Here is a 71,172-nt window from a genome sequence, read left to right as displayed (position 1 = left end):
GGCAGATGAGGGAGAAAGGCCTGGTGATCTACTCCCTGAATCAGCCCCAGCCAAGATTGTAGATCATCGAGGTTTGCTCCACAAGACCCCAACCGGGGATGGGAGCAGATGGGGCAGGGTTTCATCAGCTGTGTGCCAGGAGTCAGGGGCCAACTATAAAACCTCCATTCACTTATTTGTTTTACTTTTCTTAAAAAAAAAAAAAAAAGCCATGTCTTTGAAGTGGGAGAGAAGAAAGTTTGTGGACTGAGGGTGGGGGGCATTCCCAGGGAAGCGAACCTCAGTAGACCTCAGGTGGACTGGTCCCTGGCAGCTCTGCCTTTGCAGCCGGTACCCGGAGCCAGGCTTCGCATGACGTCACCACCGGGCGGTCACTGTTGCTACTCACCTTGACCCACTTCCTCTGCCCAGTCTGGCCGCAGCTGCACCTGGGGAAGACAGATGGTCTGTTCTGCCCCACAGCCAGGGGTGTTTAAGGCTGTGATTTAAACGCTGCCAGTGACATCATACCCAACATCCGGATGGAAAGCCACTCTCACAGGAACTGAGCTAGACGAGGGAGCTTAAAAGAGTCTGTGGAAATCTCCCACCATCATTTCATTCCATCACCCACAACACTGGGATGCCTCCTCCTAGTTCGTGGAACAACAGGGGTGGCAGCGGTGCTGTACGGTCAGTGCCTCAGAAGGACAGAGCCGCCCCCCCCCCATGTTCTCTGCCATCTGTCAGTCTGTTGTCCTGTGGTGTCCTGAGTGTGTTGTGGTGCCAACTGCTATGCCACCGCTATGGCTCACAATGAGGTCTTGTCCCATAGAGAGCGTGGAGATGAGCCCCCAGGTGGGAAGGCTGTCAACTCCACTGGACTGTGACAAGGGCATCGAGCACACCAGCGATTGTAAGAACTGGTGAAAGAATGGGGACCCCCCCCCATGTCCACGGGGTTGCCATGGCTCAGCATCAGCTGGATTAAGGACGCCCACCTGGTGCCTCCGGACTAGCTTTCATCATCTCCATCAGACGCCTCTGCCCTGTCACCCTCCGCATACACGCCATATATCTCCCCTTCCTTTTGTGCCCCATCACCCCATGCTATGTACAGTTCAGCCAGAGCCAAATGCATACACCTAACGAAGCGTCTCACCTGGGAGATGTTCACAAGTGGCAAAAAGCTTAACTCTTCTTAAGAGCAAAAATGCTTCCTCTGAGAGGTTCTTTCCTCTGTAAATGGGAGGAACATACAATGTCCCCACCACCCTCTCTTGTCCAGGAAACAGGATGGACAAGTCCCAACCTGCTCATCCAAGGGAGCCAAGAGTCTCTAGAGGAAGTTTGATAGAATGGTCAGACCTCAGGGGGCACAGCCCTGCTGGACCCAGCTGTAGAGCGGGTGGTGAAGTGGCTAGCCCACTGAGGAGTCCTTGGGTCTCTTTAGCACCAGCTGACCAGCGGCCTCTTATCTTCCCAGCCTCTTTGAAAGATGGCAGCTGTGACCACTTCAGAATTTCTGCCTGGCTCAACTTCCACTGTTGAAAAAATGAGATCCTGGAAGAAGCAAACCCTCCTTTGTGATCCGAGGATTGTAAATAATAGAATTCAGTCAGAGGAAGGAATTGCACTAGACCTTAAATTCTGAGCACCCCTTTTGCAGATGGCTATGGATGACAGTGAAAGCTCAAAGTCTATTTGCAGAGTGCCCACATGGATTAATTCTCTAGTGGATCCACTCTGACCATTGGCCAGGGATGTGATTAGCCTGGACTAGACCAAGGCATTGAAAAGTGGATTCATGCAGAATGTAGTTAGGTAAAAATCTAGCACTTTGTCGTATCTTCTCTCATTTCACTCATTTAAATTCATTCTTGTTGTCATCATTTTATGCTTTATTTTGGACTGGGGTTTTCTGCGTTTCTCTTTTGTTCAGTTTTCTGTTTCATTGTGGTTGTGGAGTGGTTGTTTTTTGTTTGTTTGTTTTACTTTGGTCTGGGTTCTGGTTTGATTTTCTTGATATGAAATCCAGAAGAAGGAAGTCTATTCACCTGATAGCTTCTTAGGGAGGTTGAGAAAAAATGAGAAGCTAATAAAAATAAAGTACCAGATTGAAGAAAATGTTCTAAAATTGATGTTGGTGATGATTGTATAACTTTAAAAAATATATTTGAACTATTTAATTGTATGATGTATGAGTTACCTGTTAATAAAACTGCAAAAACCACAGCAACAACAACAAAAAAACAATGATATACTTGAGAGAAGAAAAGGTGATTACCAAGGAGCGAGAGGTCCAGTAGGCCTTGCAAAGGAATGTGGACTCATTCACACTCTCCAAGCCAAAGCAGGACTCAGCCAGATAGGATATGAGCAAAACCCCTGAAAACCACACACCCATGTTCTTTACAATGCTATTCACAACGGCGGAAGGATGGAAACCATTCAAGTGCCCATCGATGGATGGACGGATGAGCTATGGCACACAGTCATGTACATGATGGAACACTACGAAATGTTAAAGAATGCCCATGACTCTATGAAACATGGATTCATAGCGTGGGTGAACATGGCGAGAGTTCCAAACCCAAACCCACTGCCATGGAGCCAGTTCTAACTCACAGCGACCCTATCAGACAAGGCAGAATGGCCCCCGTGGGTTTCTGAGGCTGCAAATGTATTCGGGAGCACAAAGCCTCCTTTTTCTCGATTGGAGCAGCTGGTAACTTCTTACTGCTGACCTTTCTGTTAGCAGTCCAACATGTAAAGGACTATGCCTCCGGGACTCCTTGTGCTGAGTGAAATAGGTCAATCACAAGAGACAAACATTGCATGAGGCCACTTGTGTAAAAGGTCAAGGAAAGTTTTATGGCATATGGCAACGTCCTTTGAAGTTTACCAGGGATTAGAAGAGAGGAAGGGACAATAACTAGAGTGTAAACAAGCAGTCATTTGGTGGGGAGAGAAAAGCAATGTTTGTGGCTGCATTGCTCCATATAACTCAGGGGGGATTAGGTTTAGGATCCCCCTATCCTGGCTTGAATTTTTTAGTATAAAAGAGAAAACCCAGTTCCTAATCAGGCTCCTATCCACATGTATGTGACTAAATTCCCTGCCATTCTTCTTGCTGTTGGCAAGTTGGCACAAAACACTGCACCGTCCTGAGCCATGCTCACAGCCGCTCCTGTGCCTGAGCCCCGGACGCAGCCACTGTGTCCGTCCACTCATGGAGGGCCTTCCTTGTCTTTGCCGCCCCTCCAGTTTACTAAGCACGCTGTCCTCCGCCAGAGATGGGTCTCTCCTGAACACATGTCCACAGCAGTGAGACAAAGTCTTGCCATCCAACTCTATGGCACGCTGGCCTGACTTCCTTCAATATCGATTGGTTTGTCCTTTTAGCATTCTATTCCACTCCAGCACCACAATTCAAATGCGTCGATTCCTCTACAGTCTTCCGTATTCAATGCCCAGCGTTGCCATGCCTATGATGTGATAGAGAATACCCTGGCTTAGGTCAGGTTCACCTTAGTCCTCAGAGTAACATGCTTGCTTTCCTGGAGCAGAAAGCCTCGTCTTTCTTCAACGGAGCAGCTGGCGGTTTCAAACTTCTGACCTTGCTGTTGGCAGCCCTGGTAACCCCTACCCCGCCAGGACTGCAGCACATGCGGAGGGGTTAGGATGCCGGCACACATCTGTGCTTAGGTGCCATCGAGTTAGTTCCAACTCAGAGCAACTCCACATACGAACACTGCGTGGTCCGGGTCACCCCACAACTGTTCTGGGGATTGAGCCCATTGCTGGAGCCACTGTGTCCATCCATCTCATCAAGTGTGTCCCTTTTTCCACTGGTCCTTTCCTTTCCCAAGCATGCGCTCCCTCTCCAGGGACTGGTCTCTCCTGACAACATGTCCAGAGAACATGAGAGGACGTCTCGCCGTCCTCCCTCCTAAGAATTATGCCAGCTGTACTTTTCCAGGACAGATCTGTTTGTCCTTCCGGCAGTCCATGGCCCTGTCGATCTTCTTTGCCAACAGATGTGTCTTTTCCTCTGCCGTCTTCCTGGTTCATTTTCCTGGGCTCACAAGCACTGAGGTGATCGAAAACGCCAAGGCTTGGTCAGGCACACCGTGGTCCTCAAAGTGATGTTTTTGTGGTTTAATACTATCAAGAGGCCTTTTGCAGCAGAACTGCCCGATGCGATGTGTCTTCTTTCGGAGTTCTTGACAGCTGCTTCCACAGCCTTGATTGCGGATACCATTGAAATGAAATCCTTGACCACTTCGATCTTTGCTCCCTTCATCACGGTAGTCGCTCATGTGAGGTCCTGCTGCCCACAGTGGGTGATGCTTCTCAGGGGTACGAGCAAGTGCCTTCCAAGTGGATTGTCACAGACACACACATACGCAAAGAGGTAGGCAAACGTTTATTTAAGCATAGATTGAAAACGCTTCCAGAGCACAGGGGTCCCCCTCTAGAGTTGAGAAGGACCCAGGGCTAGGGAAGGTTTCTTGGTTCTGTCAGAACTATCAAAGGGACAGGGACGGAGGCCAGCAGGTGATCGTGCTGCTTTCTGATGAGATTCCTCTCGGGTTCCCTGCACATTCCTCTAACTCAGGCCATAGTCCCACGTCAGGATGTTGATGGTGAGTCTCCGAGCTTGGCTTCAAGGCCCACTGTTCCCTCCACAGACAGAAGTCCCCGTTCTGTCCCTGTTCCTGATGACGGACACATATTGTGGGGAATGCAATGCAATCTGTAACAACTAGAAAGTGTTGGTGCTATAGAGACAGCACGTATCTGTCAATATTCTTTAATACTAATCATTCACTGCCCAAAACTTCCCATCTAGAGAAAAAGATAGAGCAGGATGGGTGTTGGTTTATACAGTTTCTAAGCAGATTTCTGAGCAGGAAAGTGAGATCTCCACCATCCTCTCTCTCTTCACACTCTCCTGATCCTGGGCAGGGTAGCCATCTAGTCACCCGATTTGCTACTCGTGGTTGTTCCTGGGCCTGAGCCCATGATTGCACCCACGGTGTCACTCCGTCTCCTTGCGGGCCTTCCTGCCTTTCCCTGCCCTTCTGATTTGTGACTGGTCGCTCCTGACAACATGTCCAAAGACGAAACCCCCTTTCTTGAGGGATATGCCTCTGAGTCACCACAAAGATCAAGGAGGTAGAAATAGGGGTGACCCTTGTATGGCCCCACCCAAACCCTTATGTTACAGGTGTTATGTACTGAATGAAGAACAAACAAGTCTGTGCTGGAAGCAGTGCAGGCAGACTACTGATTAAAAGCCACAATGGTGAGATAAGGCCTCCTTGGCTTTGTGCGTGAGACCAAGAGGGATCGGCCTCTAGAGAAGCTCATCGTGCTTGGCAAAGTCGAGAGTCAGCACAAAAGAGCAGGACCCCCAGTGAGATGGATTGGCACTGTGGCTGTGTGTTAGTCCAGGTAGACTAGAGAAACAAAGTCATAGACGCTCGTATGTGTACAGGAAAGAGCTTTATATATGAGAGCAATTGGATATGGGAACAATATCCCAGCCCAGCCCATATCAAGTCCATAAGTCTGATATTATCCCCTCTGTCCAATGCCAATCTACAAATCCCTCTTCACAGGGATCACCCCATTACGCTACACGCAGGGAGATCACAGGCCAGTGCGTGGAAGGTCTTGTGGAACCAGTGGCCTTGTAAGCATCTCAGCACTAGCAGGGGTCTCGCATGGCTCCTTCAGCTCCAGGGCTCTAGCGTAGCTCCATGTATCTTCTCAACAGGAATGTCTCGCCAGGAGTGAGCGTATGTCTCGCCTCCAGTGCGAGCTATTATCTCCTTAATGCCTCCAAATGACTCATCAAGATGTGAACTGATGGAGAGGCTGCGCTCCACCCCTTCACTCGTCAGTCTCAAATTGACACCACTCTTAAGTCTCAGCCTGTCACAATGGGCCAAAACATAAGAACAAATGTGAGGACGGTGCCAACCGGGCAGTGTCTCATTCCATTGTCTGTGGGGTGGCTAGGAGTCAGAACAAACTGGACAGCCCCCAACAACAGTAACGTGGCCTGATGGCACCCCTCCAAAACACCTGTGCCAGCCCGTGCATGTCCCTGTGACCGTGATTGGGGATGGTGTTGTTGTTCAGTGCTGTAACGTCCATTCTGACCCATAGCCACCCTATGCACAACGGAACAAACACCCCCGGTCCTACCCCCACTTCACAACTCTTCTCATGTTTGAGACCTTTGTTTCAGCCACCACCATGTCCAACCATCTCATTGAAGGCCGTCTGCTCTTCCACTGCCCCTCTAAGTCACCAAGCATGATGTCCTTCTCCAGGGACTGGTCTCCCCTGATACCATGTCTAAAGGACATGAGATGAAATCTCGCCATCCTTGCCACTAAGGAGCATTCTGGCTCGACTCCTTGTGGTTTCGGGGTGGGATTTCCCTCTTATCATCAGTCACAGGAGCTCTGCTCATGTGGTCAGGAAAGCATTGGATAACCTCAAGGTCAGCAGTTCAAGCCCATCGACCAGCTGTTTGTCAGTATAAAATCGAGGCCACCTTCCCCTGTGAAGATGGGCACCCTCACAGTACCCTACATAGAATGCTGGGTGTCAGGATGGCCTCAACAGTGGGGTTTGTTTTGTTTTGTTATCAGTCAAGTTAAACGAGGTCGCACTGGCATAGTGCCGGTCCTACCTCCAGTTCCTTCTGCACGCTATCTTAGGAAGGAGAAGTGCACCCACAGCAAGAGTGGTGCACACCACAGCGCGCTATCTTAGGAAGGAGAAGTGCACCACAGCAAGAGAGCCCCACGCAGATGTGTCCACAAGCAGCAGAGGAGCCCCCAGGTGGCGGCCGTCACTGGAAGCCGGGAGAGGGCCCGGAACAGTTCCCTTCTCAGAGTCTGGGAAGGAACCTACGTGGCTGGCACTCTGGGCAGGATTTCCAGCCTCCAAAATGGTGAGACTATAAATTCCCGTTCTTGAAAGGCACCCATTCTCTGGTATTCAAGGTTTGCGATGCCAGCTGACCCAGGCGCCCCCCTCTCAGAACGGGCCCCGTGAGTCAGTCAGGGAAGAGGGGGCTGTCCAGACAAACCTTCAGCTGGACCTCACTGGTGGTGAGACACTGTCCACCGAGCTGCAGCTGCCCAGTGACTGGCCCACAGGCAAGACCTGGCCACAGGCTGCTCTGGGGGAGAATTCCTACAGACAGACCAGCAGCAGGGTCTCCAGAAACATCTCCTGTCCACGCTGCTCCGACCCCTAGCCAGAGACACACCCATGCTGGCTGGTCCCCCACCCCAACCAACAGATGTCCCCTGTGCCTACTGCTCCACTTCCTCACCAGAGACAACTCCTCTACCAGTGATACGCCTGTGCCTACTGGGCCACCTCTGCCTGAAGATGCCCCCTGGGCCCACTGGCCCAGCCACTCCTGGATGGGGACTCCGCCGAGCCCCTCAGGCAGTGCCAGGCTTCCTCTGACCCGTCAGCACTAGGTGGCCTCCGTGAGCTCACAGCTTGTTTATGCACCTGTGTCGACAGTGATCCCAGCCTTGACTTCCCATGATGCCTGGGGGAGGGATCAAACCACTCACATCTGAGCAGGACCCAAGAGGTTCCATTTAATTGGCCTTCAGGGAACCAGGTATCAATGTCCTGAAGACACTCCCCTGGCCCCACCCAGGTGAAGCCACCTGTCGCCAGGTTGCGCACAGCTGAGCCCCTGCTGCTGCTTTCTGTCCCATTGGATTTTAGGGGCAAACGCCTCATCCCCTTGCTGTCACACTTAGCAAACGTGTCCTTGAAGAAAGAATGAAGCCATTCTCTGGCCTCCCCGGGCTAAGAGGGAGCATTTTCAATGTGATCTCCGATTACAAGGGAGTCAAGACGAAGGGTAATCGCCTGTCAACGTTGAAGTCACCAGACTCCGTCATTTGATAGGAAAGGGGAAACGTGAGAGGAGAAGTGAAAAATATCTTTTCACACCTGCAGAATTGACACCTGCAAAAAAGACTTCCTCCGACGGGAATCACGCAAAAACAACGTGATGCTAGGCTCCGGTTGACTAGAGAGGGTGGGACGCAGCAGGAGGGCGGCCGGCAGCCGGGGGGCTCTGGGGGCGTCCAGGGCGATCTCTGTCATGTAGCAGGGCAGGGGGGCTGTACTGCCCCTGTGACGGGCTCCCTCTTGGCACAGCAAGAACCCTGGACAGCACACGTCTCCTCTGGCTTCAAGAACCCTGGTGGCACTGCGGATTAAGCATTGGGCTGCTGTTAAGACGTGTTCCCCAGAGAAGCAAACCCGGTGAGGCTTGTGTGCACCTGTGCACAGAATGAGAGGGGTGTCCGGAGACGGCATGCCCAGTGATAGGAACAGGTACATACGGTCCAGTTCAAGTCAGGCTCCTCCTGATCCGTGGATGCTGCAGAGCAGGAAGCAGGCGGAGAAAGCAGAGAGAGTAGGGGGCCCGAGCTGGTGGATGCAGAGGTCTGAAGTCGGCCGAACGGGTCCACCATCAGTAGCCCGAGGACGGCTCCTGTGAGCAAGCAATGGAACGGGAGATTGAGGGGCCAGACACAAGATCCCAAGCCAGCAGAAGACGAAGAGCTAAAGAGGATGCGACTCTTCTCGGTCTCTCTGTCTTATACAAAAAGGCTTCTGTCCCTAAGGAGGTGCTATCACCCTCTGACCCAATTGATAGGTTGGGCTCCAGGCCTCCCCTTACCCAGAACTGTCTAGTTGACATGATCCCAAGCCACCGCAGCTGCTAATCAACAGGTGGGGCTGTTGGCTTCCACCAGCTGCTCCACAGGAGAAGAATAACACAATCCACTCCCGTATAAATGACTGCTCTCAGAAACCTTGGGCGGGGGGATAGGGGCAGTTCCACTCTGTCCTGTAGGGTCACTATGCGTCAGAACCAACTTGGTGGCCTGGGGATACAAGTTTCAGACAGTGTCTCATCAGACTCAACCAGCTAGACTCAAGGGGGAAACAGCCTCCAGACAAGCAAGAGATTGAGAAAGACTTGATTCTCCACCACCAGTGGATGAGGGCTGGTGAAAACGTCAAATAATCCATAGAAGTGAAAACATTCTGAGTCGACCAAGGCTTGATGAACTCATTGACCCTCAGACTGTAGGGAAATGTGTGTCTCCCTAAGGAGCTTGAGGCTCTCCTCTACATGACCCATCTTTTCCCTTCCCGGAGAGTAACATCATAGTCAGTGTAAAATCGATACACTATGCCTAATTGTTGTTGGTTGTGGTTCGGACCACCCTTTAGTTCTGCCTGGTGACTTCCACAGGTGGGTGACGCCTGCCTGGTCCTGTGCCAGTCGCACAATTGCTGCCATTTTTTTAGCTCTTTGTGACCACAGCCATTGTTTTGATCCATCTCCTGGAAGGTCTTTCTCCCTTTAGCAGAATCCACTTTACCAAGCATCATGGCCTTTTCCAGAGACTGGTCTCTCCTGATAACATGTCCACAGTGCACAAAACATGCTCTGCTCAGTAAACTAAAATCGATCCAAACCCACTGCTGATGAGTGGGTTCAAACTTAGTCCTCTAACTTATGGCAGCACTCGGAGTTGGTGTGGAACTGTCAGGCAAGCGTTGAGTCCACCAACTGCTTCTGGGGTGGAAGATGAGGTGTTCTGCTCCCATAGAGACGGACAGTCTCGGAAACTAGACATCTGAATAAGCTTCGTGATGCCGGATATTTTGTACGCCATTTAAGTGTGCTAGATCTACCTATAGTTATTGTTAGGTGCCACTGGGTCAATTCCGACTCATCAGGACCCTGTATACAACAGAACAAACACTGCCTCATCCTGTGCAGACATTCAGTCGTCCTTATGCTTGAATCCATCGATGCAGACACTATGTCCATCTAAGAAGACTTTTTCGCTGCACTCTGGCTTTACCAAGCATTCTGTCCTTCCTCAGGGAATGGTCTCTCCTGACAGCCTATCTAAAGCACATGAGATGGAGTCTTTCCATCCTTGACTCCAAGGAGCATTCTGACTATACTTCTTCCAAGTCAGATTTGTTTGTTCTCTCGGGATTCCACAGAACTTTCTCTAGCACCGTCATTCAAGTACATCGATTCTTCTTCAGTCTTCCTTATTCAATGTCCAGCTTTCTCATGCAATTGAAAATACGTTGGCTTGGGTACAGGGCACCTTAGTCCTCAAAATAACATCCTTGCTCTTCAGCACTTGAAAGGGGTCTTGTGCAGCCAATTTGTACAAAGATCTCTTGACTGCTGTTTCCATGAATATTGATTATGGATCCAAGAAAGATGAAATCCTTGACAACTCCAGCCTTCTCTCCGTTTATCATCATGTTGACTATTGGTCCAGTTTTGGAGGTGCCTCCAATTCAAGTTTCCTCTTTCAAGTGACTCCATGGGACAAAGTAGAACAGTCCCCTAGTGTTTTCCAGGCTGTGGTATTTACAGACGTGTATCACCAGGTCTTTCTCTCAGGGGTGGGTTCGAACCACCAACCTTTCAGTTAATAAAAAAACTCATGCACTTACCCAGCTTACTTATCTAGCTTGTTAAGACTTCAGCAACACTGGTTGCTGACTCAAATAGAAGAAGATCCTTGAAATTTTTATTTTCTTCTCCACTGGATAGTAGACATCATTCTCATTTTTGTGAAGAGGAAGCTTAGATTTCACAGAAGTTCAGTAACTTGCCCCAGATGAAGTGGCTCTCATTGTGGGGAACGACCTATTCTCCAAAACACCTCTACTGATCACGTGAAAACCACCTCGCATGGAAGGCCGAGAGCAGGAATGAAAGCGGCTTCACAAGATGCCGTAGACCAGTGGCTGGCACCACTGGTGACATGACGGTGGGGAAGTAGGTTGATCAGGACACGTGCTAAAATTCACATCAAACAGGACAACCGTATCCTTCCCCAAACCACCTTGCCACTCAGCCTGGTCTTGCGACTCGCTCGGTCTGAGCCAACAATTTCTTGTCATGTTCTTTTTATCTCTTGCCGTCCTCATGCAAAATCAATGGAATTGAGTGAGCTATGGATTTGTTCCAAGCGTGGCCTTCTTTGCTGAGGGCAAGAGAGGAGGCAAGAAAGAAAACGGAGGTCACCTATGATCGGATCAGAATGTGGCCAGGTACGGAATAGTCAGTCACGTGTGGGAATAAGTAAATGAGGGATTCTCAACTGCCCTCCCAAGGAACTCTCACTGTAGAGAGGAGCCTCCATGGCATCGTGGGTTGTATGTTGTGATGCTAACTTACCACAAGGTCAGCGGTTCAAAACCACCTGCCCCTCTAAGGGAGAAAGACAAGACCTTCTGCCCCTGTAGTCTGGAAGCCCCTGGGAGCAGGGTGACGCTGACCCATAAGGTCATGAGGAATCAGCACCCACGTGGCAGCAGTGACTTGGGGGGGTTTCTTCCTGTCTGTGAACAAGGCAACACCCGCAGGCATGTTCTTCTGACTTTCCCCGCTAATTCCAGCCCATTTTGATGCGAGTCCTCAATGTGAAGAGTAACACTTGACCATCTGTCCTGAAATGCGATTGAAGTTGTACTAAAGTCACGCTGTGGCAGCGTCTGAAGAAACAGGGAGGTGAGAGCTGGAGATATTGAGGGACACCTGCATAACAGAAAATGTTGACCAAAAAAAGGTGTTGAGCCTCACCCATGTGGTCTCTAGTCAAGGAGCCCTGGTAGCCTGTGGGTTAAGCATTGGGCTGCTAACCACAAGGGCAGTGGTTCAAAACCACCAGTCGCTTCTTTGGAGAAAGAGGAGACTCCCTGCTCTCGTAAAGAGTTAGTCTCAGAACCCCTGTAGAACCGCCCAGTCTGCCCTGGAGGGTGGTTAGGGGTTGGAATGGGCACAACAGCAGGGGGTTGGTTTGGGCTGGGTTCTGAAGGCTGAGGTCCCTCAGGGGTCCCTCCTGGGTCTCACTGCTGCCTGTCACTGGCAGTCCGCAGAGGCCAGCACTCCTTAGCTTGCAGCCCCTTCCCCCCCTCCAGCTCCATTCCAGCCTCCAGCAGCAGCCCACTGACTTCTCCTTGGGCCACATCTCTGCCCCACTCTCCCTCCTAAAAAAAGAAATGAGCAAACAGACAAACTCAACCTTGCATGCATCTGGGTGACCTCTGACTCGGTGACGTGTGGGGCTCGTCACAAGGTGGGTCACACTTCCTCCGGCACGCACACTTGCCTCACGTCACAGGCCCAGCTTTGATGCAGACTGTTTAAAAATAGCCCCTTTGGGCCAGAGCCCAGCGAGCTCACCCATTCGCGCCTGCACTCGCTTGGAGACGTTCCCGGCTGGAGGCTGAGGAGGCTGGCAAAGAGGGGACGTGCCAACCAGGCTCTGGGAGGACCAGGGAGCCCAGGGTGGCCAGCAGCCTTGGAGGGCTGCTTCTCCCTCAGCATGCATCCTCTGGGCCTTCTCATGAGGGCATTGCCACCGAGTCTGGCCTTCTCCACAAGGACCACCACTTGAGCATCCCCAGGCCCCGTTCCTGTCTCTGAAGGCAGTGTGCTGACTCACGACATGGGGCGCTCTGTAAGACAGGTGCAGGCAGCTCCTGGTCCACACAGTGACCCTCCTGTCCCCAGATGGTCAGGCTCAGCAGGGCTGTGTCTCACTGACCCTCCCTGCTCTTTCCAGCTTTAAAACGGATGTGATTACATTTTAGTTGACTTCACCAGTCACTAGCCATACCTCACCATCCGGCACATGAGCACGAGACACTTGAACTTGAAGCTGGTGGGGCCAAGAACAGGTTTTCCAGTGGCATTTCGTTTTAATTAACTTGTCATGAAGCCTGTAGCCTGTGAGTTCGTTCTGGCCCATAGCGACCCTGTGGGACTGGGTAGAACTGCCCCTGTGGGTTTCAGAGATGGCCACTCTTTACAGGAGTAGAAAACCTCTTCTTTCTCCCACGGACCAGCTGGTAGTTTCGAACTGCTCACATTGTGGTTAGCACCCCAATGCATAACCACTAGGCCACCAGGACATAGCCACTATGTCGCTGCAACTCCCACCAAATGACTGAGTAAGACTCTGGAAATGGTCCCAAACAGTACGCCCAGCCAAGCCATGGTGTTCGCCATTGCTTCCTAGGGTTCTGGAAGACAGGTATGGAACAAGGAAGACTGAAGAAGAACCCACGCATTTGAATTGCGGTGCTGGAAAGTACCATGGACCGCTAAAAGTCAAACTGGTCCGTCTTGGAAGAAGTAGGGCTAGATGCTCCTGAGAGGCCAGGAGGGTGAGATTCCAGCTTCCACACATTGGTGGTGTCATCAGGAGAGATCGGTCCCTGGAGAAGGACATCCTGTTTGGTAAAAGGTGGCGGGCAGTGAAAATGGCTCAGGCATAAGAACAACGGTGAGGATGGCTCAGGACTGGACAGTGCATAAGGTCGCTATGAGTCAGAACCAGCTGCTTGGCAGGTAGCAACAACACGAACATAAGGCAGGTGTGACACTAGGAAAGGGGATCGGGCTGTTTCGGTTACCTCCAAGCCCCACCCCCAGCTATAAGGACGAGCCCTCTTTGAACCAGCAGCAGCAAGAGAAATCGCATGACCACCAGAAGTGGAGCACCAGAGACACCAGTGGCCAAGGCAAGACCACGACACAGAGAGCAGAGCAGCGCCAAGACTACAGAGCTGTGAGACGGAGCGGCAAGCCGGCTTCCTGGCCACAGAGGCAGCAGCCAGGGGACCAGGGAACTGGAAATAGACTTCACTTCAAGGTGAGGAGAGAGGGTGCTGTGGACCAATGATTGCTCCCTCGATGTCTCCTGGTCCTGGCCTGTGGTTACCTGTTACCGCCCCTAGTACACCCCTTTAATCACGATTGTTGACTGTGAGTTCTGGAGGGCTCTTGCAATGAATTGTTGAACCCGGCATGGGAGCCGAGCATCGTGGGAGGAATGGCAGGTGTCAGAATAGGGGAAAGAAGGCTGAAGGCTGGAGGCACGTCTGACCCCTGCCTCGTGGCAATAGGGAAGCCAGAGGAGGTCAGATATGGCCACCCCGTCTGTGCTGGTCACTGCAGATGTGTGTCCAAAGGCTTTCTCTCAGCTCGACAGCCTGCTCTGCCCTTCAGAACCCCTTCCAAAAGCAACTAGGTTTATAAACGCTGCATCCCGTGAGACAACATCTTCCACCCTCAATGCCTCACTTTGAAAGCCACAGCATTGTTTATATAATGAGTTAGAAAACATTAGCAAATGCTCTTCGTGAGGCTTGCTGAGGAGAGTATTCTGTGCAGAGCTAGCCGAGTGACAGAGCTACACCATGAGCCTCAATGCCAACGGTGATTGTTCTCCATCTGGCAGATGAGAATGGTTGGTTTGTTTTTAAGTGTGTGTGTGTGTGTGTGTGTGTGTGTGTCTTATCTAAGCTATCTGGGGGAAGCAATATCTATTTTTCCAAATTGCCTCATTTTTTTTGTGCTCTGCGAAGGCTATCTTTGCATAAAATCCCTTTTCAAGAAAAAAATATTGCGGCACAAATGAAAAAGCAGCACTAAAGAGAGAAGAAGAAAGTGATGAAATTCAGAAGGATGCACTGCACCCACTTGCTCCCCTAGATACTTATACATGCAGAACTCTGCCGCGAGGTTTAGGGCTGTTCTTCCCATGCCCGTGCCCTGAGCAGACGGGGGTCTTCCCAGGCTTGGTGTAGCCCTAGGGGCAGGATATGGGGAAGGGTGACTTTGGGTCATCTTAGGGGCACGTGCATTGTCCCCCACAATTACCGGGACTGCCTTCTTTCTATCAAAGATGCTCTCCTGGCCACTGTGCAAGCCCGGGTGTGCAGACAGCCACTCCACCTTTGTCTTTGGTTCCCAAGAGCCAGGCCACACTGAGGTCGATGCATAGAGGCAGACCAGACCAAGGAGGACCATTCGATGACTCGATGCCGACTAGCCTCCAGGGGCAATGATGTAACTGATCATGACCAGGTGATGAGATGGGGTGCAGATAGATGCTGAGCACTCAGGCTTAGAGAGCATCCTGGTTGGTGAAAATAGCTGCTCTCAGCAGGGCTGGGGAGACCTCAGCTCAAACCTCTCTCGCTCTCGCTCTCTCTGTAATAAGTCTGTAATTGCAATTCAGTGGATTATTTAATATGGCTTTTCTGGCCACGGTCTTTGTTACTCCCACCACACAAAACCCATTGTTTTCCTAATGGGTCTGAGTAAGAAGGTGGAGGAAGATACTGATCCGATGATATGACTCAGCTATGAGTGATTACAAATTAACAGGGCTCATGGAGATTGCCGTCCTGCTGGGCAGAAACCGAGCCAACTCAGAAACAGGAGGGTACATCTCACTGACAGCAAGAGAGAGCATCAAGGGTGCCTTTTGGATCACAAGGTCCCTGTGGTCCAGAGATGCCAGAGGCAGCTGGGAAGCCAGGGGAGTGGCCACAGGCAGCAGAATCAGGAGGCGGAGCATAAGACAAGGCAGTGGACTGCCCAGGCCACAGAGCAAGCAACACAGGAGTGGGTGCCTCTGGGAAGTTAATTGGGGGAGGTGAATTTGTCGACCCATGGAGCTGGATCTCAGTGCCTTTGAGTTGAGGATCATGGAGGATGGCATGCCCTTTGGGCATTTATTGGCAGCCTTAAAAGAGTTAGTAACACTACCTGAGCAGGACAGACGGCTGGCTGTGAAGCTGAGGGCCAGAGAGAAGCCTAGCCATGGGCAAGGCAGAGAAGAAAGTGTCCTGTCTGAACTACCGTGCCCTCTGAGTTCCTCGCATGAATCGTAACCCATTAGCTTCCCTAATAAACCAATGATCATTAGCATTGTCTGTGAGTTCCGTGTGGCCATTGCAATCAACTCTAGAACAGAGAGTGCAGTAGGAGGGATGGTTGATATCAGAATTGGTAAGGAAGGTTTGAGGGTTGGGGGCAAGCCTGATCTTAGCCGCATAGAAATGGGCATTGCTGATGTGGAGTTAGATTTTTTCCCCTCCCCCTTGCATAACTGGAGGGGGTCAGACACCATGGCCGGTCCACACATCATTTTCTCTTTTTTACTGTAGTCTCAAGCACGGGGTACTCTCCATGAGATTCTGTGAGGCATCCCAGCAAATTAGCAAGTTTAAAATCAGCCTCCTGACCAGCAGGTGCCATGTGGATCCTTAAACTTGTGGCTGGCATCTGAAGAACAGTGTCCTTTTAACTGTGAACTCTGACCTAGCTCCGGGTGGCAGAGGACAGAGTGTCATGTGGAAGCGGTGAATGGGGATGGAGAAAAGGCAATGAGGACTAGGTCAGTAGCCTCCGTTTACTGAGTGGATTCATGCTGAGCCATAGCATGTGTTACCATTATCCAGAATAGTTCTACACCCCTCCTCCCTATGCAATTTCTTTGGGGCAAATGCATTTTGGTGTATGTGACTCACTGCCATCAAGTCAATTTTGACTCATAGTGACCCTTTGGGACAGGAGAGTTCTCACTGCCCCCTCTGAGTTTCAGAGACTGTAATTTCTTTTCAGGAGTAGAAAGCCCCATCTTTCTCCCAAGGAGTGGTTGGTGATTTTGAACTACTGACCTTATGCATCAACACCCAGTGTGTAAGCACTATGCCACCAGGGTTCCATTTGTATGTAAAGAGTATTGTAGTTACTTAAGGATACCATGACAAGATAGCATAGCATAACATAACAGCATAGCATGGCACAGCACAACATACCATAAACACAACATGTGTTAATCTGCGTAGACTAGAGAAACAAATTCATAAACACGCGTATGTCTATAAGAGAGAGTTTTATATAAAGGGTGATTGTACATCAAGAAAGCATCCCAACCCAGTCCAGGCCTAGGTCACAAGTCTGACATTAGCCCGTATGTCCGACAACAAGCTGTAAAGTCCTCTTCAGACTCACACAACACATGCAATGACGCCGAGTGTAGACGATCACAGGCCAGCGGGTAGAAAGTCTTCGGTGGTAGAAGTATCTCAGCGTTGGCAGGGGTCTCCACATGGCCATTCCAGTTCCCAGGGCTGCATCAGGGTAGGTCCAGGTGGCATCTCCTCAGGGAAGCCTCACAGGAAGTCAGCCTTGTCAGTAGGGAGTCTCTAAGGGAGTGACAGAGAGAAAGATGACCCCTGCCTCCTAGGAGGAAGTGCCAGATTTCCCAGAATTCTCAGGAGAAGGCCATGCCCACAGAAGTCACATTGGCTATCTGCAGACTGACAGCCTAGATTCCACCCCTACACTCTTGAGCCTTAAACTGACACCAGATTAGGTGACTATCACACTCCACCTTGTGCTATTGTTGTTAGGTACCATCAAGTCAACTCCGACTCATAGTGACTCTGCACACAACATAGTGAAACACTGCCCGGTCCGCACCCGCCTCACCTTGGTTCCTGCGCCTGGGCCCTCTGGTGCAGCCAGCGTGTCATCCATCTCTCCGAGGGCCTGCCTCTTGTTCACCCCATTCCACTTGACCAAACTTTATGGCCTGCTGCAGGGACTGGTCTCTCCTGATGATAGGTTCCAAGCATATCCAATGTGCCCAAACCCGTGTGGGTGGGTTTAAAGAACACACATTTATCTCCTGATAGTTCTAGAGGCTAAAGGTTCAACCTGGGGTATGGGCCATGTTGGTTCCTTCGGACAGTTCTAAGAATGGAATTCTTGGATGCCTCTCTCCTACTTCCCAATGAGCTCGATGAAATGAGTCCAGTAAAGACCCCAGGCACTAAGGAGTCAGAGCTTCCTGGTAGTTGCCTGTCTTTGGCACTCCTTTGATGCTTGTAGTTGGATCTGCCTCTGCCATCACATGACACCTGTCTTCTCTGTTGTGTGGGTGACTCGCCTTATTAGAGGACACCACTTGGTAGGGATCAGGACCTACCTAGCTGTGGTGTTACCTCACTGATTCCATTGGACCTGCATTCCATTTGCATCTGCAAAGAAAAAGAAAAAAACACATGTCTTCATGCAAGATCTCATTTTCAGGTTAGAATTATAACCTTGGGTTTGGGGAGACACACCTTCACTCAAACAGGAGGCTGATGCTCTGTCAATGAAGGATAAAATAGGACAGTGTCTGAACACAGCATGCCAGGGCATGAGCAAGCTTAATCTAGCATTTCCTTTCAAAACAAAGACATGAAGCACACTTGGCAAAAGTGCTACGTGATGGTGCTTCTGAGGCAGAGTTCTCGCCTTCTTGGAGGGGAGGGTGACCTAGGTCCAATTTCTAGCTAATGCCCTTCCTGGGAGGCTGCCACCCAGTCAGTGGACGCTTGCATGTTACTTCGATGCTGCTGTATGGGTGGAAGGAGAGCTCCTAGACTAAGACCAGGAAGCAAGACTCAGGGTCTACAGTCAATCATCAACCCCTGAAGACCCTACAGAGCACAAGTCTGCAATCCATCTGGGGGTGGAGCAAGACCAGGTGGCCTCTTGCTCAGAGTCAGGCGGACTTGAGGAGCAGCTGCCCCAGCAACAGTGAGGGCAAGGAAAGGGTGGGTGAGAACAGGTCCCATCAGGGCCTCGCCCATCAGAAGAGCCAGCATTGGCTCACAAAAGGTTCACCCTTTCCAGATTCAACAAGCATTAGCTCTGGGTCTTCACACAGCAATTCCCTGCCCTCTGGACAGAGAGACTCTGTGTTCCATCTGATGGCATTCTGGGCTCAGAAGGGAGGCACTGGAAAGGTCTGGGGATTAAGCCCAGCAAGTGTCACCCACACCCCAGTGAGTCCAAGAAGTCTTTTCAGAAGGAATGGCCAGGTGTCCACACTGCCACAGCTGTGCTCCATGCCACAGGACAGGGACCCGCCACTCCCATTGTGGTTGTGACTTCCATAAAGGACCCTGTCTCGGCGCTCACGCAAGCATGCCACCTTGGCCAATGGGAGAGTGGGTTAACCTTGAGAAAGGGTTAACTTTCTTCCAAAGAGCGACTGTAGCTTGTGTGTGTCCTTGTGCAAATGTACGTCACCGCCTGTGTGTCCCAGAACACTCCTTGCTGGTGGAAAGGTGTGCCGTGAACATTTACACTTCGACAAGATCAAGGACAAACTCCGATGCCGACAGTGAATGTAGCGATAGGGAGGGAACTAACACTTGGCAGAGGCAATCAGAAAAATCATTTATGAATACAATAAATATTTGTTCTCCATTATCGCCAGGATCCAGCCCCCACCCCCAGAGAGATTTCGCTCCATTTCTGCTTGGGAATGCTCTGCATGGAATTCAAAGGTCTTATAAAAGCGACTAGGCTTACTGGTCCAATAGAGACGGGTAGAACCCGAGACTATGACCCTGAGTCACCCTCAGGTCTAGAAATAAGCTCGTGGCTCAATTTTCCGCCAAGTAATACATAGGTCTGTGAGGGGAACGGTCAAATGCAAATGATGCGAATGACGTGGCACTGAGGGGAGCGCAATCAGTGAAATTAAAATGTGTGTGACATTAAAGAACAAAAGCGGAGATGCAACTTCAATGACTATGGTATAATTGATTCAAACTGTGATATTTCCCATCCCCTCAAACGCACACAGAAGGTGGACAGTGAAGAAGGAAGACGGGGGGATGGATGTGCTCCAACGGTGGTGTCGGTCAAGACTGTGGGGTATTTCACCGACTGCTGGAACCATGAGCAAACCAGTCTAGGAGAAATACAACCAGAGGCTCCTAGCAGAGAAGCTGGTAAGACTTCAACTCGTTTCCTCTGGACACTGGTAGTTACAACGTCTGGTGTCAACTGGAGACTGTTCGGAGTGAAGGGGTGGGGTTTAGCCTGTCAATCAGGTTGCAGCTTGATGACCTCATTTAGAGGCGCTGTGGAGAAAAATAGCTCACTGGAGGCCAGACCCACTCTCTACTTTGTCTTCCTGCTGACTAGACACATGGAGCTACGCTGATGGAACCAGAGCCCTGGAGCTGGAGGAGCCATGTGAGGGCCCCTGCCAGAGCTGAGATGCTTCCACTGCCACTGGATCCACAAGACTTTCTACCCACCGGCCTGGGATCTACTGCATTCAGCGTCATTGCATGGGTTGCCTGAGTCTGAAGAAGAATTTAAAGACTGGTATCCGACATATGAGCTAATATCAGGTTCATGGACTTGATTTGGGCTGGGCTGGGATGTTTTCTTAATATACAACTACTCTTTGATATAAAGTTCTCTATGACACACATGTGAGTATCTACGAATTTGTTTCTCTAGTCAACACGGACTCACACAGACATGTCATGAGGAAAGCCCAGTCGCAGGAGAAGGGCATCCTGTTTTGTAACGGGAAGGGCCAGTGAGATGAATGGACTCTGGAGCCACACCAATGGATTCACCCACACCAATGATCATGAAGATTGCACAGGACCAGACTAAGTTCTACGTGAGGGCGGCATGGGCCAAAGCCAACTGACACCAACCAACCATCCAGCACATTTGGTGTGGGTGCACCTCATAGACGTGATACTGATCATCAAAGTCAGAGGACACACTGTACATCCACCTGAAATGCAAACACAAACCCAACTGAGCTGCAGTGCTACAAACCAGAACAAGTTGGCTCTACTGGAGGATTGAGACAGGCTTGACTGGAAAATGCGGCGGAACTTTCCGGAGCGAAGACAGCATTCCATATCATAAGAGCGGTATTAGTCACACAGACCATACATTCTCCCAACCCCACTGAGCTGCACCTTTCAGATCAGTGCACTCCATGGTATGTAAATCAATCCTCTGTCTAAAATCGTTTTTAAAATAACATACTATTTTTGAGAACTAAATTGGCCAGGTTTATTTTCAGTGATGTTTCTCAAAGCTGACACGGGAGACTGAGACATTTTCTGTCCTCCATGGCTCGTAAGATAAATAACAGAAAAGCTCAAAAGACTTCATTATCGTCTGATACTTGAGCAAGGCGTGATATAAATTTAATACATGTTCTCAGCTCCGACTAATTATATTACTTCCCTCACCACCCCTCAGATTTGTCAGGAAGCAAGGATGGCTCTCCTTTCTCAGAATACTCTATTTGGACCTATATTTAGACCTTTCACACAAGGAAATCATATTTAAGGTAGCATGGAATAGAGACACTACCTTGCCACACAATATCAGCTGTCATTCCACACTTCCACATAACCAGAACCTAAATGTCTTTGCCTCAAGCAAAGATGAAAAGGACAGGGGAAATGAGATCATTATCTCTGGAGATCTCCTTAGGGCCAAGCAGTTCCTTCTTCAGCGATGAATGCATGGCTCATCCTCTCACTCAAGCATCCCGTTAACTGCCAGAGAAAATCTCTCTTTCATAATTACACCAGCCATCGCAGGTCCCTCCTTCTCGGTTCAGCAAGTTAAGTACAGATGGGGAGGAACATCTCCGGACCTGTCACCGTGGCTGCTGACACAGCTCCTCCTCCCGGGAGTCCATGAGCCAGGCCACGGTTCTGCTTGCCCTCTCAGCTTTGGGGGGCCACGAAGGGAAGGATTAGGATGGGACCACCAGCTCATTATGGCTGTGGTAGGGTTGGTGAAAGTGAAGGAGCTGGGGCCCCAAGCAGCCCAAGGGTGACAAGGTATTGGCAGCCACCCCAGAACTGACAGCGTGTAACCAGGTATGCGGATTGAACACTTCAGCTCATGGATGAGCAGCTAAGACCAGGGGCACCTACTCTTTCCTTTGGCTTCCTGTGGACCCCCCCCCCCACTTCTCTTCCAGCTCCTCCAACACTACAGTGCCTTTGCCACCGAAACTCTGGATCAAATGTCTCCTTTGGAAACACTCAGTGTCCCTGGGCTGTCCGCTCACTTTGTAGAGTTCATTTCAACCCATCACGACCACATGGAATTGGGCAGCACTGCCCCCAGAGCCTCCCAAGGGTGCGATCTTTATGGAAGCAGATGGCCTCCTCTTTCTCCCATGGAGCAGCTGGTGGTTTGAACTGCCAACCTTTGGGTTAGCAGCCTAGACGAGCTCCTCTGTTAGGTGGTACAAGCAGCTCACTCAGCTGCTAACGCCAAGGTTGAAGGTTTGAGTCTACCCAAACCAAAAAAAAGCAAACAAACTCATTGCCACCCCCTGTGGGTTTCTGAGACTGTGACTATTGACCAGGACTAGAAGGCACAGTCTTTCTCCCTTGGAGCTAGTGGTGGTTTCGAACTGCCAACTATGAAGATCAAATCCAACACAAACACACACACACACTCGCACACACAAAAGGCAGGTGATCTACCTCAAAGATATCTTCACACAAGGGGGACCCCACAAAAAAAAAAAACCCAGAATTTTGCGGTTTTTTCAAAGCTATGTATTTAAATTTTTTACAAAAAAAAACTTTATTACACTTAATGCATTTGTCAAATCTGTGATTCCATTCTTAGAAACATTTTTCAAACTCATCTGCTCCAGTGGCTGACAGCACCTCCCTCGTTGTTTCCTTCACCTCTTCTCTGTCGTCAAATCACTGTCCTTTCATGTCCCTCTTCATTCGCAGAAACGAAAAACAAGGTCAGGTGAGTAAGGTCCGTGGGGCACGAGAAGCATGCTGTTTGGGGCCAAACACTGAAGCACTGAGACGGCTGTGTGAGCAGGTGCATTGTCGTGGTGCAAAACCAGACCCCGTCTTCCACATATCAGACCCTTTTGTTGCATACTGATATGCAATCTTCTCAGAACTTCTAAACAGAAAGCTTGGTTAACAGTCTGATCTGGGGGAATGAACTCCAAATGCACTAAAAGTCAACATTTTCGTCCATTCAGGAAGTTGACAGATGTCCAGAATGAGGTTTGTCATTGATGGACATTTCACCTTTTTTAAAATGAGGAAACCACTGTGCACTTGAGTTTTTCCCACAGCGCTGTCCTTGCAAGCTGTGTCCACCGTCACAACAGGTTCACAGCCACACGCTGGTCTCTTAAATCAGCCATCACAAAAAATGAGGGTCAACCAAAGCGGCATTCATGAAAAAATTCAGGGACCAGAGAGAACCTTCCCAGGCGACACCACTGAGTGAGGTGCTTGACGCTCGCCTAGTGGGGAAAATGCGTGCAGCTGGCACAGATAGGAACTGGAAACACGGAATCCAGGGCGGATGAACCCCTCAGGACCAGTGCTGAGAGTGGTGATACCTGGAGGGTGGAGGAAGGTGGGGTAGAAAGGAGGAACCGATTACAAGGATCTACATAGAACCTCCTCTCTGGGGGATGAGGAACAGAAAAGTGAATGAAGGGAGACATTGGACAGTGTAAGATATGAAAAAATAATAATTTATAAATTATCAAGGGTTCATGAGGGAGGGGGTAGGGAGGAGGCAGGGGGGAAATGAGCAGCTGATACCAAGGGCTCAAGTAGAAAGCAAATGTTTTGAGAATGATGATGGCAACAAGTGTACAAATGTGCTGGACACAATGGATGGATGGATTGTGATAAGAGTTGTACGAAACCTCAATAAAATTATTTTAAATTTTCTTTTAAAGAAACATGCTTATTACAAAGCTGTGCTCCAACCAGCACAGTTCTATTTGGAGGGGCACCCCCAATATATATGTATCAGCCATTGAGGTGCCTGTGGAGCACAACGCTGCCCTGAAAGACACACACAGTCAGCGTGATCAGACTCACTCCATGTAGCTGGGTACAGAGCTTCTCTCTCCACGTCTGTGTGCTAAACTGTATCAGAAGGGGCTTCATAAATGTCATGATTGGCAAATTGACTTTGTTTATTTGTGAAACCCGATTTATTGGCACATAATCCACATACCATACAATCCAGTAGTTCAATCCTCTTACAAAGAGTTGTACAATGGTAACCACAATCGATGTTAGAACAGGTCCTTCTTTCTTGTACTCACTGTTATTGTGCCTCTATTTCTCCAGCCTCCCCCGCCATGGCCCCAAAGAACCATTAGTCCATTACTGTCTCTATAAATTCACCCACCCTGGATTTGATATACTGAAACACATACCAAAAGCAAATAAACACTAGCAATATCAAAGCAAACTCTCAATCAAAAAGAAAGCAGGAAATATTAAAAACTAAAACAAATATCATTCCCTCCTTCCGATTATATTACTTACAATCCTTGGATCACACGGCCGGTGTGCTTTTTCCATGTGGGCATGGTTGACGCCTCCCTTGGTGCCCATGACCCTGGAAGCAGGAACACGAGCAGTGAAGGTCAAGCAGCAACAGCACAATTTTGTAATCATCCCCACTCGCAGCTGCCTGAGACGAGGAACACGGTGGGAGGGAAGCGCGTGAGCGCAAGTGTCTGGTGCTGCAGGACCCGGGAGGTAAGAATGACCAGACCACGGCAGAGCAGTGGGTTTGCTGTCGATGGAGATGACTCAGTGGACCCCTTGTGGGAGGATAAGGACGAACCCGGAAGGTTAACGCCCATCAGTCAGAGCTTCCGAAATCTCCTGGGGTGCCCTTACAAGGCCGCGCAGCACTGGTAGCTGCAGGGCTCGTGCAGGTGAATAGCCCGCAAGCATCAGGGTGTAGCGTACACTGAACTCACGGTCGGCCGAAGCTCTTCTGTGAGAGTGAGAGCGTTCACTTGGAAGGTCTGGGAGGCAGAGGAATAAAAGGAGGACTGTTGGGGTTGACTTTGAGGGCACCTGGTGGCATAGACGGTTGAGTGCTAGACTGCTCACCGTAAGCCAGCCATTGGAAACCTCCAGCTACTCCACGGGTGAAAGATGCGACACGCGGCTCCCACACAGCCTCAATAACCCAGAGGGCGATTTCAATCTGTTTTATAGGGTCACTCTGAGTCAGAATCAACTTAATGGCAGTGAATTTATTTTTTGTTTTGCTTAGTTGCTTGGCTTGTTTGTTTGTTTGTTTGTATTAGAGCTTCTCTTACCAGCCGAAGCAGGCTTCCTGTGATGTACTCACAAGTAGTCCCAGATTCCTAAAGAGCCATCGGAAGAAGGTCATTGATCACGATGGAAACCCTTCATTGAATGTCATGCCCTTCCCCTTAGAGCCTACACACATAAGCTGTCCCAGAGCATCCGTACTGGGGAACAGCTTTCAATACTTACGATGAAGCAGCAGCAGCAGAAAAAGTTCCGTCAGGGACCCTTCCCTCTTACTCAACGCTGTCCAGGTGGAGATGGGAAACTCTTCTGCACATGCCCCAAGAATTTAAGGTGACCAGAAGTCCCGATTTTTAACAAGTTTTCCCACGTCCTGTGACTTTTTTTTTTAAAGTCCTGATTTTTGGAAACAATGCATGACAAGCTAGGGTATACGGTTTTCGGCTGCCATGTGGCTATTTCACCAGGATATGAGTTTCATCAATGGTGTCCCGCTTTACCAATGTTAAAATCTGGTCACCTTACCCAAGATGCACGTAGCTGAGAGACCCAAAGGGAACAATGTCACAGAGCAGCTCCCACCCGCAACTCCTCGAAGATATCTTGGTATAAATAAACTCAAACACCCACTGCCATCGAGTCAAAGCACCCCTGTGGGTTTCCAAGACTGTCACTGTTGATGGGGAAAGCCCAGTCTTTCTCCCTCAGAGCTGCTGCTGGTTTCAAACTGCGACCATGTGGATGGCAGCCCAACATGTGACCACTCCTTCTAATGCACATCTCCACCTGGCATCATAGGTGAGGGTCTGTAAAAGGGGTCTACCTTCAGCCGATGCCCCCCCCCCCCCAACAACTAGGTCGTTAGGTGGCCTGAAAGCACGGCTTCCCATGCTTCCACTTAGCACAGTAGTCAACTGACCCCAAAGCCTCTCCCCAGCCGTTTTGATACATGAACACCTATGTGATCACGATATGGCATGCAGTGTAATTTTTTCCATCTACCCACCTTTGGTGGGGAGGGTTGTCTGCTCCCTGTTGCCGGTGATGACTTCGGGACTCTCAACTCCTACGCATATGCCGAAGGGCTGTCTGGACTTTTTAAAAGCACTTGGGATTACAATGGCTATTTTCAGAAACCAGAGACAAAACGCAAAAGTGACTTCTTTACCTGAAGACCCCAACTCTTCTTTTTTAATAGCTGAATTTTACTGCATCTTAAAAATATCATCCGTTGTCGTCGTTATTGTTGTAGTTGTTAGATGGCAGGGAGTCGGTTCAGACTCCTCTGGACCCCAAGGACAGAACAGAACATTGCCCGTTACCATGCGACCCTCACAATTGTCCGTATGCTTGAATGCATCCCTGCAGGCACCGTGTCAAGGGCCTTCCTCCTTTCCAGCCTCTCTGCTGACCCAGCATGGTGTATTTCTCCAGGGACTGGTTTTTCCTGACAGTCTGCCAAAAGTATGTAAGACAAAGGCTCACCACCTTTGCTTCTAAGGAGCGTTTGGCTGCACTTCTTTTGAGAGAGGTGTGTGTGCTCTGTGGGCAGTCCAAGCTTCTTCCAGTCCCCTTCCCAGCACCGTCATCCAAATGCACCCATCCTTCCACCTTCCCGATGCAGCATCCGACTTTCACAGGCTTAGGAGGCGACTGAAAATACCCTGGCTTGGGTCAGGTGCACCTTAGTCTTCAAACTAGCATCCGTGCTGGTGCTGCAGATATACCCAAGGCAATGAATGCATCCTCTGATGGCTTGGCTGCTGCTTGACTGCGGATACAAGCAAGACAAAATCCTTGACAATTCCAACCTCTTCTCCAGTTAGCATGATGCTCCTGAGTGGTCCAGCTATGATGCTCCTGTTCTTTACATTTAGTTTCATTGCCTCTAAAGGTTGCATATGTCCATCCACAATGTCCCATGTCCTCCTCCCTTCCAGCAAGTAAAGCTTTGTCATCTGCATATCTCAGGTTGTTAATAAGCCTTCCTCCGATCCTGATGTTCCATTCTGTTCCACATGAGCCAGCTTCTCTGAGGACTTGCTCAGCATACAGATCGAATAAGTATGAGAATACAACCCTAACGCGCACACACCATTCCTGATTTTAAACCATACATATTCCCTTGCTCTGTTCGCATAACTACCTCTTGATCCGTGTGCACATTCTGCAGGAACACAATGCAGTGTTCTGGAATTTCCATTCTTCTCAAGGCTACCCATAGTTTGTTATGGTCCGTGCAATCCACTGCCTGTGCATGGTTAATAAAACATAGCATCATCCTGGTAGTCTCTGCTTTCGGTCATCTGACATCAGCAATGATATCCTTCATCCCACATCCTCTCCTGAATCTGGTCTGAACCTCTGGCAGCTCCCTGTCAATGTACTGCTGAAACCACAGTTGGATGAACTTCAGAAAAATTTTACTTGCATGTGACATCAATGATATTGCTCCATAGCTTGAGAATTCTGTCACCTTTCTTTGGAATAGGCACAAATATGGATCTATTCCAATCAGTTGGCCAAACAGCCTTCGTCCAAATTTCTTGGCATAGATGAGACAGTGAGTCCCTGGCTCCCAGACCTTCATCATTTTTTTGGAAAATTAAGCTAGCTGAATTTTATTGCTACTTAAAAATATCACCCACAGGTCTTAAGAATCATCTAGCCTCATTTCAATAGCTGCAAAACTTTGAGTTCTTACCCATTAGCTTGTTGAATGGTTTCTTTTTCAAAGACACAGATACCATCTGTGATCAATTTTGTGTTGACTGGGCTGGGCCAGAATTCTCAGTACTTTGGCAGTAAGGCTTCCTTCCCTCAGAGCCTGATGAGGTCTCCTTGGGGATGCAGCCTATCTCATATCTATAAGTGGATACTGTGATGTTCTCACTCTCTCTTCTTCTTCTCTCTGCTGGTCTGGATCCTGCATCTGGTTTCTGGGTACTTGGGCCAGCAGCCTGCCATGTGGCTTGCCAACCCTGGGAGCTGTTGGGACCCTGTCGTGTTGCTTGCCTTGGATCCACTTGACTCTGCCTCCACCAGCCTAGGATTTTTCCCACTTCCTATTTTATCTTCCTGCTTCCTGTAAGGTGCCACTGGCTAATACTAGCAGGAGCCTCGGTCTCAATCTGGCACAGGCATAGAAGAGAATAAAGATCTCATACATGCATAACCTTACACTTTCAACTTCTGAAACTGAGCTATTCAAGCACCAGTTAAGAAAGAACACACTGTAAAGACTTCTAATTAGCCCTCCAGTATCCATGCCTCCCTGCTTTCTTTCTCATTGGTGAAAATGGGCACGTGTTTTTGAGTGGAAGGCCACATTTCCCACACTCCTTTGGAGCTAGAATGTCCATGCAGTTAAGACAATGGTTGGTAAGCAAAGGTGGTTATGCATTTCACATAATTTAGCCACAGGCATTTCCAGAGACAATAATGGGTGACAACTGGAGTCGTCCTGAATCCCTGGGTGACCTCATGGAACAGAAGCTATCTAAGTCCTCTGCTCTGTGACACACTGTTGTGGTTGGCTGCCTTTGAGTTTACAGCCTACTCATGACCTCCCCGTGCTCACAGGGTTTACTGCTTTTCGGATGACGGTCACCAAGGTTTTCTTACTCGTGCATCTCAGTCTGTCCAGCATGATGTTGTTGTTGCTGGGTGCCTCCGTACAGCAGACTGAAATGCCACCCGCGTCTGCGCCACCTTCAGAAGCGCTGCTGTTATGCCCGCTGTAGGCTTAGCACAGCGTCAGTCATCTTGGTGAACGCCTTCCCTCTCCGTGAGGGACGTCCTCTTTCTCGCTGACTCTCCACTTCCCCAAGCACGATGCCCTCTGCAGAACTGATTTCTCCTGAGAATACACCCAAAGCATGTGAAGTGAAGTCTCCCCATCCTTGCTGCTAAGGAGCATCCTGGCTGTACATCTTTAAGACAGCTTTACCCGTTTCTCCAAAGTCAACTCAGCGCCACACCAGCCGGCAAGCCTCCTCGGACACAAAGGTGGTGGCTGTGCCTGCGGTGCACTGGCCAGAGGGCAATCCCTGGCTCCTGCAGGAAAGAATTGCACCCCTGAACCCTCACTGCCTTGCCTGGCAACATAGGAGAGAAGTGAGCCCCTCACGTAAGCCTTGGAAAGGCCCTCTGATAAAGCACCTGGCACAGAAGGGGTGAATAAGCCCTGGTACCTCCATATAATAGAGTCTTGCCCATGAGTAAGAATGATGGCAATCCTCTTAAACACCACAAGACACGGACAAAGCTAGAGAACACGAGGCTTAGCAAATGTAGTCAATCTTACGAAGATTAATATTTTAAAACGCCGTTATTATAAGGAAAGATGAAGAAAACGAATGTGATTTGTACACCAACAGACAAGACTTTGGTGACTATCAGGCATCCAGGGGGGGGGAGGACAGGAAGAGGGAAGGGATTAGATACCAGATATCAGGGAGGGAGGGAAGAGGGGGGTGGGGAAGAAGAGAGAGAAGCACACAGATGAGGGTTTCATGGCTGTGGCTGATTTTATTTCTTGAGATGGGCTGTGTGAAGAATGCATACCATCTGCTTCTTTAAAAACAAACAAATATACCCCCAGATTCCTTCTCCCTCAAACTTGAGTGGCTTTAAAAAGCAAACAAACAAACAAGGAGGGAAAGTAAAATTGAAATGGACTTGGAATCTTTACTGACAAACAAGTTCATTTCAAACCAACAAAATAAGCACCTAACGGACCATGACAAGCTGTTTTAAAATACCCCTAGTTCAAGGGAACCACAGGGTTGCCATGTGTTAGAATCAACTCGTCAGCAAGAAAACTGTAGGCATCCTGATGGCATACTGACTAGGAGTTGAGCTGCCAAGATCAACAGTTTGAAACCAGCAGGCGCTCCCCAGGAGAAAGATGAGGCTCTCTATTCCCATAAAGAGGAGCGTGGTCTTCACTCTCTCATATAAAGCTATTGTTGTGGTTGTTCTTAGTTGTCTTTGAGTCAAGACCACCTCGTGGCCACCGCTCCAGATTTCCACAAGGAGACCCCCGGGCTCTCTTACAAGGTCCCTCCAGGCCTGTTAGCAACCAGCCTTCGGTGAGGCACCAAGCATCTCCTCACTCAGGGACACCTGCAGACGCAACTCAGCGACCCCATACCAGGCAGGGGCTCCCTACCTCCTCACTGACTCATAGTGTGGCCCTCTGGGTTCCTTTTTCTTCTTTTTTTTTAAATTAATCATTTTATTGGGGGCTCTTATAACAATCCATACATGAATTGTACCTGGCACATTTGTACATATGTTGCCATCATCATTTCCAAAACATGTTCTTTCTCTGGGTTTCTGAGCTTGTAAGTGTTCACGGGAGGAGACAACCTAGTCTTTCTCCTGCAGAGCTGCTGGTGGTTTCAAACTGCTGGGGATCACAGCCCAACTCATAACCAGAGAATCAATGGGGAGATGGAACTCCTTTGCCACCCAGAGCTAGGCTTTGATGTCAAACAGGGAACTGGAATGGCCACTGGGAGGCCAGGGTTAGACAGAAGTCGCTTACCTCAGGGTTCCCGGTTCTGAACAAAAGAGGCCATGTAGCTATGGCCACCAAAGGGGGAGGGAGGAGGAGGAGGCTAGAAGGAAGTGGGAGGAGCTAGGGACCCACTGGGTTCTCAGAGACCATTTGATTTAACTAAATGCACTCCTGGCAGCTGGCCCAGTGCTGTAAAGCTTAATCTTCAATAAGCTGATTATTAAAAATGTTTGTGAAGTTTTTTTTTCTCATCGTAACTACCAGACTCAACTTTTCAGAACATTCGAAGATCAGATAAAAGGCGATCTTGGTAAGAATAAAAGTGTCATTTCCACATACTGCTCTCATCCTTGGACAGGTTGTCAGGAGGGACCAGTCCCTGGAGAAAGACCTCATGCTTGGTGAAGTAGAGGGTCGCGGAAAAGGAGGAAGCCCCTCAGCGAGTGGATGGACACAGCACCCGCAATAATGAGCTCAAACAGAGGATGGCGCTGGACAGGGCACACGGTGTTTCCTTCTGTCACACGTACGGTCACTATGAGTTGGACACAACCCATCGGCACCTAGCGAGGGCTGTGCAGTGCTGGGTTCTCAGACTGGGTAGACTCTGCCTGGTGGGGCGGGACTTTGTAGAGCCTTCAGAGATGGAGGAAGGAGGGAGTCTTACAAACCACAGGGAGCTTCCCCAACCCGTGTCTCCATCCTCCTTTTGCTGGAGTAGTGTCTCCATCCTCCTTTTGCTGGAGTAAAGTCTCGGACCCGAGAGAAGGGAGTGGGGAGACGGTAAGCCAGCATGTAGCTCACGCAGGGACCTTGCCATTTCCATGGACCTGGTGCTCCTGCTCTTGGCCCTGTGCCGCCTGAGGGCTCTTGCAGCAGCAGCATGGTGACGGTTCTGCACGTTGCTTGCACACTTAGGATGGTTATGCAGACCCAGGGTGCCCTGTGCTCTTCCTAAGGACAATGTGCCTGCTGGGGACCATAACCACCTGTCCAGTAGGTGTGAGTTTTCTCAATCCGCCCTCTCTTGTGGTCAAGTCAGGCCATTTGCGGTTTCTGAGCTAACACGTGACCTTAGTTATTTTGAAGAGTTGCTCGGAGCGACCATAAGGGTACAATCAAGGTCGATGTCCATGGAGATGGTCAGCGTCTCCACTCGCTGGTCAGTCCTGGTTTGGCCTTTTGTCCCAATTCTCTTGTTCTCAAAAAAAGAACCTACGTTCTTTAATATCTGCATATGATAGACTTGATGACCACCCTGATACTAATTCCAACTAACTGATGATGCAACTCTCCCCCAGAGGCTATCCACACTCGGGCTTCACCGGAAGCCGGGCTCTTCCTGAGCTGTGAGGCTCCTGGGAAACCCACAATCACGGAGCTTGGAGGCAGAGGGACCAAGGTGTGGGACCCGGCTGGGAGGAGCCAGGGCAGCTGAGTAGCTGAGCCTCCTTTGCTTCATCAACAAAATGGGTCTGAAAAGGCTGAGCCATCCCATGGGGCAGTTACACAACAAGGCATGTTGCTCCTGCCTGCCCTTCACCCATGCCAGCTTTCTGCCCTTCAAACCTCCTTCCTCCCCTGTTGGCTTGGTGGGCGAAGCTAACCGAAAGGTGCTGCTATCTTCAACATCCGCCCACTCCCATAAGGCTCTGCGGACTCCAAACACTTAGGGTGCCCTTGTGGTGGACTTGTATGGGGCGCTCTGACTGATGGTGTGGTTTGAGGTTTGGGTGCCCCTCCTAAGTTGAATGAGCTTACAGGACTTCTGAGATGGGTCATTTTGCTACAAGAGTGGTTCAGGGACATGCAAACACCCAGAGCCGGACACCTGTCACTAGCCTTAGCTGAACCTCCCAGGGCCCTCAAACCAAATGGGTCTCCCTCCCTCAGTGCCCACTGATGGTGCCCTGCCCCCCTGGCCACCTCTCCAGGAGAGAGTCCTAGTCGTGCCCAAGGGGCAGGACTTCAAAAAGCCTGCCTCTGCTCTTAAGACACCCTGAAAACCCACCTTTAACAGGCTAGTCCTGCACGTGTCTTCAAGGGTCACAGGGAGTCGCTTTGCAAGGAGAGCATTCCCTTTGTTCGCAGTTTGGAATTTGGGGAGGGCCACTGGTATTGCATCCTAAGTCGCTGTGTGGACTATGGAGAATAAATGAGTCCTCCGGATGGGCTAGGCCTTCCCCCAGTCCAGATGGAAGGCCAGACTGCAGCAAGCAATGAATTTCTGATTCCTCCCCATCCTGGGCTCAGGGTCCCTTTCCTGAATTCCTGCGCCCCTTCCCCCACCCCGCCCCAACCCCTGCCCCGCTGCGCACTGCAGCAGGCCACAGCCCGGAGAGTGCTTGCTGGGCGACTCCAGCAAACATTCAAGCGCTTTCAGCACCTCCTGGTGCCTGCCAGCTTCTAGGGCCCCCACCAACTCTGCTAGAAACCTCACCAGGCAAACTTGAGAGTTTCAAGGGGTTAAAGGAAGACGGGGGAGGGGCGGGAAGCCCTGGTTGACCTCCCCCTTCCATTTCTCCAGCGCTCCCTGGGCCCTCAGAGACCCCGGGGATAGTGCCAACCGTGGACACAGTGGGACTGCCTTTCTCCGCTACCTTTCGGACGCAGCTCTCTCTGGTCCCCTCCCGCTGGGACCCCACTCGGGAGCACAGGGTCCCCGGCGAGGCGGGCGACGGGTGCGCCAGTCCTTTACTAAGCGGGACGCGAAGCAGCCCACCTTTTCCCCCTCCCGCCCCTGCCCCTCTCTGGCCCGGCTTCCCACCTTTGCATCAGACCTCGGGGAAGTGACTTCTCTCCCACCCCATCCCCACCGGCCCCAGACCGCGGGCAAGGACGCGGGGACGCCTGACCCGGGGAATCAGCCCAGGGTGCCTTTCCACCTTTCCCAGCGCTCGCGTCCTCCGCAGGGTCTAACGGGCCGGAGCGGGGTGGTCTGCCTGGGGTCGGGGTGAGCGCACGGTGACCCGGGGACCGCGGCCGGTAGCTGGTGGCCGCGCGCTGTCTCCCCCCAGCGGCCGCGCGCGTCGCCGCGGGAGCCGGGCGCCGGGGGGCGGGGGGCGGGCGGGGCGCGCAGGCAGCCGGCGGCTCCGCCCCGACCCCCCGCCGCCGGTGCCGCCCCCGCCGCCGCCGCGCGCGCCTCAGACGGAGCAGCGCCTCTGCAATGTCAGCAGCCGCAGCGGCGGCGACGCCAGCGCCAGCGGCCGGGACCCCGCGGTAGCCGCCGGCGCGCACGGCCCGGCGGGCACGCACGAGCCAGCCGGCAGCCACCTCGCCTTTCCGGGCTCGGCTCCGCTCTGCAGGCGGCTGCGCGCCGCTGGGACCGCGACCCGCGGGCGCCGCGCACAAAGGGCCGGCCGGCCGGCCAGCGGGCTGTGCGCCGCGTCCCCCGCGCGCCCGAGCCCGAGCTCCGCCGGCGCCCGCGCGGCGCGTCCTATGCCCGCGGGCTGAGCGCGCTGCCCGCCGGGGGCCGGGCCGGAGCCTAAAATGGCCACGCTGCTCCGCAAGATCGGGCTCATCCGCCTGCACAACCGCGACACCGAGGACCCCAAGCACCACCACAACCACCGCGGCGGCGGCGGCGGCCCGCAGAGCGCGTCGCTGCGCGGCAAGGGCGGCGCCAAGAGCGGCGGCCACAAGGCGCCCGCGCCGCACCCCGCCGGGGCCGGCGACGCCAGCCCGGGGCCCGGCAAGGGCCGACGCGCGGCCGAGCTGGCCCCGCGCGAGCGGGCGGCCCCGGGCGCGGCGGGCGCAGCGGGCGGCGATCGGGCGGCGGGCGCCAGGGCGGGGCCGGGCCCGGCGGCGGCGGTGGCGGCGGGCGGCAGCCTGGTGCCCGCGGCGCGACAGCTGCACTGCACGCAGGTGCGCAGCCGGCGGCTCATGAAGGAGCTGCAGGACATCGCGCGCCTGAGCGACCGCTTCATCTCGGTGGAGCTGGTGGACGAGAGCCTGTTCGACTGGAACGTGAAGTTGCACCAGGTGGACAAGGACTCTGTGCTGTGGCAGGACATGAAGGAGACCAACACGGAGTTCATCCTGCTCAATCTCACCTTCCCCGACAACTTCCCCTTCTCGCCGCCCTTCATGCGGGTGCTCAGCCCGCGCCTGGAGAACGGCTACGTGCTGGACGGCGGCGCCATCTGCATGGAGCTGCTCACGCCGCGCGGCTGGTCCAGCGCCTACACGGTGGAGGCCGTCATGCGCCAGTTCGCCGCCAGCCTGGTCAAGGGCCAGGTAAGGGGCGTGGGGGCCGGGAATGGACGAGAGCAGGACCCCGGAGGCTGCCTCGTGGGTTGTCGGGGGTCGGGAGCAAGAGGGCGCAGGCACAAATGAGCACTGAGGGCCCTGGGACCCCCACCCCAGTTTCCTTCTTGGCCCGCAGGCCTCCGGGGGCACAGAGGATGCGAGGCACAGGCCGACGACGGGTAGCCAAGGAGAAGCGGGCGCGGGGACACCCTCGTCCCCGTCTTCTTCCGGGCCCACCCGGAGCCGGGGACTCGAAGGAGCATGGACAGCTGAGCGCAGTCCCGCAACAACGGGTTCTCCTTCTCAGCCAATGGCGACTTGGGGAGGGGGCGGGCACGGAGGGCGCAGGGTGCAGAAGGAGGGGACTGCTGAGCGCAGCGTCCCCCAGGTCTCATTTCCAGCCCCCCGCTGGCGGAGGTTCAGGGGGCGCTAGGTGTAGCGGGCTGAGGGGCAGCCGGATGTAATGGTGACAGGAGCCCCGGGGGTCTCCTTTCCTTCCCGCAGGCAGCTGGGGCGCAAGCCAGAGGGGCATCAGAGTGCACTACCCAATGGGGTCTGGGGTCCGGGAAGGACCATGGGTGCAGCGTGTGGGTACCCGCCCTCCCCTCTCCGGGCTCTCCCTCCTGCCAGGTCTGCTCGCTGGAGACTACTGTTCCTTGTCAACACGCCTCCCACCCAGAAATGGCCTTAGTGTCCCCGCTTCCGCCCCTAAGATCTTCCCTACCCTGCTCCCCAGTCCCTGGGCCGGTCTTTCTGATAAGCGGTCCCACTCTGACCCCTTGCTCCCGCTTTGGCCTGAATCTTCTCTTTGGGTCCCTCCTCCATTCTCTCTCCCCTCCGCCCACGGGAAGCCCCTCAAGTGGCATCCGCGTCATGCTGGCGGGCCTCAGGCCCTCTCCGTCGCCCCCCTTTGCCGGCTCACCCCCATCTCCATCTGAGTAATCTACGTGGGGGTGGGAACTTTGTGTACCTGGGATCCGCGTATCACCCCTACGCGCAGTGCACAGACGTGCGCACCACAAACAGGCGTGCGCAGGTTTCTAGGGCCGTACCCAGAAAGGATGCCCTGCGGAGGGCCAGACTAGCGCCCCGCTCCTCCTTCTGAGCTGAATCGAGTGGAAAGGGCAAAGACTAGGTGGGAAGGGAGCGCTTCCCTCAGCGACTAGACCAGACGTCCTGGGGGAATGTTGCCCCTCTCCGCAGGCACCTCCCCCTCCCTGCTCTGAGGTGTGGTTCAAGGTCTTGGTCTACTTCAGACCATGTGTTCCCTGTGGCTAGTGGGTTCCGCTTTTGGCTGCTAACTACAAGGTCAGTCGTTCGAAACTGCTAGTCGGAGGCTTTCTACTCCCACTGTAATCCCACAGAGAGCAGTTCTACCCAGTCCATGTAGGGTTGCTATGAGTTTGTGTTTGTAGAGTTTGTCCCTGCCTGCCGCCAGCCCCCGGTATTGAATTAAATCCTTTGTGTTTTATTTCACACTGTCGGTACCCACCGCCGCCCTGTCAGACCTGACTCACATGGGGTGGCGGAGAACTGTCCCCGCGGGTTTCCAAGGCTGTGCGTCTTGTCCCGCCAAGTTCCTTGTGGCTGCAGTCTGTTTCCCAGCTCTTAACCTACCGTGCCACCAGGGCACCTGGGTAATGCCAACAGTTTCATTCTAACTGTGGAACTGGTGGGGGTGGGGGCGCTGTGAGGCTGAGCTGGAGTGAACTACCCCCCCCCCAGGACTTGAGGGTGGAGAGTGAATGAATGAATCTTCCCAGATCTGTCTCTTCTGGGCTGTGGACCCAGTCATCCTGGCTGCCTATTCCCATGCTTTAAGCCCGTGACCTTGTACAACTCGGGGGGGGGGGGGGGGGGGGGGGGGGGAGCTGTCCCTGAATCGACAGTAACCATTCTGTAATAAGGTTGTGGTTTTATGGGGCGGGGGCATCTCTTAGCTCCCGGAAAACGTGTTATTTGGTAGCAGGCCCCAAGGGACCCCTCTGAGCTTTCCACAGGGGTGTTGTCCAGAACCTTTGAGTCCTGTTCCCTGTCCCTGCCTCTGCCGCTGTCATCCTGGGTCTCCGTGCACAGCGTGTGCCAGAAGGCAGAGCGAGTCCCTACTGGTGGCCAGCAGAGGGCCCAGATAACTCTCCGAGGGCCTAGGGCCCCTGAATCAACATTGGATTGAGGGTGGGAGGGATGTCACATCTCCAGGAGACCATGTGTAAGTGGGACAGCGTGTCCGAGGCGTCCGTCGCGCCAGGGACAAGCTGGCCGGGATGTACGGAGCCTGTGCTTCAGTGGAAGCCATGGGGGCAGAAGAGAGTGACAGCTGGTATTTTCAGCCAGAACTGATCAAATAAATGATGCTTGAAGAAGTTACCGCAAAAAAAAAAAAAAATGACCGGGGTGCTTGCTTGATAAGGATCCCTGGTGATCACATGGGGTAAGCACTGCTCTGTAAACCACACGGTCGCCAGCTGGAACCATCAGACCCAGAGGCGGTCAGCTCCCCTGAGTGTGCAGCCGCTGAGACCCAGCCGTGTGGTTCTGCTCTGTCCAGCAGGGCCTCAGCCAGTGGGAGCCAACTGGCCGGCAGTGGGCTGGGCTTTCTGGTTCTACCAGCGTTGTGTCAAACCTGGCTGATCAGATGCTTCACCAGGACCATGTGCCTTTTGTTCTTTCTCTCCAAGGAGGATGTCTCTGGGACTCTGAGGAAGAGCAGTGTGACCTTGTAGATTTGGGAGGGATCCCTAGGTCCCCCTGGACAGGGCTTTCGCCCTGAAAGGCGCAGCCAGATCAGATGCTGAAGCAGATGGGGGCAAGTCCTCCTAGGCTTCTGAAAGAGCATTTCTGAGTGATTTCGCGCTTTGCACTTTCACCTGAAATGCTATGTATGAAGAGTTCTGCTTCCATGGCCAGATTTGTCTCTTAAAATAGGCTGGGTCTGTGTGTGTGTGTGTGTGTGTGTGTGTGTGTGTGTGTGTGTGTGTGTGTCCAATGGCCAGCGATGATTTGAAGACTGGGGAGACTGGGAGACGTCTGGGAGCCAGGGTCATGGAAATGGGATAATGGGCACAGAAGAACAGACTGTCTCTGCGTTGGATTGAGGATGGGAGGGACATCACATTCCCACTTACCCTTCAGCGTTGGGCGAGTGTGTCCTCACTTGGAAAGGATTCAGGACCCCTGGGGGCGCAGTGGGTTTCGGGTGGGGCTGCTCACTGCAGAGCCGGCAGTTTGAAACCATGGGCCACTCTGAGGGAGAAAGGTGCGACCGTCTACTCCAGGAAAGAGCTGCCATCTCGGAAACCCATGGGGGGTTGGGGGGGGGCCTCCCTGTCCTGCAGGGCCGCCATGCATCGGGCTCAACTTGGTGGGTTTGGTTTTGGGTGAAAGGATTGAGCAGCAAGTCTTCTTTACCGTCACCTTCGAAGAGCATTTGAATCTGAAAAGGCTTCTGGCTCTTTCTTGCCCTGGTGCCCCTTGCCACTGAGTGCAGGCCCCTCGCAGTGACCCTGCAGAGTGTAACAGCCCCCAGGGGGTGCCAAAACCAAACCCACCAAGTTGAGGGGGTGCCAGAGGCTGCACCTCTGTGCAGAAGCAGACTGCCCAGTCCCCTCCCCGGAGCGGCTGGTGAGGCTGCACCACCGAGGGTCTGCTTAGCAGCCAGGGGCTCTTCTCTCCCCCACCGCATCTAATCAATTCGGGCCGACTGCAGCCCTGTGGTGCCCAGGGAAAGACCCCCAGGTTTCCAAGGCTGTGAATCCTTGAGGGTTGGAACCACCCACCTTTCCACGAGCAGCCAAGCACTTAATCTCTGGGCCACCAGGGCTCCCCTGCACTAAAAGACGCTGAATAAGAACCGCATGCTTCTACCCAAGCTTACCTCCCGCTCTGACACAAGGACCCAGCAGTGCTCCATCGGCACCCTGGCAAGGCCCGGTGAGCTGCTTCCCATCGTGAGGAGCATGAATGGGCCGACTGAACAATGTCTGCAGACCTCACTGGATGGGACTCACCAGCTGCATGAACACACACACACACACACACACACACACACACACACACACACACTGCTCGAGAACACAACTGCGTGGTGTTCAGAACAAGGTACGGCCGTCCCGTTCTTCAGAATCTTTAGAATCAACGTGAAAAGACTGAACATGCACTTCCCAAGTTCGCCAGGGCTCATTATTGAAAATCGCTATCTTACATGTCAGTTTATTAATTTAATTACATCTTAATTGCACTCCATGCCCCTCCCGCCCACGCCCCCCCTCCTCACACACACACACAGCACATTGTGTTGTGTTATCCTCTCCAGATTCTGTGGTATATAATGACCTGGATGACGGGGGGAGGACTGGGCCATTTCTTAAAGCCCAGGTCCCATTGAGTTGAGAGTTCCATGCGGATTTGAACACACCCGTCTCCCAAAGAGACTCATTTAAGCTCTACATTGAGAATTCCAAACACCTTTGTGCACTTGAGACAAGGAACGGGGGCTGATGTTTGGGGGTTCTGTGTGTGAAAGGATGGGATTGTGGTCACGTAGCTTCAGGTCCCCAAAACATGATCATGTCCTAGGATTGAGTACAGACTCACTGCTGATAGACTACCCACTGTTCACACTGTAGTTACCAGATGGTTGTTGCTGCTCAGTGGTGGGTGCCTGGTCCCAATGACAGGGGCCTGGTGTACAACATTGCTAAACACTACCCGGTCCTGTGCCGACCTCACACATGTTCTTCGAGTTGAGCCCATGGTTGCAGCCACTGTGTCCATCTGGCTCGCCAAGGACCAGCCTCTTTGTCCAGCATGATGGCCTTCTTCAGCCCCTGCTCTCTCCAGACCACATGTCCAAAGCACTTGACATGAGGTCTTGCCATTGTCACTTCCAAGGAGCATTTGGCTGCACTGCTTCCAAGACGTGTCTGGTCATTCTTCTGGCAGCCCACAGTCTATCCAAGATTCTTCGCCAACAGCATGATCCAAAGCCATCAGCATCTCTTCTGTCTGCATTACCTATTACCCAGCTTTTCCATGCATATAAAAACCCAAAACCAGTCACTGCTATCGAGTTGATGCCAACCCACGGCGAATGCCCTGTGGTTAATTTCCAAGACTCTTAACTCTTCACGGGTGGAGAAAGCTCCATCTTTCTCCCGTGGAGTGGTTGGTGGCTTCGAACTGCTGACCATGCGGATCACAGTCCATCTGACAAGCACATGCCCAGAAGGTCATTGAAAACACCCTGGCTCGAGTCAGGTGCACCCTAGTGCTTGAGGGACCATCTCTGCTTTTCGCTAGCATTCTAAAGACGTCCCTCGGGAAAGGTTTGCTCAATGTCATGCGTCGTCGGACCCCTGGGCTGCTGCTTCCATGGGTCTCGGTGGCAAATCCAAGTACACGTACAATGAAATCCTTGGCGGCTTCGACCTCTTCTTTGCTGACTATGGTTTTGCCTATTGGCCCCGTAGTGAGGGATTTTTTCTTTGTGCTGACACTTAACCCATCCTGAAGGCTGTGTGTAGTCTGTGAACCTCTTCAGTAAGCGCTTCAAGTCCTCTTTGCTTTCAGCAAGCAGCTACCCAATGACCCCCACAGTCATAGGTCATGTGCTTTGGGAAGACAATCAAGATTAGGGATTGCAAAAAAGAATCCATACTGTTCCCAAACCAATCACTGGTTAAGAAAGAATGCCACGTGCCTTTACACGCACGTTCTTCTGTTTGTGGGGGTCTCTCTTTGTCTTCAGCGAGGAGTCCTGGCAGTGGGGTGGTTCCAAGGTCAGCAGCTCACGATGACCAGGGGCTCTGTGGAGAGAGACAGCGCTTTCTGCTCCGATAAAGAGGCCTTAGAAATGCACGGGGCAGTCCTACTCCGGCCTCTCGCCTTGCTGTGGTCAGCATGGATCGATAGTGCGTTCGGTGTTGGGGTTCAAGTTTATGAAGTAAGAAGGGGCCGGTTTTCCTCACAGGGTAACCGCCCGTTTACCCTTCTGAATTGAGGATGCCCTAGACTGGTTTTGTTTCCATGTCTTCAGGGAAATCAAACCATTGCCTGGGCCTCATCTGTTATATAAGGAAGATGCCTGCTTACACACTTCCGTGCACAACGTAGAAAGGCGAGCTGCGTCACACAATGAGAGACAGTCGGCCACATAACGAGGCGTTTGCCCAACTGCTCACGTGGTCCTCATCGTCAGCATCTCGTGCACGATGTCGGTCGCACTGTGGCCGTTCCCCCATGACATGGGCGTATGCATCACTTATAGGATCTGTTTTGTGTTGGAACTATTGGCCTGGATGCCTGGCCTGTTCACCTGTTCCTAAACTCTCATCTGACTGAAATAGAGACCTTCTGCAGTGAGAGAAAAACACTTCTCTGTGGTTTTTCAACGTAAATGGTAAAAGTGTTACATGTCTCTTTTGAGCTCACCACCAGCATCCTTTATTGCTGGATCAAAGCATTCCACTCTGCAGCGTCTGAAGCAGAGAGGTGGCATTCAAAGGTGGTCTGATGCTGACTTGAACTACCTCACTGTGTAAGCTGAGCCCTGGACTGCCTGGCCGGAAAGCCTGTGTGTGCAGGGATGTGCTCAGGGAAGATCCTGAAGGCCATTTGGAGGGAATACCAAAGCTGGCTCCTAGGGTCAGATCAGCTGGCGGTCCCGCTGTCCTTGGTAACAACTGCGACATTGCCAGGGGCAGGAGACAGATGGCTGTCAGATGACAGCTTCTCACTCCATCTTCTCAGAGCTGACCGCAGGGCTTGGCATGAAGGTGGCAGGATGTTGACAATGCTGCAGATGCTGAGGGTCATGAGAGTGCTTGTCGATGCTGGAGATACTGAGGATGCTGGGGATACTGAGAAGAGGGACAGGGAGGATGCTGGGGATTCTGAGGATACTGAATGATCCTGGGGATGCTGATGATGCTGGGGATTCCGAGGATACTGAATGATCCTGGGGATGCTGATGATGCTGGGGATTCCGAGGATACTGAATGATCCTCGGGATATTGGGATGCTGAGGAGGGTGGGGATACTGAGGATGCTGGGGATTCCGAGGATACTGAATGATCCTGGGGACACTGGGGATGCTGAGGATGCCGGGGATACTGAGAATACTGAATGATGCTGGGGATACTGAGAATACTGAGGTACTGGGGATACCAAGCATGCTGGGACATTGAGGATGGTGGGAACACTGAGGATGCTGAAGATACTGGGGATACTGAAGATGTTTGGGGATGCTGAGCATGCTGGGGATGCTGCCAACAGCATCCCCTGGTGAGTCCCCACCCCTTCCCAGTCTTTACTGTATGAATTGTGCCAAGATCAGGGCCAGTAGCTGAGTGTGGAAAGGTGGCTCGACCCAGCCAGGCAAATTAATAGGACTCTCTGTTCTAATAATAGCTGATGCAGGGCAGGCTGGAAACCAGCTGGCGGCACTGGGAGCTCTGGGGGTGGCAAGGCTGGCTGATGAGTGCATCGCTGTTTCCGGGGAAGTCCTGGATTGATCCTGTCCATGGGAACAGACAGTCATCCCAGAGTGAACAGGCCTGGGGCCATTTGATGCTGAGGCTGGGCTGGGTCCAGGTCCAGGCTCTTGAACACAGGCAGTAGACAGGTGTCCCAGTTGTCTCAGGGGCTTGTGCAGCTCGGCTTTGTTGGGAGAAACTCTGGTTCAGCATGGGGCTGGAGGGGGATGTGGGGACACAGGTGACCCCCTGTGAGGTCTTACCTCCCACACAGGAGACCCAGCGGTGACTTCTGCCTCCTGTCTATCAGGGGAGGCTCCGGTGTGCTGGGGTGCTACTCAGGTTCAGCGGTGCTTCCAGACTAAGACTAGGAAGCAAGACCTAGAGATCTCCCACTGAACCTCCGCTGTGGAAAACACAGGGGTCACAAGTTTGAGAGCACTGAACAGGGGCCCACCTGGGGCCAAGGGCCCACTCAGTTGCAGCTCACAAGTACACAGATCTATAGGTCTATATTTATATGTAGGTCTATATATATGCACACACATATGTATATATGTGTATATACAAGGGGGTAACCCCCCAAAATGGATTTTTCCCCAAAACTATGTATTTAAATTTTTTTACAAAAAAACCTATCACCTTCAAAGTCCTCTCCATTACACTTAATACATTTGTGAAATCTGCAATTCCATTCTTGAAAACATTTCTCAAGCTCATCTGTTTGGATGACTGACAGCACCTCCTCTTTTTTTTTCTTCACATCTTCTTTGTCAAATTGCTGTCCTTTCATGTCCCTGTTCATCGGCGGAAACAAAAAGAAGTCACACAGAGAGAGGTCAAGTGAGTCAGGGGTGTGGGGCAAGAGAGGCATGCTGGCTTTTTTGCCCAAAACTGGCGCACTGAGATGACTGTGTGAGCAGGTGCATTGTCGTGGTGGCAAAACCAGTCCCCTGTCTGCCACAATTCAGGCCTTTTTTTTCCGCACACTGTGACACTATCTTTTCAGAACCTCTAAACAGAAAGCCTGAGTAACAGTCTGACCTGGTGGGACGAACTCCAATTGCACTGCCTCCCACATGTCACACACATCTTTTGGGGGTACCCCTCATATATGTTTGTCTACATGTATGTGTATCAAACATATATATGCACACATGCATGTAAAAACCAATCTCTAGTGAGCTGATCCTGGGTCAGAGAGAACCTACACCGTATTTCTGAGACTGTCAATCTCATGAGAACCAAGCAGCCTCAGCTTTCTCCCACAGAGGGGTTAGTGGGCTTGAAGCACTGACATCATGGTTAACAGCCATTGCTTTCCTGACAGCCTGCAGGACCATATGTATACGCACATGCCTGTAATTGTGTGTCAGGAGAAAGGCACGGCTTTCTGCTCCTGTAAAGAGTCCGTCTCAGGAAGCTGCAGAGGCAGTTCTACCCTCTCCTGTAGGGTCACCCTGAGTCTACATTGGCGTGATGGCAGTGAATTTGTTGTTGTTTATATGTGTATGTACGTCTAGATTCATGTCGCACACACATCTGTGTATGATCTATGTATGCACACACATGAGGAGCCCGGGGCTGTAGGCACACATGGGGCTGCACTCGGCATGGTCGGCAGTTGGGTGCTGGAAAAGAATGGTGACAGTACCATGGACTGCCAACAGGACACGCAGATCTGTCTTGGAGGGAGCACAGCCAGAGTGCTCCTTGGAGGCCAGGATGGCGAGACTTCGTCTCACGTACTTTGGACATGATGCAGGAGAGGCCAGTCCTTGGAGGAGGACATCATGCTTGGTGACATGGAGGGGACATGAAGGAGGGAAGGTCCCTGTTGAGATGGACTGACACAGTGGCTGCAACCACGGGCTCACACGTGGGAACAGTTGTGAGGATGGCACGGGACCAGGTGAGATTTTGTACACAAGGTGGCTTTGGGTGGACCTGATTCAATGGCCCCTGACAACAACATAGGAGCCCTGGGGGCCCTGCCGGGTAAGTGCTGGCCTGTCAACCAAACGACCCTCGGTTCAAGCCCACCCTTCACTCCGAGGAGAAGGTGAGGCTTCTGCTTCCATGAGGACTTGCGACCTCAGAAACCCTGGAGAGGGCCACTGGGGTCAGCATCAACAGGGGGACAGTGGGCTTTTCCTGCGGGCTGTACCTATGTGATGTGCTGGTGGTTAGACAGTCCTGCAGAGAGATGTTACATGGTCATACATCTCCCTGTAGGACTGTGCAACCACGCTGCACTATGTGATGTGCTGGTGGTTACAGTCACACAGGGAGACGGATCATACGTATGTGATGTGTACAGTGGTTTCATAGTCATGCAGAGAGACGGATCATACATATATGGTGTGCATAGTTGTTCCATATAGACATACAGAGAGATGCATCATGTATGTGATGTGCATAGTTTCGTATTCATACAGGGAAATGGATCAACTATATGGTGTGCATAGTTGTTTCATATTCATACAGGGAGATAGATGTATCATACATACAGGAGGTACATAGTTGCCATCCATATCATATATGTGGGTCATCTTCAGAGAGCTCCAGGGGAAATGGAAGGAGAAGCTGGTGAGGCTTTCCCACAAAGGGCTCATGCGTGCAGGTCTGCCTCGCAGGCACTGTGGGCTCGGCCCCAGACCCCATAAGAAAGTGCATGCCCCCCCCCAGTGGGCCCCCCGGGCGTTGGGATTTCCCAGTGGGTGTAGGAGCTGAGCTGACCCCCTTCCGCTGTCAGTCCAGTGTGCAATGAGAATCCACGGTACACTTCGGAAACGGCCACAGCGTGACCCAGGCCGTGGGACCCCAGGCAGCGACAGGCCTGCTGGACCGGAGCATCCCAGTACCACGAGGTCGCCTGAAGAAGGGCCGTCATTCGTGTTTTCTAGGACAGAGAAGAAATCCTTTCAGCCCACAACAGAACTCACCCAGCGGGCAGGTCTCTAAGGGAGGTCCGCACACCTGAGAGCAGTCGCCCTTTGAGATGAGAAGGTCCGAGTTCAGAAGGGCTCTGGTGGAAGGAGGCGGGGAAGCCGGTCGGCTGAGGAGGAAGTGGGCTGGGTGGGGTTGTGTGGGAAGAACATCAATGGACGGGAAGTCCAAGGTGTCGAGTGGAAAATTGGTGGTCCGCTCTACAAAGCTTCCCCCAGCTCACAGTAGAAAGCCCAACACCTCTTCTTTGAAGCGTTGGAAACCCCCAAACAGAAAGGGATGCTCCCACCATCCAGCGTCTCGACTCTCCAAGGTGGTGGCTTCTAAAGGGCCCTCAGGGCTGCCCCGGGCTCATCTCGGGTGGGGGTCGTGGGGAGAATCCTGATGGGACACTTCAGGGAAGCCAGCAGCCGGAGAGGGAGTGGGCTGGGCGAGTGGGAGGTGAGCTGGGGCTGATTCATCGGGAGGGTGGCGGGAGTTTGGACGTCCCTGTGAGTCAGTGCTTTCAGCCCTGGACCCACGCTGGGGACGGAGATCCTTGCCAGTGGCCCATGACTGGGCACAGTCGCCTTGGCTTGGCTGTTTGGAAAAAAAAATAGCTCTCTGCTCTGATACCAAGTAGGGCAGGCAGGAGAGCTAGACAGGACCTGTGGTCCTAAAAATAGTCCCAGCCAGACCTGGAGAGCCTGCTCCCTGGTGCGGGCTGGCGTCTGTCCCCCCAGAAGATAACTGGTGATAGCAATACCAGTCGCTTCCTTGTGGGGCTGGGGGAGCGCTGCCTGGGAGATAGGATGTCACCACCCCCGTGGTGCCCCGTCTGGGCACGTGATGTCAGAGATGCATCCGTGTTGTTAAGGTACGGCGTACCTGTTGGCTGGTTGGTGTCTGGGTTTCCACATGGACAGTAGGTTGAGGTCCACATGTGATCGAGGGCTCCCCCGTTCCTGTCTGGGACGTACTATTTGATGTTAGAGATATGATCATCTTGTTAGGGTACAGCGTGTTGGTTGGTTGATCGGCTGGTTGGTATCTGGGTTTCCGCAGGGACGGTAGGTTGGGGTCCACATGTGATTGGGTGCCCCCTGCTCTTGTCTGTTGGAAACTGTCTGTGCGTGAATTGGGTGATGGCTTACAGGGCAGATTGTCGTTGGTCTTATTTCAAGGGTCTCATCCACATTCTGGTGCCCCCTCCTTATCCCCTGGCACAGAGGGTCCCCGATTTACTTGGCCTCCTGCCCCCCTTTCAGTAAAAAGGAGCCCCTACACATGGTGTTTCATGCCCCCTTCCTGTGACTCAATGACCCCCAACTCCACCTGGATGCCCACCACCACCACCCGGCACTTCCCCTTGGGCCCCAAGGGCGGAGGGGAATGAGCTCCCACTTTGGGACACTCTGCCCTGGGGCGACCACATGCGGACCCCGTTTGAATGGAAAGAAGCCTCTGCCTGGCAGGACGGGGTTGGGACCAGGAGGAGCAGCTGGAATGGCTCTGTTTCTGTACGGGGGCCCCTGATGGAGCAGTGGGCGATGCGTTGGGGGGGTGCGGGTGGTGGATAAAAAACATGAAGGAGGAAGAGGAGGAGAAAGAAGAAGAAACCACTGAATTAGTTAGTTTATTGTACCAACCTGGCCGAAAAAACACATGTGGGATTAATTAAAGGATGGGGGGGATAAATGGCTCAGCAAGCCTCGCCTTTCGAGTTCTTGGGTCTCTGGCTTTGTGGTGGTCGCACCAGGGTGCAGCTGCCTTAGCAGTTCCCTGCTTTAGCTGGCAAGGCTCACTTCCTGCAAGACATCCCTAAGGGGAAGCCACATGGACCTACCCAGATGCAGCCCTGGGTGCTGGAGCAGCTGTGTGGAGACCCCTGCCAGCGCTGAGATGCTTACACACTCGCTGACTCAGCTTTCCTCCTGCAGTCGGCATCATTACGTGTGTTTTGTGAGATGGAGGAGGACTTTGTGGATTGGTGTTGGACATATGGGTTAATGGGTTAATGTTAGACTTGTGGGCTTGGGCAACACTGGGTTGGGATGTTTTGGGGTTTTTTTGATGCACACTTAAAACATATATATAAAAAACTCTCTTATGTTGTGGATTTGTTTCTCCAAAGTACCCAGACTTATCTAACCACCTTCATGGGGAGGGAGGGGGCGGGGCTCACCGTTGGGATGAGTAGTTGACAGTGTGTTTTTCTTTGTGTGTGTGTGATGTTCTGCAAACAAAAGGGAGAGAAGGACTCATGAAAGGAAATGATTTTTTTTAAGGAAAGAGAGGAGGGGCACTGCCTTCACAATCGCAGATCCTTCCCCGTCGCCCCAAACACACACGGGCAAGCGGTAATCCCAGGAGGGCGGAAAGGTACAGTGGAGTCTGCCTGATGTTCTTTCCTGACATGTGAGCGGGTTTCAAACACACGGAGATGAGTGAACGCGGGAGCCCCGGTGGGGAGAAAGACAGGGTTCCCCCGTAAAGAGCTGCAGTCTCAGACACCCCCAGGCCCTTCTGCCCTGTCCTGTGGGGTCCCTGTGAGCGGCATCGACCCAACGGAGTGCACATAGATACTCTTAGAAGCCCAGTCAGCATAGTGGGTTACAGGTTGGGCTGCTAATCGCAAGGCCAGCTGTTCAAAACCACCAGATAAAGGATGAGCCATAGTGCTACAATGCTGCACTTCTGCCCTGTCCTGTGGGGTCGCTGTGAGGCAGCATCAGCTGATAGCAGTGAAGTGGAAGTAGGTTTCATCTCCCTGGACGCCCTGTGAGTGTGGAGGAGCAGGGGCGGGTGGGGAACAGAGCGTGTGAAGGGCCCCACCCAGGCCACAGTGCGTTTCTGTGGGGCCCGAGCATGGGGTGCAGACAGGCGGGGCTCAGCTGCTCACCCCAAAATCGGGATGTTTGTGTGCACCCAGAGGCTCCTTAGCAGACAGGCCTGGCTGTCCACTTCTGGGAACCTCCTGGGGCACAGCTCTATGCCAGCACCCCTGGGGTGCATGAGGCAGGCAGCTCAGCACAGACTGGTTAGGGAGCTGGCTCTTAAATGATTCCTGTCCAGGCCAGCCACTGGGGTTCTTGTGCCCCTGCTCAGACAGCACCTAAGAAGAGTCTTGTGAAAACTCTCTAGGGAGGGGAGTGGGCAGCCAGGGCTCAGCCTGTCCACCCGTGGCCAGCACACACACACACACACACACACACACACACACACACGACAAATCGCCCCACCACCACCTTTCAGCAGCTACAGCAGTGAGTTTCTGGTGGGGGTGGATGTCGTCTGTGCCCTGCCCCCCACCCTGGGGACTCACTTGGCCTGTGTCAGCCCTGACTCAGTCCTCTGGAAGCCCTGCTTTTGTGAAGAGCCTTGCCATCTATTACGCCCAGCCTGTGCCCCGAACAGCTGGCATCGACCACAGGAAGGCGTGACCCAACCGGAAATTAAAGAGTGGTCAAGAAAGGGCGGGATGGCCAGAACCGTGAGCCCTGGACCCAGCTCTCATCTGCTTGAGAGACCATCTCTGTTCCCTGAGTGGACCCTGCAGGGACATGACTGAGGAGAAGCCGTGTGGAGGGTCCCCACTTGAGGCTGACCTTGCCTCCTTTTCCTGGGGCGGATAGCAGGGAGGAGGGCAGGCTGCGTCTCTCAGAGCTGCTGAAATTGAATACTGTGTAAAGCCCTAAGGAACAGAGATGGCCTCTCAGTGTCCAGGGAATGGCCCCCGGGTGGCTCCCTCTCCATCTGATCTGGGGCGGGGCTGTCACGGTCCCCCCTCCTGCAGCCCCATAATTCCCGGGGTCCCTGGGAGAGTGCCCCCTGGTGTCCACCAACCCCCATGGCAGCGTGTTTGCCTCTGTCTCTTCAGTTCCACGTCTTGTGCCCGGGGTCACTATGGGTCAGAGCCAGCTCAGGCGCACCCCCCCCCCCCAACAACAACTATGTTGTTTAAAGGAGTCTTGGTGGGCAGGGTTAACATTTGAGGATTACCCCCAGGGCAGCAATTTCAGAAGTTCATCTAGACTCCATGACAGCCCATGAGAACGAGACATTCCATTTCATCATTTCTCCCCTTCTGGTCAAGATTCATCTGGGCAATCTTACATCAAGAAAAAACTCTGTGAGTCGGGCACCATCCAGGTCTCCTGGTCTCATGCAAAGGAGACTCTTGTCCAAGGAGGCAATCGGTAGGCATTCCACCTCGACCATCTCTTTTTTTAATAAAAGAAGTGACATCATTGTTGGGATAACTATAGGTGGGAAGTGTGGCCCAGAGCCTTGGGTTCACTTCCACCGAATGCACAGAGGGAACCCTGTTCTCAGCTCTCTGTAGTCCACAGTGATGGCCGACAGCCAGGTGACTCAGGCTTTTCTGTCCTCGGTTCCCATCCCCCTCACCCCCGTAGCCCTTGCTGAAACCACTGCCTGTCCAGGTGGGTCATGTCCTGTGTGGCTTCCCATTGTCAGAGCATGGTTGCTCCATCAGGAGCCGTTTTCTGAAAACAACCTAGATCCCCTTACTGTCCAACCTCAGACTTCCCATCCACTCTTCTCCAGCTCACGCTGGTGTCAGGATGCTATACTTTGTCCACAGCCTCCTCTCCTCAAGGGAAGAGGGCTCAGGAGCACCGGTGGCTTGATTACGTGCTCTTCTGCCTACCAGAAGGCCAGCAGTTTGAACCCACCCCCCGGGCCACAGAGAAAAGTACTGGCAGTAGATTTCCATGATGATGGAGGTTGTTTGTGTGAGTCCAGGTAGACTAGAGAAACAAGTCCAGGACATTCATATGTGTATAAGAAAGAGCTTTATATCAAAGAACAATTGTATATTAAGAAAACATCTCAGCCCAATCTAGATCAAGCCCATAAGTCTGATATCAGCCCATATGTCTGATACCAGTTTGTAAATTCCTCTTCAGACTCATCCAGCACATGCAATGATGCTGAATGCAGGAAGATCACAGGCCAATGGGTGGAAAGTCTTGTGGATCCAGTGGTGGCGTAAGCATCTCAGTGCTGGCAGGGGTCTCCACGTGGCTTCTCCAGCTCCAGGGCTCTAGTGTAGCCCCATGGGTCTTGTCAATGGAAATGTCTTGCAGGGAGTGTGTGTGTTTGGCCTCCAGTGAGCTATTTGTCTCCTTAGTGCCTCCAAATGAGGTCATCAAGCTGTGACCTGACTGACAGGCTAGACTCCACCCCTTCACCCATTGACAGGAGATGATGTCACATTGTTGTTGGTGGTGGGGTTGTTGTCAGATACTGTCAAGTCAGTTCCAACTCATCGCAGCCTGGTGCACAACAGAGCGAAACACTGCCTGGTCCTGTGTCATCCTCGCCGTGTTAGACTGGAACCCATCAAGTCCATCCCAGCTCATCCTGGGCCACGGGCAACAGAAGAATGCCCGGTGCCAGCCCCACAACAGGTCTTATGTCTGAGTCCATTGCTGCAGCCATTGCGTCCATCCATTGCGTCCATCCATCTCACTGAGGTCTCGCTCCTTTTTGCTGCCCCTTTTTGGTGTCCTTCTCCAGGGACTGATCTCCCAGTGCATGTAAGACACCATCTCACCACCCTTGCTTCTAGAGACTTCTGTCCGTGTGTTGCTATGATACTGAAAGCTCTATGTTAATGGTCACCCAACGGGAACACATTTCAGCAGGGCTTCGAGACTAAGAACAGCCTGATTCGGAGGAAACCCTCCTGGGTAACAGTCCAGTGCAATTGCAGCCTTCGGTTCGTTGGCTGCTACTCTCAGGAGCCTTGATGGTTAATCCAAGGAAGATGAAATGTTTGACAAGTTCTGTCTTTTCTTAGCCTCTCATGGTGTCACCGATTGGTTCACTCGTGAGGATTTGGGTTTTCTTAACATGGGCTGCAGCCCATACTGAAGGCTGCAGTCTTTGATCTTCATCAGCAAATGCTTCGAGTCCTCCTCACCTTCAGCAAGCAAGGCTGTGTCATCTGCATACTGCACGTTGTTAATAAGCCTTCCTCCCATCCTGATGCCACACTCTTCTTCATAATGCCCAGCGTCTAGGATTATTTGCCGAGCAAACAGATTGAATTGTAAAGATTACAACCTTGGAAACCCTATGGGGCAGTTCTGCTTTGTCCTCTAAGGTCACTCGGAGTCGGGATTGCCTTGTTGGCAATGAATAGTATAGGAAATTATAATCGCTTAATGCTTTTAACCAAATGTTCTTGATGTTCATTAAAGATTGTTGGTGTGTGTTCCTCCTCACAGAAAACAATGTCTTTTGGAAATGTTGCTGATTCTATTTAGTTCCAAGATTTTAAAAAAACTAGTTCTTGGATCAGATTTGCATTAAAACCCAACTCCCGAGCCAGATCAGGAACCCTTCCAGAATAATCACAGATAAAGCAGAGTGAACACTGGTTGTGTTGAGAATTCCACGGCTGTCCATCTTCCTTTTCCATTTGGAAAGGTCCTTTGGTTCATGGAATTCAAGAGAAACTTGGTTGAGGTGTGCAACCTGCAGGCATGCTTGGACTTCCCATCAGCATCTGGGACCTTGCACGGGGTATCGTGACTGCTGGCGCCCCACCAACAATGGCCACCAACCCCCCTCTATGCCACATTCCGGGAGCCCCAAACGTTCGCCCAGAATCCGAGGAAAGGCTTCCAACGTTGGCGGGCGGGGGGAGGACTAGACGTATCCAAGGCTCTTCCCACCATTTAAGACTCTGGTGGGGAGAGATAGAATTTTCACCAGAAGAATGAACGGCTTGGGGTTCGTGGAAGTACCTGAAATGTTAGCTGTTTGGGGGCAGGGTGGTGGGGGGCATGGGGACGCTGGGGTTTAGTCTGGGCAGTTTCCACGTTTGACCAGTACTGAAACTTCCCCATCTGAGCTCATCCCAAACACGAACCTCCTCAGCATTCATCAGCGGCTGTCATCCTAAGAAAGGATATTGCTTTTTCACAGGGACGTGGAGTTGGCAATATCTTGGTCGGTTTAGGAGCCGGGGTGGTGTTGCCATAACGACCGCTCAAGTTCCCTGAGTGTGTGCAGCAGCACAGGCAGCACGGAGAAGCAGTCCGCCCGGCGATGCTCAGCCTGTTGTCCTCACAGTCGCTCCCTCCCTCCCTCTCCCGCCTTCCCTCCTCAGCCAAGCAGCTCCCCTCTCACTGAGAGTGTGTCTGTTGCTCTCGTCGCTGATAAAATTCCATGCCATGAAGTTGATTCCCACTGGTCCAACCTCTGGGAAAGAGTGGACCTGCCCCTAGTGCTTCCTAGGAGGAAATCTTTGGGAAGTCTGTGTTGCTAAGTCTCTTTGCACGGTAGAGCTGCCAGGTGCATTTGTACACAACACACACACAGCCAAGCTCTTTGCCAGTGAGTTACCAGAACTCCAATTCCCACACCACTCCCACCCACCTCAGGTCAAGGTCCCAGGAGACCTGCTGGGTTTTTCCTGCACATCTCTTCCCAGCCATGTGCCCACACTGTTGTCCCAGCCCTCGTCCCCTTCGCGCTGTGACAGGAAGGGCCACTGAGGCCAGGCGGTGGGCAAGAGTCAAGTCAGTGGCCGTTGTTAAACCCTTTCAGGCCTGTTGAAATCAGGGGATCGATGGCCCCAACCCTCCTCCGTGGATCTGCCATTGAAAGACTTGGGGTGGAAGGACGAGGACTCCTTGGTCAGTATCCAGCCAGGAAGGACATCAGACCCCAACCCTGAGTGTGGGAGGGGGTCGTAAAGACGGAAGCCTGCAGGCGACCTCAGGAGAAAGAGCATGACCTCGAAGGGAGTGGGCACCACCCCGCAGTGGTTGAGGTGCCCAGGGTTGAAGTGGGCTGGTGAGGCCATGTTCTTGATGCCACCATGGCTGCTATTGCTGGCTGTCTGAGTGAACTTTGACGCCTGGTGACCCGTGGACGGCAGAAGGAAATGCTGCCCCCTCTCCGCTGCAGTCTACAGCTGTGGCCACAGTGTGTTGCCAGCCTTCCAGCCCTGGGTCTCCGCTCCCGGCTTGGTGGCGCACAGTGTTCTCCCACTGGCAGCCTTTCTCATATGTAGGTCCTTAGGCCTTGATTCCTAGTCCGCTTTAGCCCGCAAGATCCACTGAAACTTGGTCCCCATGGGTGGCCCTATTGGTGTTTGAAATACTGGCAACTCAGCCGGCTTCCAGTGTCAAGGCCAGCACAGTATGAGGGAGAGACTGACAGACAGGTGGTCCAGGACAAGCACAAAAAAGACCATAAATCCCAGCGTGGCGTTCACTCTCAGCTCTGCGATGTACAGGAAGTTCCCGGCTGTGCAGCCTCCCGAGAGCACAGGAAGGCAGGCTGGGTCTCGGGCTGCTGGACCACAAAGGACTTGAACACCCCAAGTTCCTTCCCTTTCACCCTCCAGGGGAGCAGGGATCAAGCCAGATTGGACTGCCCCTCAGAGGAAGAGGGAGCTCACTGCTTCTCCTGTCTGTCTCCAAGCACCATGAGTCGGTACTATCAAGCTGCCAAGTCGGAGAGGCCTCTCCTTCGGGAGAAGATGGCCCGCCGTAAAGGGCTGGGCAGGTAGACTTACCAAAGGACATAAGCAAGTCAAAGACCACCCCTCACTTTGTGTATTTCTGGGACAAAATCAGCTCAAACATTCCCTTGGGCCTGTCCCGTAGATTCCCATGGAAAGGTCCTACGTAAGTGGCCTCTTAGAGCTGAGGGGAATGTTCGGATCGTGACCACTCGGACTTCCTATCATGTCCTCCTCCTGAGCCTGCCTGGAAAGGCTGCTCTTGATTTTCCATCTTCACAAGAACAAAGCAGGGATGTCGACGACTCTTATAAGCATGCCTGCCCATGGCCCTTGGCCCAATAGGAGAAAGTACAATGCTCCCACCGAGCAGCTGGTGGATTCGAACCACCAGCCCTCTGGGTGGCGGCCCAGTACTTACCCCACTGCCCCACCAAGGTTTCTTCCTATAAGCATGGGTTGAGTGATTAAAGAGAAGGTAAAACATCAAGTAATAATCCCACCTTCCAAAAGTATGTCTCTGAAATCATCCATTAGATGCTGTTAGGCAGGGTTCTCTAGAGGGACAAGAGGAACTTAGGATCCTATATGTATGGATAGGTTTATACAGCACGAAGGAATGGAACAGCAGTGGAACAGTCCCCACAGCAGTACAGAAGGCTGACCTCAACTCACTTCTGTGGAACAGTTAATAAGGGTCCAAGATCAAGGAAGCGGACAGCTGAGTTTTCACTCAGGCAATGCAGGCAGAGTCTGCCCACAGGCAGCAAGCTACAGGGTGGGCCACCAACAGTCAAGCAGCTCAGGAGCTGAGCGAAGCAGGCCCAGATGGGATATCGAACTCAAGCAATGCAAGATGACAGGATCCATCAAGCTCTAGCAACATGATCCACAGGTTGGGTGTCCCACAGGTAGTGTAGCTCACAAGTTGAGGCGGAGAACTAGACAGATTGTCCCCAAGAGGACACATCACCAGAGAGCAAGAGAGAGAGCTATGTATCTCTTTGCCCTCCCATCAGACTGTGACCTGATGAATCCCACATGTTCCTATTGGCCAGGTTGACACAATAAGCCTACCTATCATATGCTGCCTGCCTTTTCTTTCCCTTCCCTGTTGTGTTTTCTATGGAATTACATAAAGAACGGCACAGTGTGCTCAAGCCTGGGCAGCCTGGTGGCACCATGGTTAGAGTGCTTGGCTGTTAACTGGAAGGCCGGCGCTCGGAGCCCACCAGCTGCTCGGTGGGAGAAAACAGCAAGAGTCTATGCCCACAAAGACCGTTGTTGGTGTCGTCGATCCAGCTCTGGCCCACAGTGACCCCGTATAAACCAGAACGGAACACTGCCCAGTCCTGGGCCATCCTCACAATTATTCCTGTGTTCCAGCCCCACGCAGCCGACACTGCGCCCATCCATCTCGTCGAGGGCCATCCTCGCTTTCACTGTCCCTCCCTCCACTTGACCAAGCACGATGTCCTTCTCCAGGGACTGGTCTCTCCTGATGACATGTCCACAGCACAGGGCAGCCTCCCCACCCTTGCCTCTCAGGAGCACTCTGTGTGCTTCTTCCAAGACAGGTGTGTTTGTTCTTTTGGCAGTTCAGGGTCCTTGTCTGTCAGGGTGTCCTCCTGTGGTGGCCTGTGTGTCTCTGTGATGATGGAAACTATGTTACTGGTATTTCCATGCCAGCAGGGTCACCCACAGGGACCCGGTCTCTGCAGCGCTCCCAGACTAAGAACAGGCTACGAAGAAGGAATAGGCTGCCCACTTCTGAGGAATTTGCCGTTGGAAACCCTATGGATCGCATCAGAGCCGCGGAGATCATAGCCCGGGACGCCGTATCAGGTCATCCGACTGTCCGATGAGGTTGCTATGAGTCAGAATAGCCCCAACAACAAAGGGTTTGGTTGGGGCGGGCGGAGGACGAAACTTAATGCTCTCTCATCTTATCACCCTCCGGGCCTGTTGACCTCGCTGTTTTCTGCTGTCCTCTTAAGCCAGTAGGTCACAGCGAGCACAGGGGAGTGGCATTTCGGAACTATCGTCGCACATTCTAGAGGAGGTTCCATTCTGGGGTTGGGTGCTAAATCCTTCGCAGATTACGTCCTGTCAATCTTGGAAGGCCCTTGGCTGTCCTCTGCCCCATGGGGGTCTCAGTGAGTTCAGAGAGACTTGAATAACCGCAGTGGGCAGCCAAAGACTGAAGACCCTACATGAGACCCAGCTCCAGCATCCAGACAGACAGACGTTGTCTCGCAGGGGGAAGAAATGCAGCGCAGCTTCTCGGGCGTCCTCGGGGAACGGCGCTGCTCACACAGGCACCTTGGTTCCGGTTCTGTGAGGTCCTGACAGGCTCTATCAGACGGGGCTGGTTCCACTGCCCTGCATTTAGAGTTCTTGTGCCCCTCGGGCCGAGGATGGCAGAGGCGCTTACGGTGGGAGCTGCAAGCAGACTAGGACATGAGGCAGCCTCCCTGGCGGGGCTTCCTGCAGGATGGACCTGGGGATACCAGGCAGCCCAACCCCCTGGCAGGCAGGTCTGGCTCCACTGGAGGGTCGCACAGACACAGGGAACCCCTGTGTAGCAGGTCGTCCCTGGACCATCCCAGACGCTTTCCTGATGTTTCAGAATTGGCGACTCGTTACCCTCTGTTGTTGATGTCGGGTAGCACCGAGTCAGTTCTGACACAGGGCGACCGTGGACTCATGCGACAGAGCCAAGCACTGCCCGGTCTTTCGGTGGTGTCACGGTTCTCACTAGGTTTGAGCCCATTGTTGCAGCCACCGTGTCAGTCCATCTCATGGAAGGCCTTCCTCTTGGTCGCCACAACTCCTTTTCCGGGGAATGACTTCTCTGGACAGCAAGTCCAAAGTCTGTGAGACAGTCTCCCCATCCTTGCTTCTGAGGGGCACTCGGACTGCCCGTCCCCCAGCCGTCCCTGTTCTTCTGCAGCGCACGGCACATGCAGGGCTCTTCACCGGCACCACGATCGGCTACCTCCGTTCTCCGGACTCCCCGTTCACGGTGCACCTTCCCGTGCAGGTGAGGCGACCGTGGGAGGCTCCGCGGCTTGATTCACGCCCACCTTAGCCCTTCAGGGGGCAGACACCTGTGCCTCCTAACCCTTGAAAGAGGTCTTTTGCAGCAGGGCCCCATGAGGTTGCCAGGCTGCGACTTCGATGGGGGTCGCTTGTGGATCCAAGTAAAACGAAACCCACTGAAACATCAGCCTCTTCTCCGTGTCTCATGTCTCCGCCTCTTGGTCCAGGTCTGCGGGATTTTCTTTTCTTGATGTGGAGGTATAATCAGAGAGGGTGCTGGAGAAGACTCTTGTGACTACTGTGGGCACGCCGAGCTGTGCTGGAAGAAGCCCGGGCAGCGTGCCCCTTAGAGGCCAGGATGGCCAGACTTCGTCTGGCAGACTTTGGACGTGTGGTCAGGAGAGGCCAGTCCCTGGGGAAGGAAGGCCCTCGTGCGTGGTAAAGTGGAGGGCGGCGAAGAAGAGGAAGGCCCTCAAGGAGGTGGATGGACACCGTGGCTGGGACAGTGGACGCCAGCGTACGAGCCGCGGTCAGCATGGCGCAGTGACCCGTCCTGTTGTGGACGGGGTCGCTGTGTGTTAGTGCTGACGCGGTGGCATCCGCGGGAAGAACAGTCATAATATAATCCGACCGAATGCTGCAGGCCAGACTGTGTCCTGTCGTACTGCAGGTGGTGAGGCTCGTTCTCCCTCATGGGGTCCGGCTCCTCAGGTCCTTGGCTCAGCTCAGCATGCACGTTCAGTACGTAGGGTGAGCGCACACAGACGTGGTGCAGACCTGTCCTGACTGTAAGCCGCCACCACCCCGCCTCCCTGTGCGAAAGCTTGCCTCGGGGTCAGGGGAGAGGGAGGTTCCCCATGAGCCCAAGGCAGCGGTCCGGCCCTCTCCTGCTTCACACCATTAGCCTTCCTTTTGTCGCGATCCACACAGCCGAGTGCCTCTGTAGAGACAGCAGATCCCACGTGAAAACACAAGTAAGCCCCTACGCGGCATCTCTGCTCTCAGCCAAGAGCCCTCGGATGCCAGCCCTTGTTCGATGTCCTCCGGTGAATCCAGGGTGAGTTTTTGGAAGTCCCCTGCCTGTTCACGACAGCCCTCCTTTTTCAAGTATCTTCAACCAAAAAACGTGCCTGTGCATGAGATCGTTAGACGATGTCCGTCCTCAGCTGGACCGCCGTTCCTTGGAAAGGCCACGAGTCTGGACCTCATCTGACTGGCTGGTCTTCTGGATTGCCCGGCAGAGATGAGTGAGTGCCTCTGGCATTGCGTCCGTTTGCTAAAACATCTCCGTGGGCATCCTGTCAACCCAGTGCCTTTGGGACAGCCGGGACTCTGTTCTGGCTCTTGGGTCCGCTGCAGTTGATGACAGTCATGATTCTTGAAGTGGCTCCATGGCTCCTCACGGGGCTTCAAACCAGTAAAACCAGTTGAGTCACGGCGGACAGATGACAAGGCAGTGGAGACAGATCTGAATTTGTCAAACGTGGATGTGACCGGAGGGAGGGGAGGTTACTATGGGATGAGACCCTGGAAAAGAGGACTCAGAAGACACGTAGTCCATGCTTTCAGGAGCCTGACATAGCTCACAGGACCGTGACCCAGACTCCAGAGAGAAATGCACATTGTGTGTGTGTGTGTGTGTGTGTGTGTGTGTGTGTGTGTGTGTGTGTTGTTTTCAATTGGGAGTTAATACAGCCATCATATTGTTCCATAGTCCCCTCACATCAAGCAGTATTGTACAGTTGAGATCACCATCCGTTTCCAAACCTGCTGTTCCTTCCTGGACTCCTTGACACTCACTCCCTTTTACCATCCACCACCACCACCACTGTGCCCCCCAGAAACCCATAGCCTCCTGCTGTCCCGATAGGTTCTTTAATGCTGGCTTTCATAGACACAAATTCAAGAAGGTGACCCCCAGTGATATAACACATCTGAGATCAACTCCAATATGAACAAACAAACAGAAACAGAAAATGTGGAAAACCAGACCAGGTCCAGCGGGAATCAGCTGGGGGACCAGCTGACAAAGTTTTCGCTGTTCCAGTCAGATTGATGCCTTGGGTCTTCTCCCCTCCCCTCTCCACTGCACTCTGTGTCGTAACCACTTTGCTCCCATCCCTCAATTGTGGACAGAGGGTTATTTCCGTGTAGACCCTACAAACGTATCTTGGGTTCCCATTGTCATCCATAGCATTTTGCAAACCAGATTTTCACAATTTAGGCTCCGATACTCGTCCCTCCTTTGACTTCGGATTATAAGATTTACAGTCCTTCGGTGAGCACACCCAGAGAAAGGGGTACAGCCGGCCACCATCTTTGAGCTGGGCGCTGTTGTTTCTGACTCTACAGAGGAAGAGACTGTTGCTATGCAGCACGCCCTTTGCCCTTGTTTTCTAGAAGGCAGGATACATTTGCAGCAAGGCGTTGGCCTGTCACGTGGGTCCTCTCTGGTGTTCATTGGGGGGTGCCACGCTTCGCCAGGGCGGGCTCCCTGCAGTTTCCCTGTGCCGTGCCGGTCCGGTCATAGTGAGCTGGGAAGCTCCAGCGGGAAGCCCTGGCCTGGCAGGCCTCCGGGGCGGGTGCTCTGATAGACTGCTGGTGTCACCCACCATTGTGTGTGACTCTTCTGGGCTTCTCACCAATGCTTGGTCCCCTGGGATTCCTTTTGGATGAGCGTCCCTGTGGAAAGCTTAGCGCTCAGTGGGTGGGAGGCAGTGAGATGGTGTCTGAATAACACCTGTTCTCGTCATGTGAGAGAAAAACAGGAGCCTAGCAAACACCTGCTGCTCCAAGTCTGTTTGCACCCAGGGCGCCCGCCTCCCCTCAAGACACCCTCTGTTGCTCCCAAGGATGGACTCCTCGGGAGTCCCCAGGGGCAGGGAAGGAGGCTCCACTCTCTCTGTCTGGCTGTCCCCTGGGGCAGGGAGCCTGTCCACGTGGGTTGAGAAGCTCCAGATCCAGTGAACAGCAGGAGGCTGTACCTGCAGCTCCCAAATCTACACCTGGCTCAGGTGTAAGCAGAGCTGTGCCTTCCCAGTCTCTCCATTTTCACTTCTCTGTGTTTGCATATCAGCTCCGCCCACCTCCCTCTGACGCCCAGGAAGCAGCCGGCTGCTAACCCCCAGGCTGCGGTTCAAACCCACCAGCCACTTCTTGGTGGGAGCCTTAGAGACTGGCAGCTTTGGAACCCCTGCACAGGGGCTGCTCTGAGTCCAGATCCGCTTGGCACCCTTCCCTCATGCCTTCCTCTCCCCCAGGCCCTCCAACCATTCGCCCACCCTCCTCCCCAGGCCCTCCTCCCCTCCTCCCCACCACCCATCTTCCCACCTCTTCCTCAGCCCTTTCTACCCTCCCCCACACACCTTCCCATGCCTCCACTCCCTCACCCCAAGGGCAGTGGCTCTCAACCTTCCTAGACCCTTCCATGCAGTTCCTCATGTTGTGGTGATCCCCAACCATAAAATTATTTACCTAGCTACTTCATCACTGTAATGTTGCTACTGTTATGAATCAGGTAACCCCTGTGAAAAAGTCTTTCTATCCCCAAAGGGGTCATGACCCACAGGTTGAGACCCACTGCCCTAGGGTCCTCCTACCCTCCCTTGACCCCTCCTACTCATTCATTGACTCCTCCCACCTTCTCTTTAGCCCCTCCTGCCCATCCCTCCCCAGCTCTCCACTCCTCTCACTCCCCTGCAATCTAGCCCAGCTCCTGGGGAGAAGGTGTGCAAGACTCTTAACTGTTTATGGGAGTGGAGAGCCTCACCCTTCTCCTGTGCAGCGGCTGGTGGTTTCAAACTGCCAACCTTTCTATTAGTAGCCCAATGTGTGACCACTTTGCCACCAGGCTCCTGTTACTCCTCCTCTAGGGCCTTGCTAGTGCCCCCTTAGCTGCTCCCCTGACCGTCCCTCCTGCATCTCTGGCAGCAGCGTGGAGGGGTGGTGCCAGGACCAGCCCTGGAGCTCAGGACGGCCTGCTGGATGCGGCTGCATGGCCTGGCCAAGCCCAGTCCTTCTTCCCACAGTCTGAGCCCTGGGTACAGTGTGCAGCACCACCCTCGGTCAGTGAGGACCCAGCGGTGCCCCCAGTCAGGTGGGTCTGCTGAGGCCCCATCTTCGAGGCCCCAATGCTCACCCATGCAGCCTGTGAGCAAGAAGAGAGCGACCACCCCTCCAGGAACCCCAGGTCCAACTCTCTGCAGTGACCCAGGCCCAGCAACTCCCTCAAGCTGTGCCCTTCACCCCACTCTGGGCTGAGCCGGACATAGACCCCGACAGTGCAGAGGGAAGTCTGGCTGGTCACCTGAAGGCCCAGGGAGACCTTGAGTTGGCAAAGCAAGGTCAGAGGTGTGGCGAGGCCACAAAGGGTCACTCAGTGTAGAAGCCTTCCTGGTCAGTGCTGAGCACATCCCCTGATCCGCCAGGGCTGGGACTTACTGGTCACAGCGTTTTAGGAAAGGAGGGAGGGGTTTCATTTCATCCCTTGAAATGCCGCCAGACACCACCACACCAGCCAGAACACGGGATGGGAGTCCCCGTGGCGTAGTGGGTTATGCATTGGGCTGCTAACTGCAAGACCAGAAGTTCGAAACCACCAGCCACTCTGCTGGAGCAAGAGGAGGCTTTCTACTCCCATAAAAATGTAGTCCCAGAAACCCTCTGCGGCGGTTCTCCCTGTCCTAGAGGGTCGCTGTGGACCAGTGGCAGTGAGAACAGGGAGGACCTTGGATTCAGGTGGGTACTGAGGAAGGGACGTCCTCACTGTCCCAGAACAGCCCTGGGCAGGTTGCCTGTTCGGGACACTGTAAGTGGGAATGGTGGGCCACCAGCCACAAGCAGCAACTCTGTGAATGTCTTTCTCTGTCTGGGTAAGTGTGGGACTGCTGACCTCCAGGCCAGTGGCTCAGACCACCAGCCCGTCTGCAGGCACGAGATTAGGGTGTCTGCTCCCAGGAACAGTGCCTGTCTTACAAACCCTGCACGGGGCTCTAGGAGTTGGGATTAACGTGATGGCCCTGGGTTTGGGAGAAAGCCGGCGTCCTCTTGTTTCTCTACCTCCTCCTCTTCCTCTTCTAATTCGTGTTCTTATCCTCCTCCTCCTCCTCCTCATCATCATCATCATCATCATCATCATCCTCGTGGTTGTCTTCCTCTTCCCCCTCCTCCTCTGTCTTCTTGGTGATCTGCTTCTATAAAGATTCAAGTAGAAAGAGCTCATCCAAAAATTCCTGTGGGGTGGGGAGGTGTTCCTATAGACTTCCATGGAGATGTCATACTTCACCGTGAAATTAACTTGCCAGCTGACGCTGGGCAGGAAGGGCCGACCTTCTGCCTTTCCCTTCTCCTGGAGCTGCTATGAAAGGCTCATTCCTGGCTGGTCTGCTCCTCCTCCTTCTGCCCACCTCCTCCTGCTGCTGCTCCTGCACCACCCCCACCCCCACCTTCCCCACGTCCCCTCCTTCCCATGTAGGCTGGGAACCTTTCTTTCAAAGCTCACTCGCTTTTGGGCCCGTGTGCTTTCTTTTCTCGACGTTCTCAGAGCCCCAGTCCCCGTGACACCCAGCCGTCTCCCTCTCACCCTGGGTCCTGTGCCCACAACGCCCACGCACCTTCCCTGGCACCATTGTCCCTTGCTGCCTCGTGGCCTCTCGTATCTGTCTCAGCACTTGCCCCCTCTCGCCAGCTCCCTGGCCTGCTGCTGCCCACCCGGTGTCTGCCGTGAGCGTGCCCTGGGCCATACCGGGCCACACGGTCCCCATCCTAGTTTCTCTTGCTGGTTCCCCCACAGATTGTCATGCTTCACTTTCCCTGTTTGCCTGGGGGCTCCAGGCTCCTTTGTATGGGGTGAGCTTCTCGGCTTGGTTTTGTCTGAAGTGACAACCCCCCCCCCTCCCAGGATGCTGTCCTTCTTCCCTGACACTGCTCCTGCCCTGTCCTTTATACTGTCTGACCCACTGTCTCTTGTCCCCACCCCCACCCTGTGTCCCTCCACAATGCTCACTCCTGCTAGGTCCACGCGTCTTCTGTTCTCTCCCTTCTCCCCAACCCTCGCCGTCTTAAGACTTACTTTTTTTGGAGGGCTTAGTTTCTTCCCTCTGGGTCAGTGCATTGCTAACCAGAAGGTTGGCTGTTCAAGCCCAGCAGCTGCTCTACAGGAGGAAATGAGGCTGCGTGCTTCCACCCAGATGCCCCTTGGAGATTCTGGGGGGAGTTCCTCTGTCTACAGGGTCACTATGCGTCAGGATCCACCCAGAGGCAATGGGCTTGGTTTGGGGCTCTGTCTCCCTTTTATCCACCAGAGAAGCCTTGGGCTGTGTTGGCAAGGACAGAGAGGACTTTGGGCAGTGTGAGAGGGGCAGGGGGTGTAGGACAGGCAGTGGGACAGACCCTGTCAGGAGGCGACCCCTCAGGCGGGCCAAAGGGGCAATGGTTATTTCAAGCAGCCAGGGGGAGCTGGTGAGGCCGGAGAGTTTTGCTGGCAGACCGGTGGGCACTGCAAACCATCACAGCGAGTTCATACAATTCATTGAGGTGGTTGTTGCTGTTACGTTGGGGCACAGGGGACATGCTTTATTATTGAAATCAATATTTACCACCCTCATTTTCTTGTGTCAGTTCCCTTGGCCAGTTCGAGAGGAGGAAGCTTTCAAATAATCCTCAGTTGTATTTTTCATGGTGATTAAACCCCAGAAAGTCTTAGGCACCTTAAATAAATCAATCAATCAGTAACCAACTGTGGCCGGGTCCGTGCCGACTTAAAGACCCTGTGCCGAGCTCCACATGGGGTGTAGTCCTTGTGGAAGCATGGAGCCTCCTCTTTCCACAGTAGAGCGGCTGCTGGCTTTGAACTGCCGCCCTCGTGCTTAGCGGTCTAACGCCCCTAGAGAATGGATGTTAATTGGAAATGTTATTGATGGAACTCTTGATGAGGAGCACTTAGCAGAAGTTTGGGTGATACAACAAGCTAGGACGGCCAGTTGGGGTCAACCCTCATTCTTGTGCGTGCGTCCTTACCTGCGTTGGACTCCAATGCCAAGGACTTCATGAAAATATCTCCAGGTACCTCTGCCTGCCCACCACGAGGGGAGGGCATTCCAGGAAAGCAGAGGCTAAGCTAAGTAACTCCTTTCTCCTCTCCACACGCCCGTCCTCTGCCTTCTTCCCTCTTGCTGGCGTTCACTGGGTCCTGCCTGAGTAGCTCCGACACACCCTGGGTCAATTCTGTCTCTTGACCTCTTGGAACTTGATCTTTGAGAGACCAACAAAGACTTCTTTCCACCAAGCTGTCAGTGTGCCCACTGGGGCTGGTAAGCAGTGCAGCACGACCACGCAGCCCGGGGCTTAGCCTGGTGGGGGCCCAGCTCATTGGATTCACCTCCTGAGCCCCCTGGCCCTCTCCCCCTACACTTTGTCCTGGGATCCGTCCCCACTCCCATGTGCCTGTGTCCCTCTGCAGATCCTATGGAGCCTTTCCAAAGATGTCTTAGCTTCTTGTCCCCTGCAGAGGTCTCATTTAGTTGTCAAGAATTTCACACCTGGTCGTGAACTCTCCCTTCCACAAAGGGTGCAAGTCTAGAATGCCTTAAGTCATGTCTGCAAGCACACACAAGCACCTGTCTCCTCTGCCCTGGCCGATGGGGTTGGCCTCCCATTCATAGATGCCGAGAGTGGGGCCCTTGAGCATTTAATGCCTCCACCTGGCCCGGCCATGAGTCTGACTCCCAGGTCACTGACCAAAGGAGCCACTCGGCCTGAGGTGGGCAGCAAGGGAGGCCGATGTGGCTATAGACGTGTGTCTAAGGAACTGAGCACCCTGGGAACTGGCTCCGCCTTGAGGGCTGGAGGTGGAAGTTCCATCATCTGTGTGCATGACATGACCGGAACCCAGTTGTGCACGCGGAAGTTGGGCATGGAAGAAGGAAGACCCAGGAAGAACGAGTGCCTTGGAATGACGGAACTGGCGAGGAAGACTGATGGACAAATCTGTCTTGAAAGAAGGACAGCCAGCAGGAGCGCGAGGGTGACAGCCAAGCTTTTCTCACCACACGAGACCCGGTGCGTGGAAGGGGCTTCGTGCTGGGTAAAGCAGCCAATCAGCAGGAAAGCAGAAGACCCTGACGAGAGGGTGGACGCAGCGGCTGCAGCACAGGTAAATGCAGTCCGGCAGCCGGAGGCAGAGGAGCGCTCTCCATGCCCGGAGAGCTTATTTCTGTGAAGATGGGTCCAGTGCGCCCGGTGCATGTCAGATGAATACATCGCAATATGAGGGTCCAGGGACTGACTGGGCATTTCCAAGGGGTTCCTGGACCACGTAGGATAGGACCACCACACCTGGGGGTTCCCTTGCCCGAGCCGTGGGGAGGACTCACTCTCGGACCTGCTCCAGCCTCTACTCCGGTGGAAAGCGTTCGCTGAAGACCCAGCAGGACTCTGCGCAGCGCAGTTGCAGTGGGAGTTAAGATGGCTGTGAGTCGGTTCCGGCCCTTAGCGACTCTGCCCACAGCAGAAGGAAACCCTGCCCAGCCCTGCACCACCCTCGCCATCGTCCCTCTGCTCCCGCCCATCGACGCAGCCACGGGGTCCGCCCAGCTCACTGAGACCCTTCCTCTTTCTCACCGCCCCTCCACTTCACCAAACACGGTGTCCTTCTGCAGGGACGGGTCTCTCCTGATGACGTGCCCACGTCTGTAAGTCGTCTTACCTGCAGGGTGTGCAGTCCGTGAAGATGGAGGTTCTGCTGTGAAGCCAGTCTCCCAAGTTCATCCTGGTTAAGACACTTAACTGGGGAGCCAGGACCGGGGCACAGGAGCCAACAGAAATACGAGGACTGTAGGGTTACAGCGATGCTGAGCTGTGCTGGAGTGTCCGATGGGATGCCCCAGCCACTGCTGCTGCCGCCGCCGCCGCCACCGCCACCAAGAGCCATTGATTCTCCTCCAGCCCACAGCGACCCCAAGGACCACAGAAACACTGCCCAGACCTCTGCCTTCCTCACCGCCGCCATGACGTTTGAGCCCTAGGTTTGTTCCAGTGGACTAGAGAAACGAATCCAGAGACACATATGTGTGTAAGAGAGAGTTTTATATCAAAGAGTAATTGTACAATAGGAAAATGTCCCAGCCCCGTCCAGATCAAGTCCATACATCTGTTATTAACCCATATACCCAATAGGAGTCTATAAATTCCTCTTCAGACCACACATTACATGCAATGATGCTGAATGCAGGAAAATCACCAACCAATGCATGGAAAATCTTGTGGATCCAGTATCCGTGGAAGCATCTCCGGGCTCTGGCTGCCATCAGTAGGGCTTCTTGTGGCTTGTCAGCAGAGAGAGAGTGTGGTCCTCCTCCCAGGAGAAAAAGAGGAAGCTCCCAGAATCCTCCTGGTGGGTGTTGCCTTGTGATTGACAGACTAGACTCCACCCCTTCATTCTCTTATCAAGTGGGCATGAAACTATGCGCCTACTAAAAGCCCACCATGCCAATCTGTCTCCTGGAGGGTCTTCCTCTTTTCTGCTGGTTTTTGCCGAGCAGACTCTCCTTTTGTCCCCGGCCTGGTCTCTCCTGACCAGCACCCTGGCTGTCCTTCCAGGGAACGTCTGTCTCTTCTTTTAGCAGGTCTGGGGCTGTCAACAGCCACTGCGAACACCCTGGTCCAAACACCTCCCCTTCGCTTCGGCCTCCTTGCTCATGGCCTGTCTGTCCTTTGCACGCTGTTCTCGTTGCCTGGTGCCCTCAAGTGAGTCCCCACCTGTAGCCGCCCTGCCCTGCGGCCAGCAGGACATAACGTAGCACCGGGTCTTCCTGACAGCTTCCTACACCTGTGCCAACGCTGCAGCCACCGTGCCCATCCCTCTCCTTCACTGCCCCTCCGCTTTAGCAAGGGACTGCCCCTCCTGACCTCGGGTCAGGAGGGTGACTTCTCTGGCTTGGAACCCTCATTCTGAGACTGCTGCCCCCTCCACCGCTGCACCCCAGCATTTTTATGTAAGGCCTATCGGGGTCACTTCCTTGTGGGAAAGTCGTCACAGCCATTGAATTCTTTGAAAATGGGGCCCTTGGTGGACTGGCCCAGGGTCCCTGAGTGGGAGGCTTTCACCCTCCCTGCCTCCTCCTCCTCCTCCTCCTCCTCCTCCTAGCCAGCTTCACCCACAGAGTCTGGGAGTCCTCACTTTGTGTCTGGTGGCTGCCTCCTGCACAGCAGCCCTGACGCCTCATTAGCAGCTCATTAACAACCACTGCAAGCAGTCAGGACCTGGCGTGTGCTCCTGGCTAATGTACCACTTCTGATAAGGTGTTGGGTTATTAAGGTTTGTAGGAACACAACAGTCTGATGGTGCCCACAGGGGGAACATCCCACTTCACCCATACCTGGTCCTCAGGGGGAGGGGTTGCTGCATCCACACTGCCCTGAGAAGCAGGGTTCAGGGAGGCGCCAAGTTTAACCCATGCGGGAAGGGACCCAAGATGGGAGGACACAGCCTACAGTGTGGGCCCTCGGGTTCCCAATGCTGTGCCTCCATGTGGCTTGGCATGGAAGGACATGCCATGGGAGCAAGAACACTCCATGTGTCCTGCTAGCATGTCTGTGGGCAGTGCCTCCTCATAGCTCTCAGGTGGACCCTTCCTGGATGGCCATTTGCTCATTCATCTCTCCTGCAACTGGCTCAGAGCAGGGCAAGGCAGACCGCCAGAGTCTCCAGCAGGCATGGGTGGCCGTTTACAAAGGTAGGACTGCCCACTCCAGTCCAGCCTGCCTATCCCCAGGGACGGTCCGCAGACAGCTGGCATCTGGATCGGGGTTCTCTCGGTGGTGCGGGAGGAGTGGGACTAGTGAGGTAGGCTGTGCATCTGAAGCTAAAACTAGATAACACACATTCATGGAAATTAATCTCTATCACCATCACCACCATCCCACCTCCGCCATCACTACCACCATCACCATCTTCATCTCCATCATCACCTCCTCATCCACCTCCACCACCTCTATCACACCGTCACCATCTACATCACCACCAAACCATCTCCACCACCAATCACCATCACCTCCATCATCACTTCCACCTCCTCCACCACCTCTATCCCTCCACGACCATCACCTCCACCACCTTCACACACCACCACCATCACCTCCATCACCACTTCCACCTCCTCCATCACCACTTCCACCTCCTCTCTCTGGTGGGAGACAGACTCTGTACTGGGGTCTCCCCTGGTCTCTCTCTGGTGGGAGACAGACTCTGTACTGGCATCTTATGTGGTCTCTCTGTTTCCTGTAGGGTCGGATCTGTAGAAAAGCCGGGAAATCAAAAAAGTCCTTCAGCCGCAAGGAGGCGGAAGCGACCTTCAAGAGCCTGGTGAAGACACACGAGAAGTACGGCTGGGTCACCCCGCCTGTCTCAGACGGCTGAGCCTGCGGGCCCCAGCCACCGCTCCACACACCGCCCCCAGCATCTCCTCGTCCACGCTGCACACCACCCCTCCCTACGCCAGCCGGGACTGAGTCCAGAGCGCCAGGAGGACTTCGTCTGAGTGACCGATGGACACAAGTTGACGGCCTGTGAAGGAACCCCCTCCCCACCCGCACCCCGTCCCCGCCCGCTGCACCCGCCTGACCTGGCTCCCCGCCCCACGGCAGCAGTACTTGTCCGCTGTGCTGTGTCCCCCGCCCCTCGCTCCAGTCACCTCCCAGCAGGCCAGCGTGACTCGAGGACGTGCCTGCGGCCCGTGGTCCGCTGTGATGACATTCACACCTCATCTATACTCGTTCGAACGGACGTTGAACACCGCGCCAGGTTCCAAGGACACACACGAACACCAAGACACAGAAACAGCTGCCCGTGGGCTTGGCCTGTGGGGAGGCCGGGGGCCGCTGGGGCCCCTCCCTGGGGTGCAAGCCCCCAGGGCCGCTGCAAGGAGACCACGAAGGAGACCCCCCCTGTGGCACACCCACAGCACCCTACCATGCCCACTGCCACCATCTGACCCATGTGACCATCCGTGCTAGTGACCATGAATGCCAGGACTCCCGGCGGGGGCCACGTGACATCCGACCACGTGCATGACCCAGTGGTCACTGCGTGCCCCTGAGGCTGGGCCGCGCCAGCGCCCTAGCTGCGACAGGGCAGCACGCCCCATCCGTTAATTCCCCCCTTCGTCGCCCTTTTCCTGCAGGACACGGAGCTCGGCCAGGTGAGGAAATGCTGTCGGAGACTCGTGTCAGGAAGAGATTGGAAATGTCCATCCACGTGGAAAGCCCTACTACGGGACACATTTTAAATAAAATCATGTACATCTGACGCCCCAGCCTCAGGGACGGGTCATTGTGGGCTCGCGGGCGGCGCCGGAGCACACATGAGCGTACACACGCCAAGAATTCCAGGGACAGGCGCCCACACAATGGGATACTTTCAGAGGCACGTGCGTGCGAACACACACACCCGAGATAGTTTCGGAGACACGGGCACGCACGCCGAGATAGGTTCAGGGATGCACACGCGCGCGCACACACAAACCAAGATAATTTCAGAGATGCGCGCACACAGCCACGCAAACATAGTTTCAGAGGCACGCGCGTGTGCACACGCGCCCAGATAGTTCCTGGGGCGCGCGCGCGCACATACACCCACCAGGTGGTACGGGCGTTGAAAGCTCCCAGTATTCGGTCCCCTCAGAGGCGCCCCCGAAACGAGGCCTGGAGAATCTTCTGGAAACCTGGCTTGGGGAACGTCGCTGGGCTCTGCTGGGCGTGGCTCAGGGACCACCGCGAGTTGTCGATGCGAAGGTGATGGGTTCTGGTTTGACCTCAAGGGCTGTGCGCTCCACGCTGGCCACAAACAGCCTCTTTCGTTCCGATGCAGAAACCCCTTGTTTTCGAAACATTAACCCAAATCCGTGGCCGCCATGAAGCCAGACCCACCCCCGCACACGCATGGCGGCCCCGCGTGCGTCAGACTATGCGCTCCACAGGGTTTCTTCAGGCGAATGCCAGGCCTGCCAGGCCTTTCTTCAGCGTGCTGGGGGAGGGGGTGGCTCGGGCCTATAGTCTGGAGGTGAGCAGTCAGGTGTGCGGTCAGAGTGGAGTAGAGAGGTTAGGAGAAACAAGCAGGAGGTGTCTGGGCACCCCTGGCTGACCCGCTGAGCCTGGGTGCCATCCGGTTCTTCTCACCAGTAGGAAGGAAAGAGACTCTGGACCAGATGGATGGGAGATGCCCCAGTCAGCGGCAACCCCTCGGAGAGACATGCCCCCTCTCTGCCTAGGGCCAGGAGACCTGGTGGCAAAACGTGGCCCAGCCCCTCCCCGATTACCCTGGAAGGAATGGGACCAGTGTTCAGACTACGGCGGGTGTCCATGGCACAATCCCAGAGACGTGCCAAGCAGGCATTGATGGCAGTGCTGCATGTTAACCACTGTGGGCCCTGGGGGACAGCAGCTGTGAAACTGGACATTGGGGACTTGGAGCACAGGTCACCGGGGAATCCCGTCCCCCCCACACACACCCCTGCCCTTCACCATGTGCCAGTGTGGTTCAGACTGAGGGGGGGTATCCATGGGCAGGTCCCTGGGGTACTGTTCAGACCCCATCACTCCAGGGTCATTGCTTTGGGGAGTCCATTGGGAAGGAGTACACACAGACACACTCATGTATAAGAGGGACCTCCAAAAAGCATGGAAAGTGAAATTTAAAAAATATTATATCTTTTCTACGGATTTTTTGAAGCCGACATATTTCAAATACATGAGCATGTCCACACGTCACTCAAGCTCACTGCCCGTGGAGTCAACTCTGACTCATAGTGGTGCTATAGGGCAGGTAGCACCACCCTGTGGGTTTCTGTACAGCGGCAGAGAGCCTCAGCTTTCTCCCACAGAGCGGAGATGAGCAGCCCAATGAGTAACCACTATGCCTTCAAGTGTATAATTTCTACATATGCATATAAATTTACATATACGTACAGATTTAGTTACATAGACATATATTTACACAAATTTATATACAAATCATGCTCTTTTTTTTCAACTAGAAGCCCTACTGGCATAGTGGATTATGTGTAGTTCAAAGCTACCAGTCACTCCATGGGGGAAAAACGAGATTTTCTATTGTCAAAGATTTACAGTCTCAGGAATCCACAGGGGTTATTCAGTGCCCACTGGAAGGCAGTGAGGGGTTATTTCACGCACGCACACACGTGTGTGTGTATGAAATGGGGAAGTGGACGGAGCAGGGAGAAAGGAAGCCCATCACTGAGATGGACTGCCACAGTGGCTGCATCAATGGGCGCAAGCCCAGGAACAATGTGAGGATGGCACAGGACCAGCCATGTTTCGTTCTATTATGCATGGGGTGGCTGTGGGTCAGAACCGACCAGTCGGCACCTAGTAACGACAACAACATGACAAATTGTCATGCACTTGACTGACCAGCTGAAAGGCTAGAGAATTTAGTCCTTTCAGGGACAGGCCTAGGAAGAAAGGCTTGGTGACCTACATCCCAAAATCAGCCCTGTGGAGCACAGCTATACTCTGACACCTGGGGCAGGGAGTGGTCCCTGTGGCTTGGCATCGCCTGGTTCACACGTCCAAGGGGGTTTCTAAAAGCCTGTGGGGCAATGGTGCAAGAAGGT

General features: G+C 53.4%; 1 protein-coding gene across 1 annotated transcript; it reads left to right on the top strand.

Moving 5' to 3' along the window:
• The first annotated feature begins 33,835 nt into the window (after positions 1 to 33,835).
• On the top strand, positions 33,836 to 68,792 carry UBE2QL1 (ubiquitin conjugating enzyme E2 QL1). The gene is made up of 2 exons (XM_075542976.1): positions 33,836 to 34,582; positions 67,827 to 68,792. The coding sequence occupies exons 1-2, from the start codon at positions 33,836 to 33,838 to the stop codon at positions 67,956 to 67,958; spliced, it is 879 nt and encodes a 292-aa protein (XP_075399091.1). The 3' UTR covers positions 67,959 to 68,792.
• Positions 68,793 to 71,172: the final 2,380 nt, after the last annotated feature.

Source organism: Tenrec ecaudatus, chromosome 2 (genome assembly GCF_050624435.1).
Source record: "Tenrec ecaudatus isolate mTenEca1 chromosome 2, mTenEca1.hap1, whole genome shotgun sequence".
In the NCBI taxonomy this organism is placed as follows: domain Eukaryota; kingdom Metazoa; phylum Chordata; class Mammalia; order Afrosoricida; family Tenrecidae; genus Tenrec; species Tenrec ecaudatus.
The sequence above is the reverse complement of the archived record's forward strand: the minus strand, read 5'-3'. Positions and strand labels throughout refer to the sequence as shown.

What these genes read in the sequence shown, in the direction of transcription:
- UBE2QL1 (XM_075542976.1), top strand. Translation starts at nt 33,836, where the DNA reads ATGGCCACGCTGCTCCGCAAGATCGGGCTCATCCGCCTGCACAACCGC. An exon ending in CCAGCCTGGTCAAGGGCCAG is followed by an intron (nt 34,583 to 67,826) that starts GTAAGGGGCGTG and finishes TGTTTCCTGTAG; the next exon opens with GGTCGGATCTGTAGAAAAGC.